Source organism: Erigeron canadensis, chromosome 7 (assembly GCF_010389155.1).
Source record: "Erigeron canadensis isolate Cc75 chromosome 7, C_canadensis_v1, whole genome shotgun sequence".
Lineage (NCBI taxonomy): Eukaryota > Viridiplantae > Streptophyta > Magnoliopsida > Asterales > Asteraceae > Erigeron > Erigeron canadensis.
In genome coordinates, this window is record NC_057767.1 from 14,541,846 (window position 1) to 14,613,934 (window position 72,089).

Here is a 72,089-nt window from a genome sequence, read left to right on the forward strand (position 1 = left end):
TTTTGAAAATTCAGGTTTTAAAATGACGGGTGTTATAGCCGTAATTTTTAAAATTTGGGTTTGTGTTTGAGTTTGGTAGTAGAAAAAGAAGGGATCATGGTGAAACGACGAATCTGTCCCTCACTTAACGGACCTAATAGACGGCTATTAGTCTCAGAGTGAAAAGTGAAAAAGTTGATCAACTTCAGGATTTTTCCAGTAATTAATGCATTTAAGGATAATAACTGAAAATCCTGCCAACTTAAAAGACTAAAAATGTGATTTTCTCTTAGTTTTGACTCTAAGTACGTAGTTCTCATTGATCTATCTTTTTTGTGGAAAATGAAAATTATGTTGTATATATATATTTTTAACTAGTCTTTAGTTCCGTTCGATGGGCGGATAATCTCAATATATATATATATATATATCAAAGGTAAATCAAAAGAATAAATAACAAAACAGGTGAAAAATAATTGTAACATCCCGATATTTTTAAGGTAAAGAGATTAATCCCTTTTTATAGTTTTGACATTAAAATAATTTTCTAGTATTTTATTTTTAGATATGAGATTAAATTAGTTGGAATTTTAGCGGATAACAATTATTATACCCACTAATTTTGAATTAGGTGTGTGGCATACCAAGGGAGTGCCAACCATCTTCCCTCCCTTAGTCACCATTGCATTTTTTTTAAGAATCCTTCTCCAACCTTCTTCTCATTCTAATTCAATCTAAATCTTAACTCTTCATGCAATCCAAGTAATTTATCCAATAATAATAATAATAATCTTACAATACCTCATAAAAATTCAAAGTGAGTGTTTGATTATATGTGTTGGAGGGCCGAAATTCAAGAAAGAAAAGGGGGAAGAAATTGTGTTTGGAAACCCTAATCTTTTATATTCCATTCTAGACGTATTGATTCATTTTTCCTAATTTCAATTTTTTTTTTCTTTTAGAATTAGGGTTCTCGAGGAATTCAAATTTAGGGTTTTTGCTAGAAATTGAGTTTTGTATAGTTTTCTCCCAAAATTCTTACTCTTTTTGGTTTATTATTGAGTTGCTTTATGTATTTAACTAAGAATATACAAGTTGGCATGAAATTAGTTATTTTGAGAAAATGGTGATAATCACTAGTTAAACTTTTGATGATAAAAGTGATGTTGATGATGATTAATTGATGCATTTAAGCAAATGTTGGATAAAAGCAACTCAATGATAAAATGTGATGATGTCGGGTTAGGAATGATAGTGAAAGAGTAAGAATGACTAAGTTGATCTAGTCAAGTTTGTGAATGTTAGCTTATATGCATTTTATGATGTGATTATAGGTTGAAAGCTTATATTTTATGCATTGCCATTTAATCGAGTTGTTGTTCAAGTCGCGAAAGAGGTGAGTATATTTGCATACCTTTATGTATACGTTGGGTCGATTTCCATATGATGATGGATTTCATGTATGGAAATCGATTTAGCGTTAAAGCCCTTGTGGCATAGCGGTTAATGAGGCCTAAGAACCTCTTGATATGTGATTAACGGGGCCTAAGAACCCCTTGTGTACGAGGCCTAAGAACCTCTTGTGAATGGGGCATAAGAACCCCAATATGTGATATTGATTGTGTTGTTTGCTTATATGGATCTATGTATAGCGTTAAAGTGCAAAGGTGAGCATGTAGCTATGACAGGACGGTGACATAGTCTACATGTAATACTCCTTTATGCGTTGCCTTCCTTTGTGTATATAAATGTATGCAAGTATAATCACTAAGCATTCGCTTACGTTTTAGTTGTTTCCCTTTTTATAGGCGGTTCCAGAAGAAAGAACTAGGAATTTGTTGATTTGAAGTTGAAGTTGCTTTTGGAAGGCTTGGAGGTATTTGCCATTCATGGAAGAATGATATTTTGTGTAGACACTTAGATATCCCATCTCATCATGGCTCATGATACTTTGTCATTTTGGTAAAACTTTATTTTGGTATGTTTATGCAAATTACATCATGTGAAGGTCTTTTGGTTTATAAACTTGTTTGTTTGACTTTGGATAATGACAATGTGGGTAATGCGACCCGTTTGGTCGTTTTAATGTAAATATCAATGTTTAAGGTTTCAGATGTATTCATTATGTTATAATATGTGATTTTACTATTTTTGGTGTTTTGGTTTCAGCATTTGAGCTCTGGAAATAGTTTGAATCAAATTTGAGTCAAAATGATTTTCTGCAGACCTGACCGTAAATTTACGGCCCAAGACCATAAATTTACGACCCGTGTATTTTTGAGTTACTTTATTTCAGAGAAGAAAAAAATCCAGGAGCAAATTACGGCTAGCTATAATATAAGCCATAATTTTACGGCTAGGCTTTTACGGTCAATTGTAATTAAGCCGTAAATTCACGGCCCTCGACCATAGATTTAGGACCACTTTTTACGGCCAGTAAATTTTTTTTTCAATCTTTTGGTCGAGTTGAGTCGGGTCGTTTCAATAACAAAAGATAAATAAAACAAATTTAAAAGAATAAACCCTTTTATAGTAGAAAAAGAAGTTATAATCAAACTATAATTAACAACAAAGTAAATTAAAACAGATGAAAAATAATAATAATGTAACAATCCATATCAAATAATAACAAACACTAACAAAATACCAAAAATAAAATTTAAGTGATATAAAAAAACTATATACATATATTTTTTTTAAGAATTTTACTGAACTTGATTTGTTTATTAAAAATAGAAAGAAGATAAATAATATAAATAAAAATATAAGTAAAAATTTAGGTTGTATATTTTAATAATTTATTGGAAAAGTTTTCTCTTTTAATTATAATATAGATAACTATAACTAAGTTAATAATATAAATATTTGATGTTTTAGTTGTAAAACTTTGCTATTAAAAAAAAAAAAACTATATTATTACTAGAAAAAAATTATTAATAGAATAAAGAAAACCAGGAAAGAGGAAACGGAGAGTGACAAGACATACATAAACATAATTTTTGTTCAAATTTCATGAGATATAGATACACTGAAGAGCATGAGAGATTTGATTTGAGGGAGAGAAACTGCCTTCTTTTTGTTCAAATTTCATCCAATCAAACTTCACCATTGAAAATTATTTATTATTATAATTTTTTTTACTTTCCTCCAAAGTCCAAACAAACAAACTTATTTCACCCTTTTATTTTCTTGTCTATTCATGCCCTAATCGAAATCAAACCCCTATTTATTTACCTATATTTATTACAGTATTATATTTTTATATTTATTTACTTTATATTATATTTATTTCAGTTAGATAAATACTTTTCTACCTTATATATTCAATTTCTTTTCACCTAATTTTGTTCCATCTTTTATTTCTTCTTCTATTTATTGTATTTTTCTGTGATGATGATATAACATATATGCTAATTATAATTACTTTTTGAAAAATTACTATATGTATGTAATGTGATCACTAAATGTAGTAAAACCTTTACCTAAAACCAAAACCAACAACCTTAAATTAATCCTAGGAGCAGCTTTTTGCCTTGTTATTGGTGACAAGATGAATATGTCTGAGGAACCTTCCTCGCCCCCGATCCAATGTGAAAAAGATAATCAAAACGACAACAATGGTGTATTTAGGAGAGAGAGGCCGTCTCGTGCGTGTACTGTACGCTCTGCTGCTCGGTTGTGCGCAGCTGCGGCTGCAGAAGCTGTGGCGGTTGCAGACAGACGGAAAAAGAAGTCAAAAAAACGGGTTGTGAGACGGCAAGATGAGGAAGACGGGGGAGAGGAAGAGGAGGAGCAACCGCCGTCTCCACCGAACCCGTATAGTGATATTGTGACACAGTTGGTGGAAGAGCCGCCGATTTCGCAGTTGGAACGCTGGAATGTTAGGTCAATGTCGGAGTTAGCTTCAATTCTTAATTTCTTTAATGTGAGTTTATTATTATTATTATTATTATTTTTTGTTATTTTTGTATAGTGAAGTTATTATGATGCTAGTGTTGAAAATGTTTGTGTTTTTGTAGGTATTTCGGCCGGTTTTGAATATTAAAGTTGAGTTTTCGGTGGATGAGTTGGAAACAGCCTTGATTACGCCGACTGATACTTTGGCTGACATACATATTCCATTATTAAAGGTTCGTTGTAGTATTTGTATGATATGCCTATATATTTATATGTATGGTTACTATGTATGCATGAGAAAAAAAGGTTAAAAGTTTCAGTTAGATTTTTCAAAGCACACGTTATGTGAATGGTTTTGACTTGTTACGACCAGAGTTGTGTTTTTGTTAGGAATCTAGAAAGGGGCCAAAATATGTCTGGAAGTTTGCAGCTTTAGAGAATAAGACTAATGGCTAAAGAAATTGTGTATAAAAACGGAAAGATGGAATGTGGGGAGCCATGGAAGGTTGTAGCTTTAGGGAATGTATGTAAAACTGATGATTAGTTAAGTTATAGGATGTCGAATAGTGATTGTTTTTAAATTTGGTAAGTCTGTGTATTAAAAGACTGATATCGGTAAAAATGGTGAAAATTTAATTTCGTAGGTTAAATAAACCTATTGGTTAAAGCTTTACAAGAATTTGTTTTTCCACTTTGTGTAAACCCATTTGAACTGATTAGCTTTTTTCGGACCTGGGTTTTCGTTTGGAATCCGGAAATAACCTCGAAAGGGTTTAAAATATGCTTGAAAAATTTGTGGCTAAAAATGGATGTTTTTCATAAACACCCAAGTAAACGAGTGGGGATATCTGGAAGATATCCGTCATGAATGTATGTCAACCAGTTCCCTGGATAAATGGTTTTATATCAAATTAATGGTGATAGTGCACGTGGAAGTTTAGATGATGGATTAACATATATTTGAGTCTGGTACGTCAAGTGTTTTCTTTTTTGCAAGCAAGCCCTACCTGGTGAGTTTGTGCGTGAGAAAGGACATGTAGTAACGATAACAGAAACATATAAGAAAAATTGGGCTTTGAAGTACTTTTGACTTGGTCAAGTTATCAAATTTAATTATCTTGTTTAATCAATTTCCAAAAAGTAAATTCAGCTACAGTGTTGAAAGGGACTAACATATACTTAAAACTTTGTAGCTTCAGAACAACAATTAATAAACAAGTACTTGTAACAACAATAAATGAAATGTGTAGATCTATGTAACGAGTACTTCAGAAATGTATGTCAAGCTGATCATTAGTTAGGTAATCGGAGGTCAATTGGTGATAGTATCGAAATTTGGAAGCCCAAATAATGTGCAAACATATTCAAGTCGGGGCATTCATTATCCGAATTGCACGACCTAGATCTGGGCGAGTTTGTGCGTGCAATTTTAAGAAGCTAAATGAGAAACAAAAGCCTATGTCTGGAATGGAAAAAGTATCTTGAGCCAATTCGCGTATAACATTTTACAGATTCTCATAAATAAAGTTACATTCTTTTTCAGTTGATACTTCTATTTAAGTTACTCCGCCATTTTGGTACTTGAATAATGATGACTCCCCTAATCTTGTGCAGTTATCTTACTCCATGTCATGACTGATTAATGTTTTAGTATCTCATAACATTTTCGATATGAATGTATCTATCTTTAACTATCTTGGGGATTGATATCCATTCAATAAAATCTCATTTTGCTATGCAGATTTTCTTCTGTTATGAATGTAGCCTTACCCAAATAAAGCTGTATATCGAATTATCGAAAAACAAAGATTGCACTCTGTTATCTAACATATATCTGTCAAGTAATGTATGAAGCAAAACTACTCTACTGTTATATGCTAATAATTAGTACATTTAAAGACCATCAAACCTTAGGTGCAGTTTAAAATGTGAAGAAAGATTCAAGTTTGTGCCCTATTGACATCTGATAGTTGGATTCTGGTCTACATTGTTGTTGGTGATATGGTTAGAGTTGTTAAATAATGCTTGTATGGTGTAGTCTAAAGTGATAGCTTTTTTTAAAAGTAGGAAATTGTACATTGAACAACTGATGATTTGGGTTTCATATCTAATAGCCATCCTATTTCTGGATTCAATTAAGGTTTTCTACCCAATTGACTTTGCATATGATATATATCATTCTTAGTTTATGTTTGCGTAGAAACGCCAGTATTAGCCATGTTTAAATCACCATAATCTTATCCATCTTAGTAGAAACTAGCCTTTTTTTGGGAAAATTAAACTAGTTCTTGTCAACTAGTAAAATTGAATGTCAAAGTGAAATCTTGATTCTTGATGTCTCTGCAATATGAAAACACACTTAACAGACAATCACATTAGTTCTATTGTGCGCTCATTTGTTATTTCATGGTCATTTATCTATTTTGTTATTGAATTTCCAATTATAAGTATATATATTCTTAATTGTTATCTCCTTTTAGTTATCTTGTCTGTTATATTCTGTAGCTTTCAAAGTCTTGATGAAATTGAACATTAGTGCATTCCCTGTTTTGATACTTTTTATTTAGGCAATACCTCCAGTTACACGGATGGCATTAGGAAGAAACACATGGGTTACTGCTCTATGCAGAAAGCTAAAAGATTGGTGGCACTGGGTACACTTTATTATTAGCTTCGTTTGCAGTATATTTGCATTAAGGTTGTAACCTTATTTTGTTGTATGTCAATAAATGAGTTTACTCTTGAAAACCTAATGCAGGTTGCAGAGGGGGAATTGCCTATCGTTGCATCACATGGGTAAGTTATGAAGTTATGCTGCATTTATGATTTTATGATCAGTTATATATGGTATTTATTTTCATCATTAGTTACCATCTTTTATTCTTTCAGGGCAGAGATCGAAAGTTATAACTCACTTAATCCTTGCATTCGTGTGATTATATTGAAAGCGTTATGTGATATTCGTGTTGAGGTACCTTTTTTTCCTAATTGTAACCAAATCTTGTTCTTTTTTTATATGGTCTGTTAATTATGACTATGGTTCATCTTTTGCAGCAAGAAGATATCAAAAGCCATATAGATGACTCTATTAAACATGGTATACCTCTTTCATCATTTCGTAAAGAGCGTACAGGTGGCGATTCTCATGGAGTTTTTTATTGGTACTACTACAATTTTTGTTCTTGACTTGTTTCATGTTGATCTTAATCATCCTAAGGTCTCTGATTTGGTTTAATATTAGTAGAGCCTTATTCTCAACTTTAACCTGCCGAGCAGGTTAAATGGGTTTTAGATCACATAAAATGTGATAATGGCTTTAACTTCTAAATGTTTTTTTTAGTGGCATTCTATCTTACTCCTAATCCTAAACTATACGAATTGCTAGGATGCAAGCTAGAACATCCCCCCCCCCCCCCCCCCCCCCAATAATCCACTCCCACAAATCTGAGAGCAAGACTCGAACGCAGGTGGATTACCAATGGGCCACCAACCCCATTGGCTAACTTCTGAATGTTTTATTTGATCAAGTTAGATATGACTATATTTGTTTAATAATATAGTTTCTATAGACACATATAATACACTAACAATTTGTATTGTTCAAATGAAATGGAGGGGTGGACCCAACAACCCGCTGTTAATACCTAATCTATTTCAACCTATTACCTGATCCACCCATTTTGCCACCTCTAATTGTCTTTGTAATTATATGTGATGGTCTTCATTTTTGCATTCTATTTCTGTTAAACTAATTGTTTTCTTTCTTATTTGAGAAGGTATGAGGATGATCAAATCATTGGGCAGAGATTATACCGTGAAATCAGATCAGTGGAGGTAAAGAAAGGGAAGGGGAAAAATGTACAGTCCGTTCCATCTTACCAGTGGGAAACAGTTGCTACTAGCTTGGATGAATTTATAGATGTTTCAGTAAGTTCTCCAACTTAGGTTATATTTTTCTAGTCTGTTGAGAAAAGATTATGTTGCTAAGCATTGTTAGGTTATATCTTACAAGTCAGAATAACTTTCTTCTCCGTGTTTTGGTATATCAAATGTTGGTGATATATCTCAATCAGAAATCGCTAGATGGGTGAGTCGGGGACTTGTAGTTGTATTAGTGTAATAAGGGTGATTACAGGAAGGGACAGTTGACTTAACAACCCTTTTTGTCCCTTTTCTCAAGCTTCATAAAATAATATTACTGCATTCAGTATATTCCAAAATCCTTATCCTGACAATGGTTCTTAGTAATCCTAAATTCCTAAGCATTTGAATACAGCAAATTAGGAGGTTATATCAATAAAAGAACATTTTGGCGACTTCAGCCTGTTTGGCATGTTCTCTTTGTTGTTGCATTTTTTCTTTAACATGTTTGATATTGGTGATAACCAAACCCACTGATTTTGTAAGTGAACAAGTCAAATTACCGGTTCTAATCTGTAGTTGTGATCGTAGATACTTCTCTAGAATCACATCTTTATATCTTGCATTCTTGATTGTAAGGTTTTTAGCTTTCTTTTGTCAGGAAAAGCTATGTTCTAGCAAAAATCGAACCGAGGCTTCATTTGGGAAGAAAATTATAAATGACATGCTACCAGAGATTGAAAAAGTTCATAAGGTAATGAAGAGTCTCTCTTCTAGCCCCATTTTTTGAACTGATAGCATTTATTCTTCCACTCATAAATATGTAATGTTATTTGATTAAAAATGCAGCTACGAGTGCGATATTGTGTGGGTTAGAAAATGGGTAAAAGCAGATTAATTTATCGTGTGTTAAATCGGGTTTGTCTAACCCAGACATTTTTTAGTAATCTAGTTTAACTATGGTGTTATTTATGGTTACCAAACTCCACAACTATAATAATTTTATATAATCTAGATTTGTTTTTTTTTTTTTTATTGTAATAAGGCGATTTAAAAAATTTAATGCATTTGATTTCACCTTAGATAGTTTCAACCTGTTGGGCTTACTAGTCATAATGGTTAAAATTTCTAGTTTAACCCATTTGGCCTATCAGATGATAAACATAAGTCATGTTAACGTATTTGTATGTAAATGCTCCAAAACTTGACATGGCACCTGAATTTTTTTTTTTTTGGTTGGTGCAGAGGAAAGAGAAGCTCCTTAAGAAACAGCATCGACAAGCTCTTCTTCTTGATAGCATGGCGATTGATGCACTTGGTCCAGGACGATCCATGCGTGGAAGAAAGCCTGTGTCCTACACTTTCGGTAAGGTTGATTATGTGATTGGGACAATATATGCATAGATGATGAAACTTCAACAATCAGTGGATCATTCTTCTTCTCCAAACTCGAACGAGTTTGAAACACTCCTCGACTCTGACGGAGTCACACCCCGACTCGCAAGCCAAGATAAGAGTCGTGAGGAACTAAGAGTCACTAACAGACTCACCACTTTTTTTGTGTGACTCGACCCGTAAGAGTAACAACTGTGGTTAATAAGATCCATTGAAACTTGAATGGTTTGAAGTTGTTACCTCTATCTTTGACTATCCTTTTAGTCTTTAAAACACTCCTCTATTGTCAGTTTGTACAACTTTTCCATTCTCTAATTATGTCGAGGCCTTATATGATTTTGCAGATGACTATGACCGATCAATCAATGAGGCTATCAGGTAATTTTTTACCTTTATCATTTCCATTCCAATTTCTCAACACTGCGTGTTTGTATGAATTATCAAGTAAATTTGTTTTGGCACATTCTCGATTCTCTGTTTGCAGGACACAATCAACCTCAGAATCTGGGTTGAGAAGAGAGGGATTAAGACATCACGACGTTTCTACAAATGGTACATTGGCTGGCCCATCACAGAGTTTTCATCAGACCTCACTAAGCCCGTCATCACCAGATTCACTCAATTTTGATGAAATTGGTGAGGACCATGCATCTGAACAGTTGGATCGAAGGTACTTTCTATTTCTTTTACAAGTTTTCTTGGGTTTCTGAGGCAACCCCTAGTCATTATCTGAACAATGGTTAATATGTGTCATATTTTACTTACAATTGGTCAAATCTTGTATATTGACCAAAAATCTAAAGGCTAAAAAGGTTAAATGAGATGAAACTTGACCAAGTTGTATTGCTTTAATTTTTTTATTTTAATAAAGCCATACTGGTTTATTGATAGTATCATTAGCTATACAAAAGTTTTACTAAAGAACAGAAGTTATTACCTGTTGTGACAGATTACAATTCCTGCTGCAAGTATGATCTTCTAACTCTAGGAACTTGTATACTTATATTTTATTTCCAACAGGCTGGTCGTTTTGGTTGACCAGGAACACATTTGGTCCCAAAATTTTAGTTTCTGATTAATAATTAGCCGACAGGCTATGCTTATGAAGCTAAATTTGATTAAATTAATAATCTTATTTATGAATTAATAACTAGGAAATTAGGAATGTCTTATGCATTACAAATAATTTCTCCAGGCGATTTCCCTTTTGACTCATTTGGCATGTTTCCTTATTAGTTAACCTTTTTTTTTTAATAATCGTATCATGTGTTTACCCAAATTGATCCATCCAGAAGGGTCAAAATTGCCACATGTAGGCTTACAGTTTTCGACTGAATAATATGTTTTATGTATAGCAACAGGAAGAGACAGAGGCCTCAAAGGTATTCAACACGCGAGTTCGTTGAGGCATCAGACATGGATACTGATGATGATATTGTTGGTGAAGCTGTATACGATGATGATTATATAAAGCGACGAAAAGGGAAGAAAATGTCTAGTGCCTCTGAAGAGGAAGAAGAGTATCATTTGGAAGAGGAAAATGCTGAAGATGAAGAATTCATGAGTTCAAGTGAAGATAGTGATGCCCCACCAAGTTTTAAGAGGTCAGCCCGAACAAGGGGAAAGAAGCTGAGATCAGTTGGTGACTTGCAGACAGGTTTAAGACGCAGTAAACGGGCTAATCGCAGCCGTATTGATTACCAACAAATTGAGTTATCAGAGTCTGAACCCGAGATACATAAGCGTGCTAAGCCAAATGTTTCGTATAAATACTTGGAAGCAAGTGATTCCCCCAGTTTTTCAACAGGAAGTGAGGATACCACTTCCAATGATGATGATAATGATGCTACTGATAGTAACAATGATAATGATGACCATGATGATATTAATGAAGATGATAATAAGACGGAGGTTGATCGGTCAACCGTTATTAAAGAACAATCAAAGAAGGAAAATGAAGAACCCAGTAAACCTGAAAATTTAGACAATCGGGTCCAAGATGATATTGAAGGCCGTGCGCAAAAAAGAGGGTTTCTTGATCTGAATGAGCTTGCACCAGGTTCAGGCTTTGAAGACGGACCCGTATTGAAGGATGATGATACTGATAATGTGTAAAAGCTTCCGAGCCAGGGGTCTAGTGAAGCGGGTTGTATGATATATAAATATAATAGTTAAACTTAGAAGGCTATGCTTCGTTGGTGAAATTTTATGCAACATATCCCCAACGTATGCTGAGAAGATACGTCAATTTATTTATCCTTTTTTAGCCTTAGCTTTTGTAGAAACTTACCGCCAAGAGAGATTTGATGATAATACTTCAGTGATTAACTTATCTTGGTTCAAAATGACATTTTACCTAATATATTTAGTGGATTAGATGATGTCTCTTTAGGCATTAGATGACTTTTGACCCATCTGGTTTGTTTTACCGTGTGCTAGATCTTTTAATTTGATGCACTCAAGACGATTCAAGCTGACTAATTTCTAAACTAAAAGTGGTTGCTCAGAATGTCGTGCCATTATAAGCTAGCTATATCTTGTTGAGTCTGATGTAATAGGTGCATCTTTGTTGGGTAAAAAGCTTTTTTTTGCACAAGAGATTTACATAAACTCTGTATGACAATTCTTCTTTGACTCTTGGTGGTTGTAACATGGGTGGATAAAGAGCAACAGAAGAGAAGAAAAACCCTCAAACGAGCTCCTATTGATCAGCCATTTATACTCAAAATTGTCAGAAGCTATCAATTGAATAGTTGATGTTGTCTCACCTCATAATACAGCATTCGATACGTCCATGAAGTTGTAATTTGTTCCACATGCACAACATTTGTCTTGGTGATTGATAGTGTGACGTATAGTAGTCTTGGATGCAGCCAAATTGACAAAACTTCAAACTGTGCACGTACTCAACAGGTTTTGTTTTGTTGAACTCTACTACCCACATTCCCATACTCACATCTTCCATCTTGAACAACTGTTGTGAGTCAAGTTTGTTATTAGCATGTATATTATTATGTTCCAAACTTCTCTTCATGGATAGGTGGAACAAAATGAATTGAATGAATGGATTCAGACCTTCAATGTAATGCTTCTCAAACCCAGAAGCAATGAACTTGGCAATATCCGATGACAGGATGTACCCCGGACCATTTGCATAACTTGGATAATCTTCCTCTGGCCACTCCTGCATATTTTCAAGAAAAAGTTCTTTTTTCCCATAGAAGGTATTTCAGTTATTTTACAAACAGTCATAACAATCAGTCGAATATGATTACCTCATATGACACAGCCGATTTGCCAAATCGCAAGGGTTTATGGTAGTAGTTGATATTTCCCAAATACAGACTCTTTCCATCATTAATTTTATTTGCTTCACTAAGAACCGCATCAACTCTAACGAATGTATCATCGTCACACTTCATAATATACTTAGCAGACACTGTACGAACCTGTACCATATTGTACACAACTGAAAATGAGAACCCGGCTTTTCAAAAACACAATCTCTACATTGTCCCTAGAACCTTGTATTGCATGTCAACACTTACCCCGAATTCACATACTGCAACAGTTTTCAGAACAACAAGGTCGTAATTATCCATGTATGGTACAATGACAATATCACCAAAGAAATCCGCTTCTTTTCTTAATTCGGCATTGCTTCCTTTCTTGCATGCTGTTAAGATATCAATTTAGTGACTTGAGCTGAAATCCAATGCATGAGTCTGAAGACAAAGGTGGCAATATTGTTTTCGGTAACGGTCCAGGCGTGATTGGGCTAAAAGGGGTCATCCCTGGTTCCGGTAGAAACAGTTCCAGTGGGTTGGATTGACCCATAAACAGTCTTTTGTCATTTTTATTAATTAAAGAGTAAAAGTTCACACAATAATAAACTAAATCTATGAACACAATAATTTAGGAAGGTTGTATGATATGAAGTAGACATCGGTAGACATCAACCCGTTCCACCATGTGACATGTTCACTTAAGGTTTTTATTTAATCCTTTTGACCAGTTTGAGATGCAACACAGCCAAAGACACACTATATACATTTTCCAACTTTTTATAGAAAAAGAATGTGTTAGTTAGGAAAGGAAAAAACAATGTTACTACAAAAATAATATAAATCTACGAATAAAACTGTCTACAAGGTTGTATTGACTGAAAAAGCTTTAGAAGACGTCCAAATTGATTGATCCGTTCGACCACTTTGACCCATAACCATGTAATGTGCATATCTCTATTCTCTAATCTGACATGTAAAGATAGAACACAACCCTCCCATTCACAAGTGATGGTCAAATTGCCACTTTGGAATTCAATTTTGACTAACCAGTGCTACAAAGAAACGAGCAACAACACGTGATGACTGGACAAGATCATACTGCATCCAGGACTTTCGGATAGCCATTCGCTCAGCAAAATGGTTTCCAGCTGAAAGGACACCAATAAACAGATCGATAGGTGCATCTGGAAGGGGTGGTGTCTTCCATTTGGTCAACATTTCTAGTGTCTTTTGGGGATCAAAACTAGGGTGTGTTGTGGGTAATGAACCAGCAAATATAGCATTGACATCAACATCTCCTTTCAAAGACAGACCTGTGGCATCTTCTAAGGCAAATCCCTATAAACATATCAACAAAAAACATTCGATGAGAATCTTAGTTCGTCTACATCTTAATAGAGATCGCAAGATGAGAGGAGGGGGTAACTGGTCAAAATGACATTAGGAAAAGCTGCTCAATTTTACAAAAACAGTCTTGTACATTTCAAATCTTTGAAAAAAACTGTCTCAAGGTTGAATGCCTTGAAGATATACTTCGCACAACTTTCAACAAGTTGGTGGATTAACTAGACCCGATTGAGATTTAAAGTAACCCAAACAATGCTTTCATAAGTAAATGGCTCCGAATATCCTAAAGTTTACATCTTCACACAGAATAAAAATGCTTTTAGATCTAATAGTTGTCAAGGATGTAAAAACTCACAGTTCGATATGGGAATGAAGTTATGTGTCTACCATCAACAGTGACATGATAACCCTCTAAGCCCGCACTTAGAGTAAGCACAAATAGATTCCCTTCTACAAATGGAAACGGCCCATCATATCTCACCTTTGTTCTCCCAATCATCTTGTTTAGCCACCAGCTCGATTTCAATTCCTCGGAGGTATTATCATCATCACGCATCCATTTCTCACATTTCCCCAAACCATCAACTATAAAACAGCACAACATTAGTCTCTGTTATTTATTCTTTCCTTTCTGAAATGCAACTAATTTACACATTCTATCCATACTTCGGACTTAATACCACAACCTCTTGGTTAGTTAATAATCCCGATACCACAAGGCTCAAGCCCTGCCGCCACAAGATACTAATCCTAACGGTAAAAGATTACTAATGACAAGACAAAGATCTAAATTGAATTCATTCGCAACAAACTAAGTGCAATTTCAAAATAATTATGTTACTAAATTCATTCAAAAGCTAGAAAAAATTAGAAAAACTAAAATTCAAATGACTATGATTTGGACATTGACTGACTTACCAGTTTCTTCATCAACTCTAGACTTCCATCCTTCACATCTATGAGCAAGTCCCCATTGCATCCTATAATATGTATTCATTTCGATAACTGGTTTCCCACTCCAATCCCCTTTCAACCTAGGATTAAAATGCAAAATCCTTGGTGGGTCCTCCCCATCGACCGTTTTCAAACCCTGTAAATCCATCACAAACTGTGAAATCATCAAATTCTGACCCGGTTTCAACAACGAAATCTTTGGATTATTCTCAAAATGACCCTTTCCAGGTGTTCCAACTATAGTTACATGTGATCCTAATGTCATTCCACATGGTAACACAAAAACACTCCCCTGTATAACAAACAAAGACCCCGATAACATAACCGAATTCGGACAAGTCTCTTTCGTATTGTTTTTCGATTGTAATCGAAATTTACCCATTTCAAGTTCTTCCCAATACTTCTTCCCTACTAAAAATGCTTCCATTGCATTCTTTTGTATACCCACAAATCCATCTTTTCGTAAGTTAACATCATAATTCAAATTAGACAAGGCCTTAAACTGTATAACTTTCCTTGGTTTTTTTGGTATGATGCCAAGAGGATATGTTAAGAAATTATTTCTTGAAAGGTGATCATTATCATCATTTTTTTGACTAACTGATTTGAACAAAAAAGGAATTACAAAACTAAATATAATCATATACACAAATCCCACAATTGTTAGGATTTGAACTTTTTTTAGCGACATAAACCACTCTAATTTACTATCACTATTTCTTTTCATCTTCATTTTTGTTAGAAATATATAAATGAAACCAAGTAGAATTTTGAAAGACTAATAGCATATAGCAATATTTATCAACATGCAGAAACAGAGAGAGAAAATGAAGAGCTTGTGACACCGAACCGACCTTTGGCCGGAAATCAAACAGTATATTTTTATTTTTAGCACTTTACAAAAATTTCAAAGATGGTGACACTTGCGCCCGAGCCACATTGTCAATCTTTATTTATCAAGTTGTCAACACATTATTAACAATAGCATTTCTTCTTTATTTCTTCGTCACATATTTTATTAATTGCCGTATATCCGCGCAATATGACGACAATGTTGGTGACAACACCAATATAACACCAATATAATGTTGGCGGCGACAGATAGTAGTGGTGGCGATGACGGCATGACAGGTGGTGATGATGTGGGCGACAATGTTTTGAAAACCGGACGAGTTTTGGACTGCATAATATAGGGTAAAGTTATTTTGAGAACCCTTTTTTTTGCGAGAACCTTTGAGAACTTTTCAAATCAAGCCGAATTGATGATTGTTTTTTACATGGAAATTGTTTTTTGATTGTTTTCTGAATAACTTATGTGTAATTTTTAAAGTTTATAATTGTGTGGAGCATGAATTATCATCCGTTATACAATTATGTGGAGATTTGGATTCTTGATCACATGTGAACGAATATTGCTATGATTATATGTGATCAACTTGCATACATATGATCATAGCAATATTCGTACACATGTAATCAAGAATCCAAATCTCCATATAATTGTATAACGGATGATAATCCATGCCTCCACACAATTATAAACTTCAAAATTACACATAAAGTATTCATAAAACAATAAAAAAACAATTTTCATGTAAAGAATAAACATCGGTTGGGCTTAATTTGAAAAGTTCTCAAAGGTTCTCGCAAAAAAAAGGTTCTCAAAATAACTTTTCACGCATAATATATATATATATATATATATATGAAAAGTGAATATGGGTTGTTCCCCATCTAAGCTTAGATGGGGAACTCCTCACACACAAATATTTTAATAGTATTTGTATTTTAAATAAATGATGGGCCTCCCATGATATTAATGGATTAAAAAAACAAACTGTGAGGGGTTCCCCATCTAAGCTTAGTGGAGGACAACCCCAAATTTACTTCCCCCATATATATATATATATATATATATGGGAAAAGTGAATATAAGGTTGTCCACCACCTAAACTTAAGTTTGAAACCCCTTAAATACTAAATTTTTAGTACTTTTTGATTTAATGAATATATGCTTCAACCCCATAAATTTTATGGATTAAAAAGTTAATATGTGAGTATTTCACACCTAAGCTTGGATACCTAACATCCTTATATTACCATCCCCTATAATCATATATATATATATATATATTACCATCCTTATATATTTTGAGTACAAGGGGAAAAAAAGTACAAAAAGTACAACCTTCTTTAATTCCATCATCTCTGGCTACCTTCTTCTCCAGTGACCACCACACCTCTTCCTTCTTCCTTTTTCTCCGGCGAACAACCACCGCCACCGCCTCCGGCGACATCTCCGCCGAATTTACGGCGAGAATCAGGTTCGTTTTCGGGTGGATACAATACGGGTTAGTGGCCCTCATCCAATCTAAATTGGTTGTCAATGGACGCATATGGGAATCGTATGGATTTGATGGGCGGCGATCCAAGAGATGGTGATGGTTTGCTATGGTACGGACGAAGCCCTTGTAGCCGGCGCCGTGGTTGGGGTGATCGGAGATGATGGTGGCTGGTGGTGGTTGTCTCACTGGAGAAGGAGGTGGTAGTTGGCGGCGGTAGTCTCTCCGGAGAAGAAGCAGGCTACTAGCTGGAGAAGAAGGAAGGAGGAAGAAGGCTTGATCTGATCCATCCAAAGCTTTGATCCAACGGCCGTGGAGTGTACTTTTGTACTTTTTTCCCATGTGTAATCAAATTAACTTTCCTCTCTCTCTCTCTCTATATATATATATATATATATATAAAGGGGGTGGTTATATAAGACTGTTAGATATCAAAGCCTAAATATGGAACACTCATATATTAATATTTCTAATCCATAAAATTCGTCGAGGCCAAGCATTTATTCATTAAACATAAAATATTTAAAAGTTAGTATGTGAGAGTCCCACACCTAGGTGCCAAACAACCTTATATTCACTTTTCCAATACATTAATACTAATATTAAATATATCTAGTACTTTATGAAGTTTAGGTAAAAAATGTATATACACTAAGCTTTCGGGCGGTTTAGTTGAAGGTTTCTCCTCCTACAAGGTATTGAGGGTGAGGGGGTTCTCTAGCGTGGACCCGGTTAAGACAATGAAAGCTATATCCTCTGTTGCGAGCAAATGATCCACACTTTTAAAAAATAAAACCATTTACTAATCATCTAGACTATATTATTACTTCTTAAATCATTTACTAATCATCTACCAATCATCTATCTATCATGTAATAAAAATATTCATTTTCTAAATAAATCTCACCCTCCATCTCTGGCTTTCCCCATAAATTTAATCACAACCACCACCATATCTCCAATAACCTTCATCCTTGCACTAGAGGATAAGAACCACCTTTCAAAAACATGGCGACAGTTAAGATTCCCGCCAAATCCACCCCGATAGTGATAGGGCTTTCCATCCATGTTTCCAATAAATTACCAGACTCCTGTGATAATATGAGATATTAAATCGGATTCCTTGAAAAAAATGGTTTGACTTTTTTTTACCGGTCCAAAATGGTTTCATTACCGATCTGGTTCTGGGCCAGTCGATCGATTCATCCAGTTCACACCGGTTCACAATCCGCTATCCAACCGAGGTTTATCAAGCTGAAAATCTTGAAATTACCAGTCCCAGCGCGGCCTGACCGGGTGGACCGACTGGTTTGAAAACATTAGTTGGCAACAGCAGTGACAGATGGTGGTGGTGGCGGCAACGATGTTGGTGTTGGCCCTCACCCTTAATGTATCATTTGATTAAAACTTTGCATATTATCATGTAATTTCGCATCTATACATTATTGTGTTGAAAACCTTTCATTCCACAAAGGTTCTGGGACTAAATGAGCCAAATGGTCATTTTCAACTTGATGGGTGTATGTTTTTTATTTATTTCCTAGTCTTTAAAATTTATGTTGTACAAGTAACTATCTAAACTAACACACACTTTAACGAGCAGCGAACCCGGTCAGTTGAGTATAGCCTAGTGGTAAATTACAGGATTGTTCGTAGGGACGCGTTGCGTTACCTAATCTAGTAGTACGTGTAATTTTAGTTTGTTTGGGGGTTTGTCACTAACTCCTAATAAACTAATTTTTAGCAATTAAATAAGAAAATATAACCAAATGCTTTGCAGCAAAAGGCTACTCTGAAAATAGTTGTGAAAGGACGAATATCAATAATTAAATTAAAATACTTGTTTGGCATCCCTAATCTCATGGTACGGCCAAATACTATCCTACTGGTTTGTTAGCCCGTTGGAAACTTAATCACGGTTCAGATTCTCGTTAGATTCACTTTACCTAAGTAGTAGTGTTGTCGCTAGACTCACACTACCCTTTAAAACAAATTCTCGCTTGATTCATTGTTTTAAGTATTATGACCTAAAGATTGTGTTACTAATTCATCTTTTAATTACTCGGCTCTTAAGCCATGACCAGATATAATTCCCTCCGGTGACCACAGTGCTCGTTTCCAAGTCAAAGGATCGCGTCTGGTATTGTTAAGCTTCATGTTCAATTCACCCTAGTTACTATGGTTCTGGATCCCTTGGTTACAAGTGAATCACTTTTTACTTCTAGTTATAGACCGACTAGTTGTTTTCTGTCCTAGCATATTAGTCCTAGTACATGATCATAGACAATCATCAGAATTAAACTAATATGTTCAGATATAAAACCAATAGCAACATGAATTACTAATAAACATGGATCTACGATTAACAATAAAGCACACTCCAACAGAATCTAAACAAACACAGTAAAACAATAAGCGTCTACATGATCACATTGATCCAAACAAGTATTCAGCCTACTAGCCAAGCATTATTAAAGGAATAACAAAGTCTGAGAATATAAAAGACATAGTTCAAAGACAAAGAGTAAATAAAGATGAAAGATCTAGACCAAGAGTGAAGATCGGAAGGTGTTTAGATGCTCCAAAACCTCCTTGGAATCTGCAATTTCGATCTAGGGTTATTCCTGGGCGGCTAGGGCTGCTGAATCGGCTCTCTCTTAGGGTTTTGAGGGTTAGTTCGACTTAAATAGGTGTTTAAGTCGGTTACTGATCTGGGCCGACTAGCGGCGCCGGTGGGCCTGCCAGCGGCGCTGGCTAATGGGCTAGCAGCGCTGGTGATACTTCGAGCGGCTGCTGGTGAAGCTTCGAGTGGCGGTTGTGGTCTGGAGAGCGTTCGCTGGTGAGCACCAACGGCGCTGGGTATGTGTCCAGCGGCGCTGGTGGCTGCTGTCTTGCACTTGAGTCTTCGTTTGGCTCCCGAACCACTTCCTTGTGTCTTGTAACTTCATAGGCTTCCTTCTTGAGTCAGTTCATGTCATTTACCCTCTCTCGCATCTTCCGGGAACCTGCACAAACATATCATTCATTAAGTATCGATAGTTCCGGAATATTAATTCATTTAAGCATAGAAATGAAGCCTTTTCTTTAGGGGTTTTTATCACAAAATGGATGCTCATCACAACTTCACACATTAACCGGTCGTTGTCCTTGACGGTCATGTTATGTAAATAAGTCAAGAACAATTTACACATGAGGAAATAAGTCATAATGGTTGGTATATAAGGTCAACCATAGAGATCGGAATGGACAAGAGTTCTGCCATGTAAAGAAAAAGTCTCAACGGTCATCTCTACCAAGTCTTCAACGTATGAAGCAAGTCCAGGAAGATCCCGGATATTTTGCACAAGTGGTTCAACGTCTAGCTCTATAATTACAAGAACTGCATCAATGAAAAGGGGATCACATTCATCATTATCATGACTTACTCAACAACACTTCTAAACATCATTTACATTCATTTTCAGTATTTAGTTAGTCAATCAAAATGCTTGTAATTCGTTGTATTGTAATTCTTGATCATTAATAAAATACTACAGGTAGGAGCGATTGCTTCCTCCCGGGGGTTTTTACCTGAGATTCCATAATAGGGTCAAGGGTTTTTCCCGGTTAAGAAATTTTGGTGTCGTTTACTTAATCGCAATTCTTTTTATTTGAGTTCTGTCAAGATCAAACTTTTGATCTTGAGTTTTCATTGCTTTAATTTTCACTGTTTCTGTTGAATCTTCTTTAAAACTTACTTCCTCCATTTGTCGTGCCGGTTCTTTAAGTATTTTTCAGCGTTTTTTGATAATACCAAAAGCTCGCTCCACATCCTTCCGTGCAACCCCCTGTGCCTTAGCAATCCTTTATTCACTGGTTGGATGAGGAATAGTTTTCACAAACATCACATATCTTGGGTAGATCCCATCAACGAGGAAGTAAGGGTACTTATATTCAGTCCCATTTATATTGAATGGAACGACTAGTGCAGTGTCGTCTTCATAACAATTGAATAAGGGAGATTAATTCAACACATTTATGTCGTTGTTTGAAATGATAACACCAAAGTATGCGTGCCAAGTCCATGTTTCCTGTGACGCCACTGCTTCAAACATTATTGACGGCTCCTTTTGATCACCTCTCGTGTAATGGCCATGCCAAGCCGTTGGACAATTCAACCAAGACCAGTGTGTACAATGAAGACTCCCTAATATACATGTTTAATGAATATATACCAAAAATATACTCTTAATTAATTTTAACGAATAGTTAATAACTATGTAATACATATACATATATATACACGAAATTTATAACTATGTATTATATATATATATTCCTAACATGCTGGGAAAACCATGATAAGACCCATGATGATCAAATAAAATTTGCACGTCATTACGCGTTGGCCTACACAAATATTCCCACCGGTACAACTTAATGATTCCATCACAAAAAAATTAAGGATGTCATATGACATCCATTCTGACATATTTTACTCATCTAAGCTGTCGGGATTAGTTTCGTATCCTAACTAGTAAATGGCAGATGTGCATTTTTGTAAACTCGAGAACCCAATCCTCCCATGACCATCAAACTTCCTTCTAAAATGTTCAAAGTTACTTTCCATATCTCGTACTATCTTCTAAAACAACTCTTAGCTCATCCGAAATCGTGTTTCAAAAAACTCCGCATCAAATTTTGGGTCTTCACCGAAATAATCTCGAACAAGGCGGTCATGTGTCTCTACACGAGTGTCTGTGTTTGTAATCTTTCTTGAAGAGAATGCAGTATCGCGGACCTTTTGATCAAGCGCATGTTGCGCAATTGTGAGAATGTTAGCTAACCTTTTCCGCATCATCGGAAGAACTAGAGTCTGATGGAAAATTTTGAGGTGTTGGACCAGATCCAAAAAATATCGGATTGTTGAAGAAAGGTTTCATGATTTATACACTATGTTTTTAAATTTAATAAGTATGTACATATGTTTTTGAGTTGTTGCTATTGTTGTTTGTGAAGAAAAAAAAAATACAAAATCATACATAAAAAAGGGCAAAAAATGAATAGCAGTGAAGAAAAAAGATAGGGGACGTTGATGAGCATTCATTTTGTGATAAAAAACCCTATTGAAAGGCCTCATTTCTATGTCTTAAATGAGTTAATACTTATTGGATTCTATGTTTATGCAGGTTCGCAGAAGATGCGAGTGAGGGTAAATGGCATCAAGTAACTCAAGATGAAGGTCTATGAAGTTACAAGACGCAAAAAGGTGATTCGGGAGCCGAACGAAGCGATACGAGAAGCAGCAGGAGCTGCCAACGCCGCTGACACCTTGCAAGCGCCGCTGGGCCCTACCCAGCGCCGCTGGAGCCCAACGAGCGCCGCTGGGCGGCCCAGTCCAGAAAATGGCTTATCACCCTATTTTAGCCGAAGCAGCCCTCAAAACCCTACGGGAGAGCCGATTCAGCAGCCATACCCGCCCACATCAAACCCTAGGTCGACTTTGCAGATTCCAAGGAGGTTTTGGAGCATCTAACACCTTCCGATCTTCATCTTCAACCTAGATCAACTCTTTTATTTTACTTTCAGTTGATAAACAACGTCTTTCATCTTTTCAGACTTTGTTATTTCTTTAATAATGGTAGGCTAGTAGGTTGAATACTTGTTTGGATCGATGTGATCATGTAGACGTTTATCTATTTTACTTTATTTGTTAGATCTATTGGAGTGTGTTTTACTGTTTATCGTAGATTCATGTTTTACTAGTTCTTCATATTCTTATCGGTTCTATATCTGCATGTATTGATTTAATTCTGATGATCGGTCTATAATCATACACTACGATTAATACATAAGGATGGAAAACACTAGTCGGTCTATAACTAGATGTAAAAGGTGGTTCACTTGTAACCGAGAGATCTAGAACCATAGTAATTAGGATGAATATAACATGATGCTTAACAATGTCATACGCAATCCAATGACTTGGAAACGAGCACTGTGGTCACCAGAGAGATTTATTATCTGGTCATGGCTTAAGAGCCGGGTAACTTAAAGATGAACTAGCAACACAAACTTTAAGTCATTAATGCTTAAACAATGAATCTAACGAGAATTTGTGTATAGAATAGTGTGAGTCTAGGGACAACACTAGTTACTTAGGCAAATTGAATCTAACGAGAATCTGAGTCGTGATTAACTTTTAAACCGTCTAGCAAGTAAGTAGAATGATATTCAGTCGTGTCATGAGATCTGAGATGCCAAACAAGTATTTTAATTTAGTTATTGTTATTCGCTTTTTAAACTATTTTTAGACTAAACCTCTCGCTGAATAAGTGGTTGCGGCTTCTATTTACTTTTCAGTATTTTAATTAGTTTCTTAGGAAATCGTGATAACCCCACAACCGCTAGAATTATACGTATTACTAGATTAGGTAAAGCAGCACGTCCCTACGAATGATCCTGTACTTATCACTTAACTATACTAAATCTGATCGGGTCCCGTGTCCGTTAAGGCGTGTGTGTGTTTTGAGATATTTACTTGTACAACTTTTATAAATTTAAATACTAAAACAAACGCAACCATCAAGTGTTTTGGCGTCGTTGCCGAAGACACGACATATTCTTAGTTTAGTAGTGTAGTTCGATCCTATCTTGTGTTTCGACACAAAGTAGTTACTTTTCAGTACTTAGGTTTAAGTCAAATTAGGGTTTAGTAGTTAAATTAGGTCAAATTAGGTTTAGGTCAACCTAGTAGTATTTTCATTTTAAGTAGTTTAATTTAATTTTTCATTTCATTTTTATATTGGTGCGTTTGACGGTTTTTTTGGAGTTTTGCAGTTTTACTCAAGTAATTAAGCTGGAAACTTACTCGAAAAACAAAAACGGTTGGGCGTTATCACCCGATAGGTTTAAGATACAACAGTTAGAAGCAACCTCATCAAACCCACCAAAATCACCAACCAGACCTAGTTCACCAGGATCCGAAATGGACGACTTTGACCGACTGGTGATGGAAAGAACGAGATCCATATCACCGACACCGGGATTGGCTATAGTTCTACCCAACTTAGGAGATTCATTTTTAGTCAAAGGCCACCACCTTAAGTTAATTCAAGACAACCAATATGACGGCCGAACCAAATCTTACCCACATAAGCATGTAAGAAAGTTCACGAGTTTGTGCAAAATGTTCAAATACTGGGGAGACGTCACCGATGACGATGTGAAGCTTAGCTTATTTCCGTCATCTCTCACGGGAGAGGCATGTGCTTGGTTCGATGAACTCGATGAAGGTACCATCACTACATGGAATCAACTTCACGAACAGTTCGTCTCGCGATTCTTTCCCCAACTTTAGCTAGAAAAATGCTTCGAGACATCAAGGCTTTCAAGCAAGACGAGGGTGAATCACTAGTTGACGCATGGAAAAGGCTTAGGGAAATGATCAGAAACTGTCACGGGAATGGACTACACAAGGAAGAGATCATGGAGATTTTCTTTTATGGTTTTACCAAGAGTTCCCAAAAGGATTTAGACCTAGCTGGCGGTGGTAACTTTTTGTACAAGTCTACCAATGACGCCTACAAATGATGGAAGATATGGTGCAAGCTAGCTTAGTTCGAGATATGGATGATAAGGATCGAGATAGGAGGACGAGAAAGACCGTGGCTATCATCGAGAGCAGCTCCGACAATGAGGTAATTCATGAACCTAAAGCTTTATCTAACCGTATTAGGTCCAGTTTCGACTGAAACTGGCCAGTCTGCAGTCGCATCTGGAGACCAGAAGATTTGTCCAGAAATATATTGAAGTCCAGTTGCGATGTACAGTTAATGCAACTGAAGACTTCCTCCAGTTGAGATCTAATCAAACCTGAAGACGTTCCAATTGAAGTCGAAGACAACAAATGGAAGATAGAGAATGACAATGGCAGCGAAGCCCAGTTGACATTCTATTCAGATAGAAACTGGAGAGCATCAATTTAAAGCCTTTACAATGCTTTACACTGATTACGAGGAAGACCTTTTTGCTTTATGCAGCTTTAAGTAGACAATATCATTTGTATATGATTAAAGTGCAAAAGTGCATAAAGCAGGTTGAATAAAGTAACATCTTGACTTACCTTACTAAGCATTTCAAAGGAATTCAACTAGATTCCTTAAATGCTGTCAACCATATCTATACGACAAAGTTGGAATCGCAATGCCAACTTTGCTTATAAATAGAGGTTTTTGCACAACAAGAATACAACTTTGCATATTCAGACTTTTTCAATATTCTTGGTGAACTTGTGCAATATTCTCTTAATTGTAGAAGAGAACACTTCACAACTTTAAGTTTTTCGATTGTGAAAGAGAATTTCAAGTATAGATCAATTGTATTTCATAGGTTGTTAGGATATTTATATTTATGTATTATCTTGGTTCTGCAACAACCTTGTATTTTATTTAACATCAATAAATAAAATACATTTGAAAATTACAACTTGGTCTCACCATATTTACTTTAGTGTATTTACTTATTGCATTGTCATTTACTTATTGTCACCTACTAAGTAATCTAACCAAGTACTTGGTATACATTCACTATAAGTGGTCGTCTCTAGTTCAGTGTTTATACTGCAAAGAAATCTCACCATTGACATAGAGGTGTCTTCAGTTAGTACCATCTCTTGAGTTGGGACTTACAAGTGGTATTAGAGCAGAAGGCTAATATAATTGCCTAGATCTGCTAGGATGTCTACTACTGAAGGTGATAATGGTTCTGGTCATGATGAAAACACTAATGTTAACAATACTGTACCTAATCAAAATGCTAATCCAATTGTTAATACCGACCCTCTTCCTCCACCTCCTCCAAATGCCACTAATCATGTCCATGTCCACTACTCAAATACTCTTGTTCCCAAATTTGACGGGAATGGTGAAACATTTTGGACATGGAAGGCCATAATGCTACTGCATTTTGGTGGGATAGAGACGTATATGTTAAAAATCCTTAAGGATGGACCATATATACCCATGTCTCTTGGGGTAAGTCCTCTTCTTGATCTAACTGGAAGAAGAGGCTCTAGAGAAAAGCCAGAAGACCACTGGTCAGATGAGGATTGTAGACTGGTAGACATGGATACCAGACTGAAAAACATGATCCTTGCTGCTGTCCCTGAAGACTTAATTCCAACACTTGTGTTGTTTCCCAGTGCCAAGGCAATGTGGGATGAATTAGTCATTCAGTTTGAAGAAGGTGATGACATCATTGTCACCAGGAAAGTTGCCTTAAACAAGAAGTATGAATCCTTCTTTGCTCTACCAAATGAGAGTTTGACTGGTACTTATACCAAATTTACTAGCCTCATCAATCAGTTAAGAGGTTTGGGTATTGAAAAAGACAATGACATCCTTCTTGAGAAATTCTTGTGATATTCTTCCATCGAAATGGAAAAATATGATTCTTGTCATAAGACAAGGTAAAACCTTACACAATCACACTTTTGCATCCCTCTATGGAGCTTTTAGATTCACTGAGGATAACAATGCTGCAAGACTTGTGGCTGAGCAGGATGCCATGAACCATGCCTAGGGTTCCAAGGTGCCCAGTTTCATTGGATAACCTTGTGCTGCTTTAATATCTGCTGAGAATGTCCATTTACATTCTATGAAGGAGATGTTAAGCAATTTGCTGAACTCTGGTTTAACCACTGAGATCAGTATTGGTTGTGATGAAACTGACGATGATGATCTGGTAGCCATGATTGCTAAAACCTTTAATAGGTTCAAGCATAAATCTAATAGATTTAATGGTTTCAACAATGCTTCCAGCTCCAACTCTCTGGACAAGGCTAATCTTACATGCTATAAGTGTGGTAAGAAAGGTCATTTTATGAAGGAATGCAGATCTAGTCAGATGAACAATCAAGCTGTCCCCTGTCCCAATTTATAATGTGCCTGATGATAAATATAAAGCTAAATACAAGAAGCTTAAGGCACAAATTGCCCTCTTGTCTATTGAGAAAGAAAAGGAAAAGAACAAATGCATGATGGCAAACATTAAAGGGAAGTGGGAACTATCTGATGATTCATCAGATGATGCGGAAGAGATTACGGATATGATATCGCTTATTTTATATATATTTATTTTATGCGATATCATTTATTTTATGTTTGTATTAGTGTCACTTTTATAAACTTTTATACTTAATATGTGATTTATTTTATTATAGGTCTATAATATGGAATATGACGCGAATATGCTAAACAAGACCGTTTTAGTTGGAAGAAAATGAACTAAAGCTTGTAAGAAGAATATGATGTATCCTCGCAGCATAAATATCAAGTAAAAGACTTCAGATAACCAATTTGTCAAGCTCGGCTCGTGGGACAAATCTCAAATGTCTACACTTTATGTTCTTTTGGTCGTATGACATCAAGAGCAAAAATGGGCTTTTGAAACTTGGGCTTTTATTATTAAAGTCATATATGGGCTCAGCCCATGTTTTGGTGAAGTCAGTTTCACATCAAACTCCATATATAAATATCAATCTATCTATCATTAATTGGAATGAAAGAATCGATCTATCAATAGAATTAAAGGAGTTCGTAGGAGGGATTTGGCTACAGGAGGTACGTAAAGATTGAGAAGAGGTCGGCAACTAAGGAGGTTAGTTCGGGAGGAGAGGTGCTTGTGGGAAATCGGTTTGGAAGCAGCCGCAAACAAGGATCCTAATTGGGTTACTTTCTTAGTTATTCGACTTTCAAACATCACAGGGCTATTCGACTTTCTTTACTCTATTTATTAAAAGTACAAATATTGAGTTCAAGTTATTCATAAATATTCATCTTTTCGTAGATTTATGAATTCTTTATTTTCTATTTGTGTTTTGTTTATGATTGTTTTATCATCTACTAGATGAAGTGATACAAGTAATTATGGTTTCATATTTTTATGAATTCAAGTTGATAGTTAAACGTTTTGTCGAGATCTTAATGTTTTGAGTTTTTGTGATCTTATCTATTGATTTGTTGATAATGTATGAATGATTTAGAGGTATCCAAGTTTAGGAGGTACATTGTTCTAGTTAATTGGGTACAATTAACAGGTGTTGACTTGTAGTAACAAGATAATAAACGGTAATAGATAATAGAATTTAAAGTGTTAACGGTTTGGTAAAATCGGTAGACAAGATTGTTTACAATAACAAAACAAATTCGTCAATTTAGTAGGTCTTGATAGGGAAGGTGGTCTCCGGAACTTAGGGATTGAACAATTGGTTAATGGGTTCAAATGAGATAATAAGCTAGGTGGCCAACTAGTGAGTTTTTTGTCTAACCTCGTTATTAAATCAATATATTGAATTGGTTTTAACTTAAGTGCAACCTAAATATGTTGTGTCATGGAGTCGAAGTAGATGATCTTTTAATTAATCTTGATATACAAATTCTCTTCTCAATAATTTCTACGGAATTTCTAACTCTTTTTAATTTTAAACTAACTTTTCAAAATCCAAGGTGACGGGAGTCCTTAAAATCCAAAAATCTTTTTAAAACTACATTAAACTCGTTCACTCATAATCAGTCCCTGTGTTTGATCCTGGACTTACCTTTAAACTATATTGCATACGAACGGGTCCACTGCCCGAGAGTGTGTAGTAGTCAGTTCTAGGGTATTTCTTGTTTATAAATTTAAGACTAGAATTTACACATCAAGTTTTTGGCGCCGCTGCTAGGGACTGATTTTAAGAGTTTAGTCTGAAATTTTGTAGTTTGATCCTTTCTTGTATTCATTTACGAGAAAGTTACTTGCTTTATTAGTTTAGCATAGCTTAGTGTTATTTTTATTTAGTTTAATTAGATTTTTCTTTTTAATTTAGTTTAATTCTTGTTTTACACACTTGCTTTTCACGGGGTTTCTAGTATTTTTCTTTTATAGGTAAAATGGATTTGGACGAATTCTTGCATGAATTTTGGGAGCCGAGTGATGTTTATTCACATTCTGATCTTGGTGACTTGACCACGGACGAGTTTTTGAAGGAATTTATGGAGCCCGGGGATATTTTGAATAAGATAATAATGCAAGTGTAACAATCGTGCATTTTGACCTTTTTGACTACGTGTACAATTTGACTAACAATTTAGTTAGCTATTAAATTTCAATGTGTTGATATGGGTCAATTTTGTGATTTAACTTGAAATTATGTGCTAATTGAGGTCATTAGTTAGTGCAAATAGACTTTCGTTAGATGACATTTAAGAATTGCTAGTGGAAAGGAATGTGGATCCTACCCATGGGTTCAACCCAACCCATGACCCATTCAAGTCAACCCAACCCTATCCTTCTCTCTTTCAGTCATTCTTCATCCATTCATTCAATTCTCTCATTCACTCTCTCTATCTACCAAATGCAAGAACATTTAGTTCTACCCCTCTCTAAACTCTAGTTCATTAAATGTTGTTTTAAGTGGAATAATAACAAAATCATCCCCCTAATTATCATTCTAGCAACATATCAAAAATTGGAACTTCAAAGTGCAAGAAATCTCTCCATCTAGTTCAAATTCGGATTTCATCGCATTGTGGGAGTTTTGGTAAGTCAAATTCAACTCAAATTCATCATTTTATGTTGTTAAGGGTATTTCATAATTAAATCTAAGTGTGCATGGTCAATTTGAGTGCCAAAAACCGATTTGGGTCAATTAGGGTTTCATTAAGGGTTTTGATTTGGTCAAAATGATTTTGGACAAGATTTGATATCATGACTGAAGTTTATGATGTAGGTTATGTCCATTTATGCTTAAGTTCAAGTCTTGAAGCTCATCCTAGTTGATTTTGAGGTTAAAAAGAGGTTTTGGTTGAAAAATGGGGTTTATGGCCGTCAGTGAGAGCACGGCCTCTAAGAGGCTTAGCACGGCCTCTGTGTTTTTAGAACTAATAAAACTTTACAATATATATATATATATATATAACTACATGAATTATTTTATAATATTCCATGGATTTCCTTATAACTAATATGTACGTAGCTATGTTAATATATATAAATATATATAGTGTTAAATATGATATCTCCATGCTAATTAACTTATACACCATATTCATATAATTCCATGTCAAGTAAGAGTTTAATTGAAATCACAATGCTGCAATTCATATACTAGTTTATATAACCGACCCATGATTTTAGCCAACCAATTAAATTTGATTTCATACTTCTAGATCACATATTATGCTCACGATCACAATCTGCTCACACGAACACCCGCCCCTCCTTCGCATATAAACAGGTTATATATCCACCATTGACACTTAGAAAATCTTCGTCTTGTACTAAAACTACCAGTAAAAGTGACTTTTTCTTAACAAAATATAGAACTCGAGGCCATAATGAATGATCTTGATGCTTGAGACGGTTTTTCGAATAATCGATTTAGAATAACTTTGAACCTTAAAACACAACATCGGACATTTGCAAATCCTCATGATCTTGACAAACGACTAACTTTTAAAACGCTTTTTTTTTTTTTACATATATCGAAATCGTGGATCAAGTTTAACCCAACCCGGACTCTTGTCGAAACTATATGAGTAGTCAAAAGATGCGATGGATAGGTGACACTCAAACCATTATTACGCGAACAACCACCGAAACCCGAAAGATACAAACATACAATCGCGAAACTTAAGTTCGTTCAATCTTCTAAGAAGACACTAAATCGCTAATAAAACTTGTTTAGTATTGCTACATATCCCGATCGATTTGTTTCGAAAACAGATTTTTAAGCTTACATGTATAGCCATCTCGACATATGATACATCAATGAACATTGTGCTGCTAACGATATTCGAAACCTAAACCTTTTAACTACCATTTAACATACAACTTTAAAGAGGCATATTTAGTTAGAAAAGCTAGAAACGATTGTTACCTTAAAACAGTGTCGAATCTGAACGGATATGTATTTGTCGACGATAAGTCGTATGATCCCAAGCTTTGTTAATCTTTTTGCGTTTTTCTGCCGCTAATTCCCTAGGGTTTTTTTTCGTTTTATAATGATACGCTCCTCATGCAATACGTTACATATTGGTATATATATCTTAAATTATGGTAGCAATAAATCAAGTCCATGATTTAATATGTACCTCAAAATTCCTAAAGCCAATTAATTCAAACTCTTAATTCTAAAAGTAATTAACATTTGGTTACTTCAGCTTATACATAGTCAATAACATGACCATTTAATAATCCTTATTTCCTTACCTACTTAATAATTTTAAAACAATAATTTTAGGATGTTACACCCTATAACCCCTCTTCCACAACTTTTATTTATTTTATTTTCATACTTAAAAACAAATAAAACCATTACTTTTAAACAAAAATTATTATATAAATTTAAAACATTATATAAATTAAAACAAATATATATATATATATATTTAAGGTTTAAAAATTAAAAGTATTCTAAACTATCATTCTTATTTTGTAAACTATTAAATATTTAGGGGCTAAAATGAATATATACTAAAAGTATCATTCTCCTTTTGAAAATTATGTGGTCTTCTTCCCTTGCATATATATATATACCTATATGTATGTATATATGGATAATCAATCGATCAGCCCCTCTAAAAAAAAAATTTGTTGAAAAGAAATAAGAAAAGAAAAACAAACCTGCTGGCCCACTCCTCATCCTCTCTCTATTCGTCTTGCTTCATCCGTGGATGGAAACGGCTTGAAGGATGAGGGGGTTGACGAGCTCACTCCCTCTGGAGTATTGGTCGAAGAGCTGTCAAAGAGCGGTCGACATGCCGGTTAGGGAGAGGCCTAACACTTCATCATATTTCTTGAACTACTTGTACAAGCCAACTAACAAGCATAAGGATTCATAGCTACTATTTAACTCTACCTACAAGAGTTAAAACAAAAGTCAACTGTTGTAGTCTTAACTTTAACTACCTACAAGAATGGACAACACCAACTCTTGTAGTCTAACTACCTACAAGAATGGACAACTCCAACTCTTCTAGTCTACTACCTACAAGAATGGACAAACGCCAATTCTTTTAGTCTAACTACAAACATAAAGATACTTTCTACTCACCTTATTAACGACGACTTGCAATTAATCCTTAAGATAACTCGAACTCAAAACCTATTACAATTACAAAATACATGATTACTTATATAGCTTACTTAACTTTTCAACTAACCCATAACATACATATATTGTTGTGTTTGGCTAAATATATAATACAATTTTCTTATAAAGTTAATATAACTTTACCATACTATCACTTAACAATATATCTTTGCTATCTCAAATCTTAATTTCAATTCCAATTCTAGTTAGCCAAATAACAACAATAACAATTATAATAATATGGGTATTTCCATAGAAATTCTTAAAAGAATGATGATAATAATAATAATATCATCACCATATAACTTTTCATCTAATAAATCCATAGTAAAATCTAGCAATATAACTTTATTAGATAACAAAAACAATAACAATATTTTCTCTATTTAAAATCAACCATTACTACTCTTAAATTTGAAATCCCCAAATTTTCCTTTGGGCCCTAGTCAAAATCACTTCATAATGAACTTGATATGGAGATTATTATTATAATCACTTAAAGTTTAATTATAATAAGAAAAGAGATCAAGTATGGATGGGAAATTAGATTGGATCACTCCTGCCTTTTTTCTTTTCTTCCTTGTCGGTCAGAACCCACGACACCACACATATCCTTAATCACAAGTATATCTAGTATATTTAATTATGTTTTAATTTAATTAAGGGTATCTTATAATACTAGTTACATTTTATCCCCTATACTTTATCTAGTTTATAATTAAAGTACTAATATCTTAATAAGGAAATGTCTTATTTATCATTACTAACATTAAAATATATAATCATAGTTAAAATATTACCGTTTAAAAATTGGGGTGTTACAACTCTTCCCCACTTATACGGGATCACGAACTCGTGATCCACGCCATATGCCATGATGGAAAATACTTCAGCACGACTTCTTCGGGTTCCCAGGTGAACTCTGAACCCTTTTTATGCCTCCATTGGATTTATATAACTTTAATGTTCTTTTACGAAAGTCCTTAACCTACTCATCAACTATTCCAACCGGTTCTTCAGCATAGTTAAGTTTATTATCTATTTCAATCTCATCTAACGGTACTTACTTAGTCTCATCAGCCAAACATTTTTGAAGGTGTGAGAGGTGGAATGTGTTGTGAGTTCCCGCGAGTTCTTCGGGCAATTCAAGACGATATGCAACCTTTCCCACATTTGCCAAAATTTTAAAAGGGCCGATAAAACAAGGACCAAGTTTTCCACGTTTTCGAAAATGAATGACCCCTTTCCAAGGAGAAACCTTAAGCAATATGTGATCACCTACATTAAATTCAATAGGTCTTCTCCGATTGTCAGCATACGATTTCTGTCTGTCTTGAGCTGCCTTTAGTCTTTCTCTAATCATATCAATCTTTTGAGTGGTCTTAAGTACAATATCAGTTCCACCCGATTCTCTTTGTCCCACTTCTACCCAGCATATAAGAATACGACAATTCCTACCGTATAACATTTCATAAGGTGGCATTTCAATGCTGGCATGATAACTATTATTCTATGAAAATTCAGCTAACGGTAAATATAGATCCCATGTTCCACTAAAGTCAATTATACACGCGCGTAACATATCTTCTAGCATCTGAATGGTCCTTTCACTTTGACCATCTGTCTGGGGATAATACGCGTTACTTAAATTTAAATGAGTAACCATATCCTCTTGGAATTTATGCCAGAATTGAGAAGTGAATCTAGTATCTCAATCAGAGACAATAGAAATAGGAACACCTTGCCTTGCCACCACTTCTTTCAAATAAAGATCAGCTAACACTTCTGAAGAAAAAGATTCTCGAATTGGAAGGAACAAAGCACTTTTTGTAAGACGATCTACAATCACCCAGATGGTGTCATAGTGATTACGAGGTGTCTTTGGCAGCTTTGTAATAAAACCCATAGTGAGATGTTCCCACTTCCACTTGGGAATTTCCAAAGGCTGTAAACTCCCATATGGTTTCTGATGCTCTGCCTTAACCTGCAGACATGTTAAACACTTTTGAACTTATTTAACAATATCTCTCTTCATTCCAGACCACCAGTAATCCTTCTTGAGATCATAATACATCTTCGTTGCTCCTGGATGAATGGAATATTTAGACTTGTGTGCCTCCTCGAATAAAATCTGTTTAATGTTACTTGAGAATGGAATCGAAATTCTATCATAACGAGTAATAAACCCTCTTGAGTCTTTAGAGAAATTCTTAACTTGACATTTTTGTTCTTTTCTTTCATCATTTTGTAAGGCTTGCTCTTGGGCTTCTCTAATCTGATCGAAAAACTCATTAGTAATAATCATTCTTTAGGATGCAACATGAATATTACCATGACGACTTTTCCGACGAAGAGCATCTGCTACAACGTTTGCTGATGTGTCATATTTTATACCATTTCCCACGTGATTTTAGAACTAATTATTCGTCATTGATAGTTTTATATCCAACTTTCGATGCTTCAAGGTATGTTGAGTGTTTTCAGGTTGGAAATTGATTAGCCGAATGAATTGATTGATTTTGATGAGCTATGGAAGAAACGGGAGAAGGATTCGGGTGAAATCAAGCGAAAGATGAAGAAAACGAAATCTGGAAGTTGTAACTGCCGTTACTGTAGTATCGGCCGTTATATAGGTGATTTGTGGTTTCTCCTGTTACTGGCAGTTACAAGTGTAACGGCCGTTAGAAATTAACTGGAGTGTAACGGCCGTTACTGGGGTAACGCCCGTTAGTGGTCAAGTATAAGTGTAACGGCCAGTTAGTCCAGTAACGGCCGTTACACGCGTATTTGGTATATGGGTTCAGTTAGGGTTCTGCACTTTGTACGAATTCTGAACACAATTTTATTAGTTTTCTCATACTTTGGAATACTAGAGAGCAAACAATTGATTAGGGTTTCACATATTTTCAGCTTTGGATTGTAATCATCATTGCTACCGGATTATCTTCATTCATTTGGTATAATATGATTTCTCATCTATTTGTTTGTTCTTGTGTTTTTAATATGAGTAGCTAAATCTTTAGCACCCGCTTGGGTAGTAAGCATGTCATAGGGTCGAATTAATGTTGCTTGTGAATGTTGAACAAGGTTTATATGTTTAATCGAAGACCCACATTTATTTGGATTTAAATATTGTTTTCAACTTTTATATTAATTGATTGATAATTGTAATTAAAAGTTCGGGAGAAATCTATGTCATTATCAATTGATTTATGAAATGGTTAATCGGTCTATAATTAACCTAAAATCGTTGGAGTTCGGGAGAAATCAACGATAAAGATTAAAAACAATTAAATTCATTTTGAATGTGTAAACGCCTATGATAGAGGGATTTGAATTAAAAACAATTAAATTCATTTTGAATGTGTAAATCTGTGTTAAGATTCAATCAATCAAATACTCTTTGCGATTAATCCTACGGGATTACTGACTTTCTTCACTAACTTTGCAACGTGACAATTCGGTCACAAAACCCCCCTTTTAAATCCGAATCATTTTATTGTAACAATTGCTTATTAAGTCCTTGTGTTCAACCTCGGTTTACCAAGTCAACTATATTGCATACGAACGGGTTCACTGCCCGCAAGTGTGTAGTAGTCAGTAGCTAGGTATTTCGCGTTCATAAATTTAAGACTAGAAAATACACATCAAGTTTTTGGCGCCGCTGCCGGGGATTTGAATTAAGTAATTGTTAGTTTTGTGATTCGATCCTTCCTTGCATTCATTTGTGAGGAAGTTAATTGTCTTTAATAGATAGACTTTATTTTTGTTTTGGTTTAATTTTGTTAGTTTCTGGTGCGGTTAACGGTTTTTTCTTGTGGTGCTTGTGCAGGTGCTTTGTAATTGATGAACACAAGAGCCTCTGGTAGACCTTTGCTTAGTCCTCAATCTAATCCAGGGAAAGCCAGACGACGCTTACTCAGATCAAACAACACGGAGCCCTCAAACACCGGAAACATAGATTCAAACACCGAAAACCATGACCACCCGGACGTAGATTTGGATCAATATTACTCAAAGAAAGGTTCAACGTCCGAGGTGTGCTTAAGTCCTAAATTCTCCGAAGGTAGTGGGTTGTTCAAAACTGGTGATAGTTCAGGGGAAGAAGATAATCGGGATAAAACTGATCAACAGGATTTAACCGAGATTCCTAGAGAAAATCCTCAGGCAACTCAACCAGTCAGAGCCAGGAGAATGGGTGATAGAGAGCCGGAAAACCCCAATAACCGTATTTACGGTGACCGTAGGAGAAATGTCCCTACTAATAGGGGCACTCCTATTCGCCTTCCAACCACCGGAGTAAACTTTTCTATTAAAGGAAGTCATTTGAAAAGTGTGGAGGAAGAAAAGTTCGATGGGGTGACTAATAATGATCCATATGGGCATTTAGAGAGGTTCGAGAAGATTTGTAGGTTTTATCACTATGGCGCGAACCAAGATGACAATGTGAAGCTTGAGCTTTTTCCACTCACCTTATGTGGAGGAGCTAGGGCATGGTTAAAGGAGCAACCAGATGATCTGTATACGACTTCGGATGAGCTTCGTGTTGGGTTTATTGATGAGTTCTATTCTATAAGGACTCAGAGACAGTTGGAGAATAAGATCCGATCATTCACTCAAGATCTAGGGGAAGATGTAGTAGATGCCTGGAAACGATATAAGGAGATGATCAGGAATTGCCCAGGAAACTGTCTGAACACAGAAGCAGTGGTTGAGATCTTCTATGATGGGTTGCTAAAGAGAACTCGAAGGGAATTAGCCGGGGCATTTGGAGGTAGTCTGAAAAATGTCACCCCAGCTGAAGGGTACAAAATTTAGATGATATGGCTAAGGAGTTCTCTGATCGTGATGAACTTGTAAGCAAGAGAACTGGTGTTAAGACTGTGGCGAAGGTGGAGAGTGGTGAAGAATCGAGCCTGTTTGCTGAAGTCAAAGCCCTCACAAAGCAGATGAACGAGAGGTTTGACAACCAAGATGTGAGATTCAAAAGCATTGAAAAGGATGTTAAGGTGATTGCTGATGGTTGTGATTATTGTGGGGACATGCATTATTCAGAAGATTGTCCGGATAAGCCAGCTCAGGAAGTTAACTATGTCCAGAATCAGCAAGGGAACTTCAATCAGGGCACCGGTTATCAAAATCGGTCATCAGGTACTTCTTTTCCTTCATCCAATTTTAATGCTAATAATTCTGGTTTTAGTGGAAGCAGGTTTAGCAGGTTCAACAGTCAGCAGAATGCGAATGCTGAATTAAGAGATATCATGAAGGATTTGGTAGGTGCTCAGAAAGCTACCAATAAGAAGATGGCCTCTCAATGGCATGCTATGAGTACTAGGTTGGATGGATTGGCGAATAAGCTTGAGCAACGTTCGAAGAGTACTCAAGCAACGTTTCAGGATATCGAGGCTAAGCTTGAAAGGCTAGGAACATCAAATAGGCAGCCCGGTACATTACCGAGCAATACCCAGCAGAATCCTAAGCCTCAGCAAAATAGCCAAGGATCAGGAGCCAAGTATAGCCACCCGAACGCTAGAAACGAGCAAGTCAACGCGATCACAACAAGAGCAGGTAACACTTATAATTCTGCAAACCCATTGCCTAATGATGTTACTCCTATTGTGCAGGTTGAAGCCGATGAAACCGTTGATGATGAGATTGGGATGGAACCAGAACTAGCCGTGAAGACACCGGCCGTTCCATCCAAGACTGCTGAGAAGACTCCTGTTGAGAAACCACCGGTTAAACCGTATCAGCCAAAGATACCTTTTCCTCAACGATTGAGGAAAGCGAAGATCAAGGAAAATTTTAAAAAGTTTGTTGATTTGATTCAAAATGTTAACATAACTGTTCCTTTAGTTGATCTTCTTGCAGGTATGCCAAATTATACAAACTTTCTCAAAGATCTTATTTCGGATAGGAAGAAGTTAGAAGAGGCAAAGACAACTGTACTGAGTGCCGAGGTGTCAGCTATCATCAAGAATGAGATTCCCCTTAAGCTAGAAGATCCAGGGAGTTTTCTTATCTCTTGTGCTTTTGGTGCTGTCTTGTATAAGGCACTAGCCGATTTAGGGGCTAGCATAAATTTAATGCCTTATTCTGTGTACAAAAGATTGTCTTTAGGTGATTTGACCCCTACCCACATGAGCATTAGGCTAGCGGATCGTTCATTCCAATATCCCATGGGGATAGCGGAAAATTTGCAAATTAGGGTAGGTCACATGATATTCCCGGTAGATTTTGTTGTTCTTGAAATGGAGGCGGATATTAATGTCCCTCTAATTCTTGGCCAACCGTTCCTCATGACCGCGGATGCTATCATCCGTGTTAAAGCTAAGGGGATTTCCTTAGGGGTTGGCGATGACCGGGTTGTTTTTAATATTGATAGGGCTCTTAAGCATCCTTACTCATGTGATGAATCTTGTTTCAGGATCGATGTAGTCGAGGAAGAAGATGTTTTGGAAAAGGAGCTCATGGATTTTCTAGATATGGAGGGAGATGAAGCATTTCTAGCTTGTAGTGAAGAAGAACAAGAAATGGTTGGTGAAATGGTGCAGGAGATCATGGCGTCGAGTGTTGATGAAACGCCACCGGAAGATGAAACTTTTGAAGAGATCACCGTTAATGATAGAAGACGAGTGCTAACTTCGGTGGAGAATCCTCCTACCGATTTGGAACTCAAGCCACTTCCGGACCGTCTAAAGTATGCTTATCTTGAAGGTACGTCTTTCTTGCCCGTTGTCATTTCCTCCTCACTTTTGGAGGATGAAAAGTCTAGACTTATGACCGTCCTAAAGGCCCATAAAAAGGCCTTTGCATGGAAAATTTCCGATATCCCGGGTATAAGTCCAGAATTTTGTAAGCACACCATAAATTTTATTGATGATTTTAAACTGGTTGTGCAAAGGCAGCGTAGATTGAACCCGAACATGAAAGATGTGGTAAAAAAGGAGATAGTAAAATTACTTGATGCGGGAATCATATTCCCCATTTCGGATAGTTCATGGGTAAGTCCGGTGCATTGTGTGCCGAAAAAGGGTGGGATGACCGTACTTTTGAATGAAAAGAACGAATTGATTCTACTAGAACTGTCACGGGGTGGAGGGTATGTATTGATTATCGGAAATTGAATTATGCAACCCGCAAAGATCACTTTCCCTTACCCTTTATTGATCAAATGCTCGAACGGTTAGCCGGAAACGAGTATTTTTGCTTTTTGGACGGGTTCTCCGGGTACTTCCAAATACCCATTGACCCCAAAGACCAAGAAAAGACCATGTTTACTTGTCCCTATGGCACTTATGCTTATAGGAGGATGCCATTTGGTCTTTGCAATGCTCTCGGAACTTTTCAAAGATGTATGATTGCCATTTTTCAAGACATGATCAAAACCTCTATGGAAGTTTTCATGGATGATTTTTCTGTTTTTGGTAGTTCGTTTGAGAGTTGTCTAGAGAGTCTTGATAAAATGCTTGAAAGATGTGAAAAGGCACATTTGGTTTTAAATTGGGAGAAATGCCATTTTATGGTAAAGGAGGGGATTGTGTTGGGACATAAAGTTTCTAAAGCAGGTCTAGAGGTTGATAAAGCAAAATTGATGTTATCGCTAAGTTACCTCCACCTACTAATGTCAAGTCAATTAGAAGCTTTTTGGGTCATGCCGGTTTTTATCGTAGGTTCATAAAAGATTTTTCAAAAATAACCCGGCAAATGACCAAGTTGTTGGAAAAATATGTCCCGTTTGTGTTTGATGACGATTGTCTTAACGCATTTAACTTGTTAAAGAAAGAGTTGATTAATGCACCAATTATGATTTCACCCAATTGGTCATTACCTTTTGAGTTAATGTGTGATGCTAGTGATTATGCCTTAGGGGCCGTTTTAGGCCAAAGGGAGGATAAACATTTCCATCCCATTTCTTATGCTAGCAAGACTTTGAATCCGGCCCAACAAAATTACACCGTGACCGAGAAAGAATTGTTGGCCGTTGTGTATGCTTTTGATAAATTTCGTCCCTACTTGGTTTTCAATAAGACTATTGTTTACACCGACCATTCCGCATTGAGGTACATGTTTTCCAAACAAGATGCCAAACCCCGTCTCATTCGTTGGGTTTTGCTTTTGCAAGAATTCGACATAGAGATCAAGGATAAAAAGGGGGCGGAAAATGTGGCGACCGACCATTTGAGTAGGCTCGAAAACCCTCGCCTTGAGGAGTTGCAAGAGCATGAGATTAATGATCATTTTCCTGATGAAGATATAAGGAGAAAAAGAACCATGGTTTGCAGACATTGCTAATTGTCTTTGTGCTAACGTTCTTCCTGAAGAAATGACATCTCAACAAAAGAAGAAATTCTTTTCTGAGATTAAGCATTATTTTTGGGAAGAACCGTATTTGTTTAGAATGTGTGCAGATGGAATGATCAGGAGATGTGTTTCCGGTGCTGAAACCCGTGTGATTTTGGATGCATGCCACCATGGTCCTACCGGTGGTCATTACGGACCATCTGTGATGGGTAAGAAGGTATATGATGCAGGGTTCTATTGGCCCACCATTTTCAGGGAAGCAAAAACATTAGTGGAAGTGTGCGATGCATGTCAACGTCAAGGTAATATCACTAAGAGAGACGAAATGCCTCAACAAATGATACAGGTATGTGAGGTTTTTGATGTATGGGGGATTGACTTTATGGGTCCTTTTCCTCCGTCACATAAGTTTCTTTATATTTTGGTAGCCGTTGATTATGTGTCCAAGTGGGCCGAGGCTAAAGCTTTTCCGACTAATGATGCTAGAGTTGTAATTGAATTCTTGAAAAAGTTGTTTAGTCGTTTTGGTGTACCAAAGGCCTTAATTAGTGATCGCGGGTCCCATTTCGCGAATCACCAGCTTGCTAAGGTGTTAAAGAGGTATGGGGTCACCCATAGGTTCTCCACCTCTTATCACCCTCAAACAAGCGGCCAAGTGGAAAACACAAATAGGGCTTTGAAAAGGATCCTTGAAAAGACCGTGCAGGATAACCCAAAGATTTGGGCCAAGAGGCTTGATGATGCCTTGTGGGCGTTTCGAACCGCCTACAAGACTCCAATTGGTACTACTCCTTATAAGCTTCTTTATGGAAAAACTTGTCATCTCCCGATTGAGATTGAACACAAAGCCTATTGGGCTTTGCAAAATTGTAATATGGATCTAATCTTGGCTGGTGAGAAAAGGTTTTTGCAGTTGCACGAGTTGGATGAAATGAGGTTGCAAGCTTATGACAACTCCATGTTATACAAGGAGCGTACAAAAGCTTGGCATGATAAGAAGATCAAGAGGAAGGAATTTAAAGCCGGTGACAAGGTTCTTTTGTTTCAATCAAAGTACAAAATCAAAGCACCGAAGCTCAAGTCGAGATGGATTGGACCGTATGTGGTGAAAAGAAGTTATTCGTCCGGATATGTGGAGTTGTATGGCAATGATGAGAGCTTAATTGTCAATGGACAACGCTTGAAGCATTATCATGAAGAAGATGAAGAAAATGCGGAGGTGTTCGAAATTGGCTTTTATGCCATCAACAAGTGAAAGTAAAAGGTGATCGAGTCAAGCTAAGGACTCGTTAATAAATTAAGCGCTTATCGGGAGGCAACCCGAGTTTGTTTCATCTTATTTTTCATTTTTATCTTGTCATTTTCTTTTTCTAAAATCGAAAAATCCATAAAAAGTTTAAAATTTATAAAAAGCCAAAAAGATTTTTTTTTATTTCCGTTAGTTTCAGTTATTTTGCATGTTCTTAATGTCTTTGTATCAAGAATTGCAGGTCCGAAGGTCGTCTCGCGCGTTGAGGTAAGTGCTGTAAAGAGGTAAGTAAACGTGTCGTTAGAAAGTTGCTGCTTCAGGTCCTATCGTCCGTTAAGTGTTAGATGGTCGTTAAAGTTTAACTTTTAAAGAAGAGTGTAACTCCCGTTACCCACCTAACGCCCGTTAGGTGGGGATTTTGTTTTCCTGCTGTAACCGCCGGTTAGGGTTGTAACGGCCATTAAGGTCGTTTGTTTTTGTAACGGCCGTTATCTGTCTAACCCCCGTTAAGCTCCAAGTTGGTTTGTAACTCCCGTTACCCTCCTAACGCCCATTAGGAGGGGAGTTTTGTGTCTTTCCTGTAACGGCCAGTTATGGCCCAAACGGTCGTTAGTCTCGCTTTGTTTTGTAACGCCCGTTACTCCTGTAACGGCCGTTACACGCGAATGGATAGGATAGATAGGGTTGTCCATTGTCAGGAAAATCTAATAGAAATCTCTTATCTCACACACACACGAGCAACAGGCATAGAAAAAAAAGGGGTATTCTTGCTTTGAGTCTTTGTCTTCTTTTTCTCTTATTAATCTCCAAAATCTTTGTTCGATCATCAAATTCTTCAGGTATGATTCTTCAATCTTTTCTTTTAATTTTCGTTTTTATTATTGAAGATGATTATTGTTCTTGGAGATATTATGTGTGAAGGGTTCAAATCAGTTGGGTATGGCTATTGTTATTCATGTTAGATTTCGAAACCATAGCTATAAACTTCATAATGCTAGTTGTTTCTTCCCCATTATTTAGTTGAAGTGTGGGGGAAGATTAAAGTTTGTTGAACTAAGAATCATAGATAATGTTTGTTACTAGTCGCTTAAATTGATCTTGTCGCAATTATTGTTTAATTTTTCTTTAATTAGGGGATGAATTCTAACGTGATGATTTCTGTGATTATTTAACAAATATGAGTTTTGAGAATTGGAAAGGATAATGATGGTGGGTTTGTTTGTATGAAAAATCACTTAAATTGATTTTGTCAAAATTAAGGTTTTTGTTCTGTTATTTAGAGAAAGATTTTAATTAGATGATTTCTGTGATTTAATTTTTGGTTTAAGTTTTTGTAAACTTGGAAGTCATTACATTGTTTTGTAGCCTTATATATGTGTATGCTTGATTTTGTAGATGGCTACCAAGAGACAGCGTGACATGCAAAGGGCTGCTGTTGCAGCTGAAGCTTCAGCCTCAAGGGCTAGACAACCAGAAGCTCGAGCCCCCGTCATCCGTACTCCCGAGGAGGTACCCGCAAAGTACCAACCTAAGATTACTTTAGATGCGGTGAGGCGTAAGCCTATTATTGCTAATCGTAGGTTAGATTTCGATAACCTGGGGGAGTTAGGGGTAAATGTTGAGGAATTGAACGGATTGTTGACACCCCCTTGGAGGGCCTTGTTCTCCATCAACACTAACATCTGGAGACATTTGTGCAATGAATTCTTTAGTTCGTTTAGGTTGAATACGGACGAAGGAAGTTGTAAGAAAACGGTTATGACTTTCCATCTAGGAGGTCAAATTCATTGTATGTCCTACCAAGAGTTTGGGGTCCATTTGGGTTTTTATAGTGAGGATGATGTTCAGAGGGTGGCTTTCACAAAGGGGATTGTTCAATGGCCTGCATCCATGACTGCAACTAGGTTTTGGGAGGAGGAGAATTTGAGTGACCAAGAATTCCATTATAATGTCAAACAATCTGCTATTCAGAATCCGCTTTATAAGTTGCTTTTGAGAATGATAGCCGAGACCATTTCCAATAGGCATAGTAGTTCAAATAATGCTACTAGCACTGATCTATTTTTCTTGTATTGCATGGTTCGGAAGGTCTTTTGCAATTTAGCTAGGGCTGTGGCTTTATATTTGTATGAAAAGGGGCATGTAAAGCCAAGGGTCATGTAGCCTGTGGTTTCCTTGTTTGTCATTTGGCAAGGCGGATGGGTTTGGTCCAGACGGATCAATTTGGTCTTTTACCGGGTTTTCAAGCTTAGTGTCGCAGTGGGGTACTTGATAGGGCGACAATGATTAGAATGGGTATGGTTAGCCAGAATGAGGACTCGGAGGATGAAGGAGACGATATGGATGCTGAGGATGAGATGGATGAGGAGCCGGATACTGGTGTTGGTGCTTCTGCGCCAACTAGAGGTGCTACCTCTAGCTCACATGCTTTTGATTTTTCAGGTTTAGGACAGCGTGTGGACGAGATCTTTCATGGGATCACTGGGATTAACGACCGATTGGACCGCCAGGATGATTGATCGCGTTTTGTCGGTAGTCAGGTTAACCGAATGGCATATCAGCAGGAGTACTTCCAGCCTTACATGCAGAGTTGGATTGCTTCAGGGTCTCCTCCACAGGTTCCTTCTGTGCCATTACAGGTACCTCCCGAACAGTTCCCTCCTCAGCAGCCGTTTATGCCACCGTCGATTTACCCCATCAGCCAGAATGCTTTTGATCACTACCATCCCCAGTAAGGTCAGGCGGCTCCATCTGATGCAGGTACCAGTAGTTCTCAACCGCCTCCCTACAGTGGTGATAGGTACTCTGGAAATGCCTTTGATTTCTATGGCATATTTGGGGGGCGACGTGATGGTGACGGTGACGGTGATGGCGCCCCTTCAGCTTTTCCTCCTCCTGAGTTTTGAGCATTGATGATTTTGGTTATTATCATTGAAACATTTTTACATTTTCAGTTTATCTTTGGATGTGTCTTTAATTGTTTGTATCCACCTTTGAGAGGTGATGAGACTATTTTCCTTCCCTTACATGTTGGTTTGATTGCATGGAATTCTACGTTGCATGGATTTCTTTTTATATATACGTTAACGTTTTATTGTGTGTTAGTGGTGATAGCACGTTGATTGTCATATGCATATGCTGGCAGTAAGTTCAGCGCTCATGTTTCTTGTTGGCATCATTCACGCATGGAACACCTTTCACACCCGGCAAGTTTTTCTTATTCCTTATTTTTGCTTCTTAGATTACTTTCCCTATTTCCCTTAGATTGGCTTAGTTTATTGGACATTGAGGACATTGTCCAACTTAAGTGTGGGAGGGATGGTAAATAGGAAAAGTCGGGTATTTTAGAGGAATTTTGAAACTTTTGCTTGCTTGTCCTTGTAGTTAATTGTTTTGACTGATTAACGTGGCATCCCTTCTGGATTAATAACATTACTAGCATGCTTATAGCACCAAAACAACAAAATTGTGAGATATTATTGATTCATTGCTAGATATGATAGGTGTTACGGTTTTGGAACCTTTAGCCTTGTAAATTTGTCCCTCTCTTAGGCTTTTGGATTTATCTGGAAGTAAGGGTCTCTTTTAGAGCTCTGAACTATGATGTGCAAGTTTGAGGTTGATTTTCCATTTCTGAGTTATTTCATTTGCTATGAGTATGCCGGTGATTGCGTTGATTCTAAAACTTGTCCTTGTTGATCGTCCCGTTATTTTGCTATATGATGAAGAGGCAAATTTAGATTAATACCTTTATTCTTTGTTCATTCACCTTTTGTTTCGTAAAAATCTGTTATGTGCATGTTTTGTGATGTGCTTAGTAGCTAACTACACTGGTTAGTGAACCACCCGTTGGAAACCCGTATGTTGCACTCGATTTTAGTGCAAGAAACATTAGAAAACATTTTGTCACTAGCTTGTTCTTTGTTAAATCTACCTAAATATAAACCTTCCTTCGCCATACCGATAGTCGAAATCCTGGTGGGTCATTGGTTGCCTTTGCTAGATTGGATGGTTTGGGTTTTGTCTTATTATGTCAGGTCGGGATATTCTCATTATTTGGGGGTAGTTTGATTTCGTCATGGTTCTTAGATAAAGTCTAAATTGTTCATCTTAGCATATTTTGATATGATTTGTCACTATTTCTTAAATTATGTAAGAGAATACCAATTAGTCAGAGTAAAAGTAGCTCTCAAAAAAAAAAAATTTAAAATGAAAAATGAAAAATTTGAGCTTGGGCTGTCAGTTGGTATTTCTCCTTTATGTCAAATCATTTTATGTAAGTTGGTTCGTCGTTATAACCAAGAAAGTGCGCTGAAGTTAATATATAAATGGTTAGAGTGTTTGGAGTTGGCAAGTTTGCTTGAAGTCAACATTGGTTAGGTTTGGTTGATAAGTTGTTTGATGGAGAACTTTTGGGATGTGGACCGTTGGCAACTAATGACACGGATTTGTTTGGACTAGACTATTTGTGAAAATTTTGTTGAATGTTGTGTTAGTTCTTTGTTAACACCATTTGTTTACCCAAATTTCCATACCTTGTTTAATTACCCGGGTAAGCCTCATAAATGATACAACCCTTAAAGTCCTTTTCTGATAGACGTTATAGGGCGCGTGCGCCTTGGCGACTTAGGAACGATCCTTGTACAAGCCTATGGTTAAAAGATTATGCATCACGACTTGGCATTGAGTGATTATTCAAATATTCAACCCCAAGAGTAAGTTAGTTGGAGTAGGATAGGCGATTTGTCACTTGTTCGTTTCATTTGTGCTTAGTCGTGTTATTAAGGCTTGTGTATCGGTCAAATATTGTCAAACATTCCGGTTTTCATTTAAGATTAAAACTGCATAACCATTTATTCTCATTCTTGATTGTGGTTGAGCTTCTTTTTGATTACTGAAATGTGGTTCCATGATATGCCAAGGAATTTTATGATTTTCAGTTTGGATTTGCTTGAGGACAAGCAAAGCTTAAGTGTGGGGGGATTTGATGTGTCATATTTTATACCATTTCCCACGTGATTTTAGAACCAATTATTCGTCATTTTGATAGTTTTATATCCAACTTTCGATGCTTTGAAGGTATGTTGAGTGTTTTCAGGTTGGAAATTGATTAGACGAATGAGTTGGTTGATTTTGATGAGTTATGGAAGAAACGGGAGAAGGATTCGGGTGAAATCAAGCGAAAGATGAAGAAAACGTACGAAATCTGGAAGTTGTAACTGCCGTTACTGTAGTAACGGCCGTTATATAGGTGATTTGTGGTTTCTCCTATTACTGGCAGTTACAAGTGTAACGGCTGTTAAAAATTAACTGGAGTGTAACGGCCGTTACTGGGGTAACGCCCGTTAGTGGTCAAGTATAAGTGTAACGGCCAGTTAGTCCAGTAACGGCCGTTACACGCGTATTTGGTATATGGGTTCAGTTAGGGTTCTGCACTTTGTACGAATTCTGAACACAATTTTATTAGTTTTCTCATACTTTGGAATACTAGAGAGCAAACAAGTGATTAGGGTTTCACATATTTTCAGCTTTGGATTGTAATCATCATTGCTACCGGATTATCTTCATTCATTTGGTATAATATGATTTCTCATCTATTTGTTTGTTCTTGTGTTTTTAATATGAGTAGCTAAATCTTTAGCACCCGCTTGGGTAGTAAGCATGTCATAGGGTCGAATTAATGTTGCTTGTGAATGTTGAACAAGGTTTATATGTTTAATCGAAGACCCACATTTATTTGGATTTAAATATTGTTTTCAACTTTTATATTAATTGATTGATAATTGTAATTAGAAGTTCAGGAGAAATCTATGTCATTATCAATTGATTTATGAAATGGTTAATCGGTCTACAATTAACCTAAAATTGTTGGAGTTCGGGAGAAATCAACGATAAAGATTAAAAACAATTAAATTCATTTTGAATGTGTAAACGCCTATGATAGAGGGATCTGATTAGGCGAATAAGCAGTTCGGGAAAAAGCTTTCAAAAGATTAAATCATAAAATCAACTCAGGAATTTAATGCTTAACTGTTTAGAGTAGAAATTAAGTGCGGGAGCAATAATTATGTTTTGAGCAGTTAAAGTTTCAAGTATAATGGGAGTTCATCTTGTCTACTTTTTGAGTCGTTTAACAAATGCAAGTAATATTTAGACCCGATGATTGGCATGTGAGCTGATCCAAGTAGGTGTTCATTTTTAAATTTGTGTTAAGATTCAATCAATCAAATACTCTTTGCGATTAATCCTACGGGATTACTGACTTTCTTCACTAACTTTGCAACGTGACAATTCGGTCACAAAACCCCCCTTTTAAATCCGAATCATTTTATTGTAACAATTGCTTATTAAGTCCTTGTGTTCGACCTCGGTTTACCAAGTCAACTATATTGCATACGAACGGGTTCACTGCCCGCAAGTGTGTAGTAGTCAGTAGCTAGGTATTTCGTGTTCATAAATTTAAGACTAGAAAATACACATCATTTGCTTTGCCAGGATGATAGAGAATTCACAGTCATAATCTTTTAGAAGATCCAACCATCTTCTCAAACGGTTATTTAGATCTCGTTGATCAAAGAAATACTTGAGACTTCTATGATCAGTATAAATAGTACACTTAACACCATAAAGATAATGACCCCATATTTTCAAGGCAAACATAACCGTTGCCAATTCAAGATCATGAGTTGGATATCCTTTCTCGTGTTCCTTAAACTGGTTGAAACTTGCAGTCTTTCATGAAATGGCCTAGTAGCCCACATTTATAACAGTTTTCCGAATTAGCCCGACATTGGCCTGAATGTATCTTCCCACAAATATCACAACGAGGAGAATTTCCATTTCTATGTTGGTTCCCCATTGGCGTGCCGCTTCCCTTAAACTTCTTGCTGGAAGAACTAGTATGCTCAAACTTTCTTTTCTGATGTAAATCTTCACTCCGTGCTTTCTCTACTTCAAAGCCTCGTACAACATTATATAATTCAGTAAAAGACTTCATCTGCACAAGACTAATGCGTTCCCTTAGATCTTTACGGAGTAGCCTATGAAAATTTTCTTTAAGCAAATCATCGCTATTGAGATACTCTGGGAAGAATTGAGCTTTATCCAAAAACTGAGTTTTGAAAGAATTTAGGTCTAATGACCCCTGAGGTGTAGTTAAGAACTCGGCATGAAGTTTAGCAATTTCTGCTTTAGGACGGGAAGACTTGTAAAATTCTTGTTTAAAATCATCCCAAGACAAAGTAGAGATGAAAGCCTCGCCTTTAACTCTGATTTGTTCATCCCACCACCGCTTAGCACCTCATCTTAACATACTCTCACCATAGATCGTCTTTAACTCGGAAGGGCATTTAGTAATTCTGAAAGCACCCTCGATCTTAGATATCCAGTTAGTACTAACAATTGCCGAAGTATAAGCTCGGCATTTTTAAGAAATTCAATTTCAAAATCTTAAATCTTTTTGTTTTGTTCTCAAATCTTGAAGTATGGCTGCAAGAGAGGCTTTGGCTCTTGGTTCAGATGGAAGACCTCTAGTTTTGTTTAGAGGATCTTATCCTCTATGGAAGAAAAGATTCCTGAATTGGATTGATCGCCAAAAGAATGCCAAGAACATCAGAAAGTCATTGAAAGAAGGTCCTGAAATTCCAAAGAACCATGTGAACAATGAACCACTTCCAGAAGAAAGCTGGAATGCTGAGCAGAAAAATCGTGTTGAAGCTGATCAAATGTCTATTGCTTATCTCTATCAAGCACTCCTTGATGATATATATTGCAATGTAGACTCATATGAGACTGGGAAGGAAATTTGGGATGAGGTTGAGAAACAAATGGAAGGTTCTGATGTGTCTAACACAATCAGGCTGTCAACTGTTCTGAACATGTATGAAACCTTCAAACAACAAAAAGGAGAACCTCTTAATGATGTCTACATCAGATTTTGCAATATCATCAATGAACTGAGGAAAAATGATGTAAAAAGAACAAACATGGAGCTGAATATCAAGTTCATCAAGAATCTTGAAGAAGAGTGGCAAGTGTATGGAACTCAACTGAACCAACAAGCAGACTTTGGAAACTTGACAATTCATACTTTGTTTGAGAAACTCACATTGAACAATGATTAAGTTCTAAAGGCACAAAAGATGAAAGAAGAAAGTGTTCATTCTGATCCACTGGCACTTATTGCTGAGAAGAAGTCTTCAAAAGGTTCAAGGAAATGCAGAATTGAAATTGAAACTGATTCAGAGGTGAGTGATGTAAGCGATCTAGAACTAGATGAAAAGGATCTTGAGATGTACAAAGAGTTGGCTTACTTCACTAAAGCTTTTAAGAAGAAATTCTTCAAAAAGAAACCCTCTAACAATCAGCTTCGATCTTCCTCAGTTTCATCATATGTCAAACATTCAAGTGCTCCTAAATTTGAGACTTTCAAAGAACCTGTTGCAGAAAAGAAGTTTGACAGTGAAAAAAGGTTTGAAAGGAAAGTCTTGGAGAAGAAGAATGGGGAGAGAAAATGCTACAATTGTGGAATTCCTGGTCATATTGCCACAGAGTGTACCAAACCCAGAATGAAGAATTCTGAGTACTACAAGTACAAACTCATGTTGGCAAAGCAAGAGGAGAGTGGAATTGCCCTTTTGGCTGAAGGTGACAAGTGGCTTTACCTCACTAATGATGAGACTGATGACTTGGCAGCAAATGTGTGCTTCATGACAAAGATCAAGAAGTCAAAAGAGCTAAATGATGAAGCTGCAGATTCTGCTGAAGAAGATGATGAGGTAATCTCCATTCCCAAGAAACTGTTAGGTTTTTATATGGATAAAAGTGAAGCAGCCTTTCTAGAAGGGATAAAGAAAAAAAAAGAGATTTCAAAAATAAACAATGATTTGAAAGAAAAAGATCAAATTTTGCTAAATTTTCAAGAAAAGTTTGATATACTTCAAAAAGAATTTGACAATTTGAAATCTGAAAAAGCTGCAGTTACTTTTACTCCAAATTCAAAGCTTCATCTTAAGAAACAAGAACTTGAAACCAGAGTTCTTGAATTAACCAAGCTCATGACACAATTGGAAGTTGAAAAGACCAATGAGATGCTTCGAGCAAATGCTTTGGAAGAAGACATAGTCATTAAATGTCAAAATAAATGAGTCTACCCCTGAGTTGAAAGGACTTGAAGATCAAATTTCTAACCTAAAATATGATTTTTGTATAAAAGAGTCACTTTACCAACAACTTGAAAAGACAAATGAAGAACTCAAAACTGAAATTGATTTTTATCAAGAAAAGTTGTACAAGATAAATCGAACTTATCAACAAATCTATTTGAATAGGCCAAGAAATTCAAAAACTCAATTCAACTCCGGGTTAGGGTATGTCAATCCAGAACATTTGCTCAAATCACAAGAAGAAGTTCCTTCACTGTACAAAGAATCCCACATGAAAAGTGGGATGACCAACCAATTTGTGAGACCAAGTCATGGTGATATTGAGGAAGATGATTTTCTAAAGAAGGGTGCAAATGTTTACTTCAATGTGAATTAATTGATGAGTCATTTGATTTTTTAACTCGACCGGTGTGTCAAAGTCATAAGGATAATCATGAGGTGGAGGTTCCTGAAATACTTGAGTGTTTTAAGAAAAAACCTTTGGATGACTCAAATTCTTTTCCAAAACCTGAAATTGTCAGACCTGGAAAAAGAAATCAATGAATTGAAGAAATCTCTTGATGAAAAACATGCACTCATAGAAAATGTAAAGACTCAAAATCATTGTAACAACAAGAGAAACCCTTCAACAACAAATAATTCAATCTATGACCAACCAGGATGTTCAGTTTGTGAAATCATGAATGAACCTGAGCAAAACAATTCTGAAACCATGAAAACTTCAAATCAGTCTACTTGTTCTTTCTGTGAAATTTTGAATGCATCTATTCAAACTGATCTTGAAGTTGTAAATGTTTCTATGCAAACTGACTATGCTCAAAATGAATGTGATGCTGTTTCTGTTGATCCAAATGATATCTATTTTGATACATCAATTCCTAAGTTTTAAGAGGACACTCAAACTTATTTTAATAAATTTAATGATGTAGTCAAATAGTTTGAAAATGAAAAGGATTGACGAATAAAGGTGGTTGACGAACTCAACAAAGTCAAAGTGGAACTAACCTTGACAAGCTTGAAACTTCAATCATTTTTGGACAAAGAAAAAGCATCACAATCATTTAAACAAAGTTCAAATACAACAGAGTTGACCGAAACAAGTGTGAAATTGGAATCAGAATCTCAGCAATTCAATAATTTTATGGATGGAAATCATAAATTTAATCCTGCTTTTGAAAAACTCTTTGAGAAAAAGGAAAACAAACCTACTTTTGCTGAGATAAGGGATCCAAAACCATACTCGTCATCACCTACCCATCAAGGTAAGAAGACCAGACCATCAAAAGTCTCAAAAGTTTCTAAAGTTGTCAAGACCCCTGATAACTCAAGACCAACAAAAGTCACAAAAGTTTTTCGAGTTGTCAAGAACACTAATGAATCGAAACCAACAAATGTAAAAAATGAAAACAAGTCATCAAGAGATGAAAAGAATCACAAGTATTCGAAGACTGTAAAGAATGAATTATTAGGTAATAAACAACCAAAAGTTAGTAAAACTTCTAGTACTCCTAGGAAGCCTCAAACAACCTTTAAGTCCACTTTGAAGGTAGTCAGAGACAAAACCACTGGGATTACTAAATACAAAGATCAGTATGGTTGGTTGTCACCTAATAATATTCAGAAAATTCATGTGAGTAGTGAAACCATCAAGAAGAATCCTGGCAAGAACTCTAAGAAAAATTTGATTTCTAATTCAAAGAATGTTCATGTTTCAGGTGACTTGTGCGTAACTAGTAGCAGTAAATAGATTCCAAAAGATAGATATTTACATGCTTTTAGAAAAATCAAGCTTGATGGCATTTCTACTCAAATAAAACAAGTGTGGATAGTTCGTAGATCAAATTCAGTAGATAGGGATAATACATCTAGAACTACTCCCGCTTGTATCAAAACATGTGCTTAATCTTTGTGTGTTTCTGTAATTTGTTTGTCCATTTTGAACAATTATGTGTGTTTACTTGTTAAATTGAAATAAATACATGTTTGTGTGACATTGTTTGTATATATATGTGTATTTGCATATTTTATCCCTCTCTCACCCGAAAGGACACAGTATATGTGGGGACCTTACCTTCATAACTTGTTTTTGCAGGAATATCTGGTACGTGTATGGTATGTTGACTCGAGATGTTCTCGTCACATGACTGGAAACAAGTCTATACTTTCTAATTTTGTTGAGAAGTTCATTGGAACTATCAGATTTGGAAATGATCATGTTGCCCCTATTCTTGGTTATGGAGACATTGTCAAGAATGGAATTACCATAAAGAGAGTTTCCTATGTCGAAGGATTAGGTCACAATCTTTTTAGTGTTGGACAATTCTGTTATAATGATCTTCAAGTGCTTTTCAATAGATATGAATGCAAAGTTCAAACCGCAGATGGGGTAGATATTCTCACTGGAACAAGGGACAATAATTTGTTCACCATTGATCTAAATAATGTTCCAACTCTTGACTCTGACATTTTCCTTCTTTCGAAAGCCTCTGCACAAAACTCATGGTTATGACATCGTCGTTTGTCTCATCTTAACTTTCAAATTATCAACGCTTTAGTAGACAAACAACTTGTTGACGGTCTTCCTGACTACAAGTACGAATCCGAACATGTCTGTCCGCTTGTGCTATAGGCAAGATGAAGAAGGCATCTCACAAACCAAAGAAACATCTGAGTACCGAAGGTGCTCTGCATCTTTTACATATGGATTTATGTGGACCAATTAAAGTCAAGCATTCATGGCAAGAGATACATTCTTGTGATTGTTGATGATTTTTCTCGCTACACTTGGGTTTTTTTTTCTTCATTCCAAAAGTGATGCTCCGAAAGAAATCATTGATTTCATCAAACAAACCCAAGTCAATCTTCAATCATCTGTTCAAATTGTTCGTTCCGACAATGGCACAGAATTCAAGAATGCAACAATTGATTCTTTCTTTAAATCACAAGGCCTTAGCCATCAGTTTTCTGCCACACGAACACCTCAACAAAATGGAGTAGTTGAACGTCGAAATCGCACTCTTGTTGAAGCAGCCAGAACAATGCTTGCCTATTCAAAGCTACCTCCAAATCTTTGGGCTAAAGCTGTAGCTACTGCTTGTTTTACACAGAATAGGTCCATTATCAACAAGAGGTTTGATAAAACTCCATATGAGGTGATCAACAAGAGGAAACCTAATGTGAACTTCTTCCACATTTTTTGATGTGTTTGTTATGTTCTCAATGATCGAGACAATTTGGGTAAATTTGAACAAAAAGGTGATGAGGCATATTTTATTGGGTATTCCAGAGAATCGATTGCGTATTGTGTCTACAATCGTCGGACGAAGAAGATAGTTGAGAGTATGAATGTTCGATTTGATGAACTATCTGGAATGGTTCTTGAACAAAACAGTTAAAGACCCGAACTTAACCGACCACAAGCTTCCGCAACAATAACCGCTTCCAATGTCAAATCTCATTTTAGTACTCCAATAACAGAGGATTTGGATATTTTGTTTGAAGAATTCTACCATGATCGCCCAAGAATGTCTGAACCCGGTCTAGAAAGGAATGCAGTTTCCAGTACAATGAATACTTCTTCGGCACCAAATGGAGACGATGAGTCATCACCATCACTCAATTCAGATATATCTTCATCATTATCTGAATCCCATCTTTATACCTCCACTTCTGAGTCTCAAGGACCACATACTCATATTTCCCAAGTGACAAGTCCTGCAACTAACCCAGAAGTTTATGCCACTGAAGATTTTGTTGAACCACTGGCAACTTCATTTGAGCAAATAACTGCACAACATACTCCGACGTTTGTCGATACTAAAGAATTAAATGATCCACATGAACCTCTTCCTCTTTCAACCAAATGGACTAGATCTCGACCGATTACTCAGATCATTGGAAATCCAGACTCCGGAATACAGACAAGATCTGCATCTGTGAATGAATGCATGTTCGTGAATTTCCTGAGTATCGTTGAGCCAAAAACAGTGAATGAAGCACTTGGAAGTCCAGATTGGGTAAAGGCTATGCAGGAAGAACTCAATCAATTTGAGAGGCTTCAAGTGTGGAGATTGGTTTCGAATCCTTACAAGAACAAAGAACCAATCAAAACAAAGTGGATCTTCAAGAACAAAAAGGATGAAAACGGAGTTGTTGTACCCAATAAAGAACGTTTGGTTGCAAAGGGATATTGCCAACAAGATGGAACAGATTATGATGAGACGTTGCACATGTTGCACGAATTGAAGCAATACGCATGTTTCTTGCCTATGTTGCTTACAAGAACTTTACTGTATATCAGATGGATGTCAAAACAGCATTTTTGAACGGAGTTCTCAAAGAAGAAGTCTATGTTGAACAACCAGAAGGGTTTGTGAACTCTGAGCATCCAGATTATGTCTACAGGTTAGATAAGGCCTTGTATGGTTTGAAACAAGCTCCTCGTGCATGGTATGACGCTCTCACAGCTTTTCTTCTGAAATCTGGATTTAATAAAGGTTCAATTGATACTACCTTGTTCATTAAAAGACAAGGTAGTGATGTTATTTTAATCCAGATATATGTTGATGACATAATTTTTGGGTCGACCAACCCTAAGTACTGCAAGAATTTTTCTACACTAATGATCAACAAGTTTGAAATGAGTATGATGGGGGAATTAAACTTTTTCCCTGGCCTCCAAGTAAAACAGTTGTCAAATGATACATTTATTTGTCAAAATAAGTATATTATTGACATGCTGAAAAAGTTTGATATGATAAATTGTCAACCAATTGGAACACCCATGGAAACTCGAACAAAAATTCATGCTAATTTAAATGGTAAATCTTTTGATCAAAAGAAATATCACAGTATGATAGGGTCACTCATGTATTTGACTGCCAGTCGCCCGGATATTATGTTTTCCACATGTATGTGTGCAAGGTACCAGGCCAATCCCAAAGAAAGTCATTTTCAGGCCGTCAAACGGATTTTCCGTTACCTTAAAGGCATAGTGAACCTTGGTTTGTGTTATCCAAAGGATACCGGCTTTCAATTAGTTGCATACTCGGATGCTGACCATGCAGGTTGTAAGTTGGATAGAAAGAGCACTTCGGGAAGTGTACAGGTTTTAGGGGATAGGTTGGTAAGTTGGTCTTCAAAGAAGCAGAATTGTGTATCTACATCTACTGCAGAAGCTGAATATGTTGCTGCAGCTAGCTGTTGTTCACAAGTTCTATGGATGCAGACACAATTAACTGATTATGGATTTCAGTTTGATAGAGTTCCCATCTACTGTGACTCTAAGAGTGCCATTGCTATATCCTGTAATCCAGTACAGCATACTAAAACCAAGCATATAGATGTTCGTTACCATTTATTAAAGAGCATGTTGAGAAAGGTAACATCGAACTCTATTTTGTTCCCACTGACTACCAGTTGGCTGACCTTTTCACTAAACCACTGGATGAACAAAGGTTCAATTTTCTTAAAACCAAACTTGGCATGCTTGATTTACAAACTTAAATGCTTTTATGCTATGTATTCTATGTTCATTCTCTGTTTCAAACATTGATGTGTTTTACTTGTTATTACATGCAATATTTGAGGGGGAGAAAAAGGGTAGAATGCATGATTTTAGGGGGAGTTTGTAAATTAATCTTTCTCTTGCATGCTTAATTCGAGGGGGAGTATACAAATGCATGTAAATATGTGTGTTTTATTTTGTTTAAATTTTATTTTCATTTGTGTGTTTTTGTAAAATCTGAAAATCAAATACAAAATTGGAAAAGGTAAAAAGTCAAAAAGATTTTGTTTTATTGTTTTTACTTTTCTTCTATTTTTTTTACCCTGTTTTTTAAAAGCCCAATAGTTTTTTTTTTGTTGTTGTTAAAAAATACCCAAGAAGATCTTGAGCTTTATGTGTCTTGCCAAGCCCAAATATGACAAAAGCCCATCAGACACGTTCTGGGTTGACACGCGGGTTGACCCAGATCCAAGACCCGATTTTTTTAATTAAAAAGAAGAAGAAATGGGCGGGGCTCATTTACTTCTTTTCAATTTCAAAACAAACTTCTTGTTTTCTCTCATCATCATCCGATCATTTTCTTCTCACTTTGTATTACAAGTTGTTGAGTTGTTTGGGTTATATCTGGAAAGGGTTGTGTTCTCTGAGTGATTCTAAGTTCATTTTATCTTCTTTCTTCTTCAGATCATCACGTTTTAAAGGTAGAAATTCTTGATTGTCATTTGAATACAAACTGTTTGATTAAATGCCTACATAAATTGATCATGGTCGTTATGTGTTCTATGATATTTTGCTTTATTGTTTGATGTATTTAGATGCATGTTTAGGCTATATAAGTGTTGTTTCTCACTTTAAACTGCTCTGTTTTTCTTCAAGTCAAATTTTCTGGGTTGATTTTGAAGGTTTGGGTAATTTCTGAAAATAAGGTTGAACTTGTTCTAGATGCCGAGGTGTTTGCTCGGCAATTCATACAAGTTTCAACGGTCATCTACAAACCTTCATGTTTTCTGGGCTTGAAAGTACCCATCTTTTCTAAAAGGATGCCGAGATATTTTCTCGGCAAACAAGTGATTTCATAAACTTCCTTCAAGTGTTTTCAACAATATGTAGAGCTCTTTGCTCGGCATACTTTAAAAGAATTAACCTTGTTGTTAGAACAAGTTTTGACCAAACTGGCCAGTCTCCAGTTGCATCTGGAGACCAGAAGATTTGTCCGAAAATATATTGAAGTCTAGTTGCAACGTACAGTTAATGCAACTGAAGATTTCCTCCAATTGAGATCTGATCAGAACTGAAGACATTCCAATTGACGTCGAAAACAACAAATGGAAGATAGAGAATGACAATGGCAGCGAAGCCCAGTTGGCATTCTACACATATTGAAACTCGAGAATATCAGTTTAAAGCCTTTACAATGCTTTACACTGTTTACAAGGAATACCTTTTTGCTTTATGCAGCTTTATACAGACAATATCATTTGTCTATGATTAAAGTACAAAAGTGCATAAAGCAGGTTAGATAAAGTAATGTCTTGACTTACCTTATCAAGCATTTTAAAGGAACTCACCTAGTTTCCTTAAATGCTGTCAACCATATCTATACGACAAAGTTGGAATCCCAATACCAACTTTGTCTATAAATAGAGGTCTTTGCACAACAAGAAAATTACTTTTCATATTCAGACCTTTGCAATATTCTCTCAATCGTAAAAGGGAACACTTCACAACTTTAAGTGTTTCGATTGTTAAAGAGAATTTCCAAGTATAGATCGTTTGTATTTCATAGGTTGTTAGGATATTTACATTTATGTATTATCTTGGTTCTGCAACAACCTTGTATTTTATTTAGCATCAATAAATAAAATACATTTGAAAATTACAACTTGGTCTCACCATTTTTACTTTGTTATATTTACTTATTGCATTGTCTTATTGTCACTTGCTAAGTAATCTATCTAAGGACTTGGTATACTATCACTGTAACTGGTCGTCTCCAGTTCAGTGTTTATATTGCAAAGAACTCTCACCATTGACATAGAGGTGTCTTCAGTTAGTACCATCTCTTGAGTTAGGACTTATACTTGTCCCTCATACTTACACAAGGATTGAATCACATAATTGCCATTTGCCGAGGTTTTACACCTAGTTTCCTCATACTTACACAAGAACTTACACCTAGTTTCCTTAAATGTTGTCAACCATATCTATACGACAAAATTGGAATCCCAATGCCAACTTTGTCTATAAATAGAGGTCTTTGCACAACAAGAAAATTACTTTGCATATTCAGACCTTTGCAATATTCTTGGTATACTTTGTGCAATATTCTCTCAATCGTAAAAGGGAACACTTCACAACTTTAAGTGTTTCGATTGTTAAAGAGAATTTCCAAGTATAGATCATTTGCATTTTATAGGTTGTTAGGATATTTACATTTATGTATTATCTTGGTTCCGCAACAACCTTGTATTTTATTTAGCATCAATAAATAAAATACATTTGAAAATTACAACTTGGTCTCACCATTTTTACTTTGTTATATTTACTTATTGCATTGTCTTTCCTTATTGTCACTTGCTAAGTAATCTATCTAAGGACTTGGTATACAATCACTGTAACTGGTCGTCTCTAGTTCAGTGTTTATATTGCAAAGAACTCTCACCATTGACATAGAGGTGTCTTCAGTTAGTACCATCTCTTGAGTTGGGACTTATAAGTGGTATCAGAGCAGAAGGCTAACATAATTGCCTAGATCTGCTAAGATGTCTACTACTGAAGGTGAGAATGGTCCTGGTCATGATGAAAACATTAATGTTAACAATATTGTACCTAATCAAAATGTTAATCAAACTGCTAATAACAATCCTCCTCCACCTCCTTCTAATGCCGCCAACCACATCCATGTCCATTACTCAAACACTTCGGTTCCCAAATTTGATGGGAATGGTCAAACATTTGGGACATGGAAGGCCAGAATGTTGCTGCATTTTGGCGGGATAGAGAGGTATATGCTAAAAATCCTTAAGGATGGACCCTATATACCCATGTCTCTTGGGGTAAGTCCTCTTCTTGATCCAACTGGAAGAAGAGGGTCTAGAGAAAAACCAGAAGACCACTGGTCAGATGAGGATCGTAGACTGGTAGACTTGGATACCAGACTGAAAAACATGATCCTTGCTGCAGTCCTTGAAGACTTAATTCCAACACTTGTGTTGTTTCCCAATGCCAAGGCTATGTGGGATGAATTGGTCATTCAGTTTGAACGAGGTAATGACACCATTGTCACTAGGAAAGTTGCCTTAGACAAGAAGTATGAATCCTTCTTTGCTCTACCTAATGAAAGTCTAACCGGTACTTATACCAAATTCACTAGCCTTATTAATCAGTTAAGAGGGTTGGGTATTGAAAAAGACAAGGACATCTTTCTTGAGAAATTCTGTGATATTCTTCCTTCCAAATGGGAAAATATGATTCTTGTCCTAAGACAAGGTAAGACCCTGCACAGTCACACTCTTGCATCTCTCTATGGAGATTTTAGATTCACTGAGGATAACAATGCTGCAAGACTGGTGGCTGAACAGGATGCCATAAACCATGCCCAAAGTTCCAAGATAACCAGTTTCACTGGACAACCTTGTGCTGCTTTAATTTCTGCGGAGAATGTCTAGCTACATTTTATGAAGGAGATGTTAAGCAATTTACTGAACTCTAGTTTGACCACTGAGACTAGTGTTGGTTGTGATGAAACTGACGATGATGATCTGGTAGCCATGATTGCCAAAACCTTTAATAGGTTTAAGCATAAATCTAATCGATTTAATGGTTCCAACAATGCCTCCAGCTCCAACTCTCTGGACAAAGCCAATCTTACGTGCTATAAGTGTGGTAAGAAAGGTCACTTTATGAAGGAATGCAGATCTAGTCAAATGAACAATCAATCTGGTCCCCTCATCCCAACTTATAATGTGCCTGATGATAAATATAAAGCTAAATATAAGAAGCTTAAGGCACAGATTGCCCTCTTGTCCCTTGAAAAAGAAAAGGAAAAGAATAAATGCATGATGGCAAACACTAAAGGGAAGTAGGAACTCTCTGATGATTCATCAGATGATGAGGAAGAGATTAGGGATATGTGTTTTATGGCACTAGAAGATCAACAACAACATCTGGTGAAAGATGATGTCATTGCAGGAAGATGGGTGGATATCATTCTAAAAAGGTATGTGATTAAGATAAGCAGGATGACCCTGAATTGAAACTGGACATTGCTGAATCACTCATGGTGATTTATTGTTTGTTGAAACTGTAAGAACTGATAGTGAAAGGTATCTGGAAACAATTTTAACTGAATTAAACAATGTGAAACCCTAGTTGAATGACCTGCAGAGTGTCTAGTTGGCTCTAAAAGAGTCAGTTTTGAAAATCGAAGCTTTAAAACTTGAAAATCAAAGTTTTAAATCTGATCTTGAGAAAGAAAAAAAGATTATCAAGTCCTGGGTTAAAGCATCTGAGAAAAACTATGATGCTTTTTCAAGAATAATTGATGCCCAAAAGAATGCATGGAAATCAGGAGATCTTCAAATGGCAGCTACCATACCAGATCTGCATGCATTGCCTTCATCTCTTCAAGTTGAAACCCCTTATGATCAACCTAAGAATTTCAAAACTGAATCTGTTGGAATAACCCCTGTTGAGGTTAAAACTGGAGCCAATCAGGCTAAAGCTCCAGTTAAAAAGGTTGGTTGTGAAAAGCCTTTACCTCAAAAGTCAAAGGAGCCCAAGAATCCTAAGACCAAGAATCAACCTGAACCTAAGTCCAAGGGTCAGGTGTCTGGTGAAAATGACATTTTGTTGAAACTGGACAGTCAACTCCAACTTTTGTCTAGGCAGGTTCAGAGTTGTACTGCCAGAATACAAATTCTGGAAGGAGCCTTTTCTCCTTTAGTTGAAAAGCTAAGTGTCAAAACCCTTTCCAAGTCTAAACAAAAACAAAAGGTTCCATCTGGAACCAAAACTGAAAATAAAAAGGGAAGCAAATACCAAGTACCAATTGTTTTTACTCATGGATACGAAGTAACTGAACAAGCTCCAGATTCAGCCTCCAGTTCCACCCTTCAACAATCAACTGTGACTTCTCAGATGAAGTCCAGTGAACCCATCATGAAAAGTTGGGTTCACAAAAACAACTAATGATTTTATGGGTATGCAGGGCGATTGAAAAAGCATATCTGGTATCTGGACAGCGCAACTGGACGGACTATGACAGGATGTAAGCCCCTGTTGGAAGAGTTCACTATTCAAGATGGACCGACAGTGCCTTTTGGTAATGATGGTAGTGGAAAAACTGAAGGATATGGTGTACTTAACAATGGAAAAGTCATATTCACTAAAGTTGCATTTATAAATGGTTTGAAATATAACCTGATCAGTGTAAGTCAACTGTGTAATGATGGCTTCAGAGTTCTGTTCGATGTTGCACAAGGCACCATTTTTAACAAGGATTGGAAAGTGGTAATGATCGCTCCAAGAAAGGGAAATATGTACATTATGGACATGGAACCTGCTCCAAAAGAGCGTTGTTTCTATGCAAAAGATGATGAGGACACCAACTGGTTATGGCATAAAAGGTTATCCCACCTTAATTTCAAAAACATCAATAAGTTATCAGGAAAGCAACTGGTGGATGGGATACCTTTAATTTCCTTTAAAAAGGAAAAGCCATGTCCAGGGTGTGAGATGAGCAAGAAGAAAAGAGCCAGTTTCAAGACCAGGCAAAACTTCAGTATCACTGAACCTCTTCACATGTTACATATGGATCTCTTTGGTCCAGTGAATGTTCAAACTAAAGCTGGTAAGAGATACATTTTAGTTTTGGTTAATGAATACACCAGATACTGTTGGGTGGTATTCATCAGATCGAAAAGTGATGCACTTGGTGAAATCATCTCTCTCATCAAAAGAATTGAGATCAAGTATGCCAACAAAGTGTGTCAGTTGCAAAGTGATAATGGAACAAAATTTATAAATAAAGAATTGGAATTATTTTGCTAAGACACTGGCATTTCTCAAAACTTCTTTTCAGCTCATTCTCAAGAGCAAAATGGTGTGGTTGAAAGAAAGAATCGCACATTGATTGAAGCTGCAAGAAGTATGTTATCTGAATCTTGTCTTCCAACCAGATTTTAGGCTGAAGCTGTAGAAACTGCTTGCTATACCCAGAATCGGTCAATTTATGTCAAGGGACATAGGAAGACTGCCTATGAAGTCCTCAGGACTCGTAAACCTAATATTGGTTATTTCCATGTATTTGGTTGTCCAGTTTATATTCTTAACGATTCCAGTCAGTTGGGAAAGTTTGATGCAAAGGCCGATGAACGTGTTTTTGTGGGTTATTCAGATATCAGAAAGGCCTATAGAGTTTATAATTGTAGACTCCAAAAGGTACATGAGACAATTCATGTCACATTCGATGAATCAAATGAAGCAATCAATAAAAGACCAAGCCTTGATTTATCTCCAGTTATTCCAGTTGATTTTGGTATATCTGATCAAGTTCATCAATCAGTTTCTACACCAGAAGATGTTTCCAGTCACCAAGACTTGGAACCAGTCACCAAGACTTGGAACCAGTTACACAGAAGAAAAGCTCCAGTGATACTTCATTCTATCCCTCCATCAGTTTTAATTTACCACAAAAACTGGTGATTGGATCTAATGGTCGTGCCACTCCAGTATCAGTACCAGTTCTGACTCAAAATTCTCCAGTTGTTCAAGATATGCCTTGAACTGAAGAATTTCATGATGCAAATCGTGATCTCATTGACTCTGATGAGGATATTAAAGAAGTCTGGACTGATCCTCCTCTAGTTTCAACAACTGTGGAGGTTCCTCAAGTTACTTGCACTGATATTGTTGTTCACCAACCTAGTCAATACACCAAATGGACACAAGCGCATCCAATTGAGCAGATAATTGGAGATCCAATTAGTGGGGTTCAGACTAAAAGAGCCACAAGTGAACAATGCCTGAACGTCACCTTCTTATCACTAATTGAACCAAAGAAGATTGACGAGGCTATGGAAGACCCAAGCTGGGTAGAAGCTATGCAAGAAGAGCTTATCCAGTTTGAGAGGAACAATGTGTGGGAACTTGTTCCTTGTCCACCAGGGTTAAAGAAGGAACCTATTGGAACTAGATGGGTTTACCGAAACAAGATGGATGAAGATGGCAATGTTGTTAGAAACAAAGCCAGATTGGTTGCCAAGGGTTACTGTCAAGCAGAAGGTGTTGATTTTGATGAGACTTTTGCTCCAGTTGCTAGACTTGAAGCCATACGAATTTTCTTGGCTTATGCAGTCCATCTGCAGTTCAAAGTCTACCAGATGGATGTCAAAAGTGCATTTCGAAAAAGAACACTGGAAGAAGAAGTGTATGTTAAACAGACTCCAGGCTTCATTGATGAAAAGCATCCTCACTTGGTATATAGACTGAACAAAGCATTGTATGGTCTTAGACAAGACCCCAGAGCCTGGTATGATACTTTAAGCAGACATCTTCTTAAACATGGCTTTCTAAGAGGTGCAATAGATAATACCTTGTTTATCTTGAAAGAAAAATGTAATATCTTACTGATGATACAATGTGTAAAAAATTTTCAACAATCATGTCTACTGAATATGAAATGAGTTTAATGGGAGAATTAACGTTTTTCTTAGGTCTACAAATTAAACAAACCATGGATGGTATCTTTAATAACCAAGAAAAATATGTCAAAGATTTGTTAAGAAAATACAAATTTGATTCAATCCCATCAAAAACCACACCCATTGCAGCTCCTTTAAATTTGGATTCTGACCCAAATGGAAAACCAGTGAATCAAAAAGGCTATCGTGGAATGGTTGGTTCACTGATGTATGTAACTGCAAGTCGACCAGATATAATGTTTGCAACATGTTTATGTGCTAGATTTCAGGCTAACCCAAAAGAATCACATTTGCATGCTGTTAAGCGCATTTTCAGGTACCTGAAAGGGTGCCCTAGCCTTGGTCTTTGGTATCCCAAAGACTCAGGGTTAGATCTAATGGGTTATTCAGATTCAGATCATGGAAGGTGTAAGATTGATAGAAAGTCAACAACTGGTGGTTGTCACTTCCTAGGAGGAAAACTGGTGAGTTGGACCAGTAAGAAGCAGACTTCGGTCTCAATGTCAACTGCTGAGGCAGAGTACATTTATGTGGCCAGTTGTTGTGCCCAGATTCTTTGGTTCAAGAATCAGTTACTTGATTATGGTATGAAATACACAAGAACCCCAATCTTTTGTGACAACACCAGTGCAATTGCTATATCTCACAACCCAGTGATGCACTCCAGAATAAAACACATTGACATCAGGTATCATTTCATTCGTGACCATGTTATGAAAAGAGATATTGAAATTCATTTCATTCCCACTGACAAACAGTTAGCTGATGTTTTTACAAAACCTCTTGATGAGAAAACTTTTAAACATCTCATCAGCGAACTTGGCATGTTAAATCCTTATTAAACTGGTGAGGCCCTCCAGTTGAGGATGGTTTAGGTGATCCTTGATTGGTTGGAGATTGAACGCCTTGATGTACTCAAAAACCAGTCCTTGATCAAATGGATCTCATGTTTAGGGGGAAAAGACTCAAAACATTTCTCTAATAAAAATTGCTTTTGCAACTGGAGAGTTCTCTCCGGTTGAAACTGGCACTGGACTGTTCCTCCAGTGTAAATGTTTGGTCTTGTCTTCAAACTGGAGGTTAACCAGATTTTCATAACGGTAAGAATACTTGGTCAATTGTGTGACACGTGATAATACTCGAGTGTTTTAACCCACTTACAACTGTCACATGACGTGTCATTACCATGTTGTAAAAAGATGCAATTTTATTGGGATTGTGAAAAGTTAGTGGGCGAGTGGGTATATAAGCCGTCGTAGCATTTAATGCTGACATTAAGATTTGAATGTTTTGGCTCAAAATTCAAACTCATTTTTAACAAAATATCTAAAAGTTTTGATTTTTGATAATAAAATATTCTTGTTTATTCTTTGGGATTGTGAATCCAGCTTATAAATACCTTGTATTTACTTTCACTTATTCACTTTCGTTTCATATTCCTTCATTCAATTCCAATCATCAACAATTACTCTTTTCTCTCTGCTTATTATCTAAACCCTAATTATCAAAATTTCAATTTCTTTCTTTATCTATAATCAAATGGCTCCCAAATCTTCTCGCAACAGAGATATTAATCTGCTCACTGTTGCATACAATCTATCTTCTCAAGTCAATCGTGCACATGGTGCCCTTGAGGCAAATGTGATTAAATTAAACCCTAATAACCCCATGGCTAGTTTGAAAGGGGTTCAAGCTGCCGATTCTCTCATTGGAAGAATCCAACTTTTCCTTCTGGATTCTCCCATTGGTGTGACTTTTTCTCTTAATCCACACAAGTTGTACCATGACTACTTGTGTGAATTGTAAGGTACCCTATTGTTGCATGGATCGTAATAAGACGTGATTTGTTATGTCAAGAGTGCGGAATCCTCTTGAGATAACTAGATTGCTATTGCCTTTTGTCGATTAATGAGCAATTAACCAACCCAAGGAGATGCACAAGGCTTGTGGTTCGTGTAGTATATCACACGAAGGAACAAGTAACCTTAATTCGTAGTTTTACCAAATAATACTTACGATTAACCAAGATTAACCTAATTCTGTAGATTAGGTCTTGTATTTATACTAGTTATGTATTGGATCGTGTGGGCTTAGGCCTTAATCGAAGGATTAGGCCCGAAACAATAATCAATTCGATCTGCCTCGTCCTGACGTCAGCACGAGGCCAGTCCTACATGCTGATGACGTCAGCACGAGGTTCGACCCTTTGATTCTTTGTTTCACTTCGTTTGGCTCGTACATAACATCCAATCATTGTTTAAGTATTCTATGACACTTATAAACCTTGATTCTATGTTCTTCTACCTGCAAAACAATATATAACACACAAACACAATACAAAACATAAACAGATATAATATTGAAGTTCAGACGTAATCATTAAATATCAACACAAGTTCTTATTTAAATGATTAAAAACATATTTCCTAAACATAAGCGATAATCAAATCTATGTTGCGATTGTCACAACGAATCTGCATCTACAGACTCCCCCTTGACGATTGCAACTAGATCTCTTTAAAGTCTTTGAACTTCAAAGCTATCCATTGAATAAAAGTCTTATGCTATTCGCATGAATTCTCTCTTGCAAACAATGTGCGAGAATGTTGCGATAGCGCCTTTCTTCAACTCTCCAAAATTCCACTGCTGAGCAAGGTGTATCCAAAAGTCTTCTCTGATTACCTCTTGACAAGTTGATAGCGTGCATTGGATCATACATGCGTAGCAACATTTGTTCCTGTGAATCATCAACAAACATCTGTGCTTCGCCTGACTTGATATCTATTTGCCAAAATGTCATCTCTGTCAGCATATCTTGATCCCATCTGATAGCAGGAACCTTCTTAACACATTTAATCCTTCTCTGTTTAAAACGAATGTGCCATCTTGATTCTTAATCTTCTTCAAAGGTGTCGGTTTAATCAACCTTTCTTCTGTCTTCAGACCTCTATCACTGAAATTCCTAATTCCTTCATCTCTGAATCTATTCCAGTAGAAATCTGCAACTCCATTGCTCTGAAGATTAATGAACCATCGTCTTCCCAAATCTATCATGTCAGGATCACTAAGAGAGTGGAAATGTCTTTGACTCATAGACATATACTGGCATCCCTCCTTTCTCTTGATAACAAATAAATCGATTCTTTGATCATAAAACCAACTTTGTATCACTGAGAAATACTTAGGTGCATCCTTGTCTGAGACAAACTCCCAAAACATCGATGGCTTATACGTATCACGTATTACCAAACCAATATGTCCTCTATAACCTGGAATCAGTCTATTAATAATAGACTCATGATCTTCCAAGATCAACCTCTCGCGTAGCATCTATATTCCAGAATAGAGCAAATACATTATCATGTCCTTCATCTATTATATTTGCAAATACAACAAACCTCAAACTTGCTGCATTCTTAGGTTCATCTGGATTGTCTCTGATTGGATTAAGATTGAGATGTTCTACTTCAGCTATTGGTTCAACTTGAATGACTTCATCTTCATTAAAGACACGATCAAAGTAATAAGGTATATCAAGCAACCTTTTTCTATCAGCTTCTGAAATAATGAACTCTCTTTCTTCCATATCTTCATCATTGATACTTTCTAGATCTTCTTCAGCATCAAGATCGTCCAATGCACCTATCCTTTGAAGCTTATCTGCAATTTAAACAATTTACACATACAAAGATAAAGAACATAAATCATAAGTCAAGACATAATAGTATAAATAGATAAAAGAAATTAAAATAAATAATACTATATCATAAATATAATGCAACAATTACACTAATATTTATCTTATAATCTTTATCTATTTTAACTTTCAATAATAATATTATATCATAAATATAATGTAACAAATACATTCATATTTATCTTATAATAATTACAAAAACAAAATCATTAGCACTAAGGTTCATAATCCGAATCTGACACTGACTCTGAAGATGTATGAGTTAACCCTTACTATTCTTTCATTTGATCCCTAAGTGTTCCTGGATCATAATAATTATCATAATCCATAATCTCTGCTTTAGCTCTCATATGAGCTTGTGGATCATAACCCAATCTCTTTTCTAGTCTATGCACAATTAATGGGTGCAAATCTGACTCTGTAGAGGCATTGGTAGTAGAATCAGTCTTAGTTGACTCACTATCCTGAGTAGATTTTCCTTTGCTAAGATTTTCTTTATCAATATGATTATGAGGATCATTCACTAGCTTTTCTCGAATCTCCCTCTCTATTCTATTAGAATTAGAATCGGTGTTACCTGAATTGGAACCTTCCTTAGCATCATTGTTAGGATCATCAGGATCTGCATTTGGAGCAGCCATCACAGCTTTTCCTTTAGCTTGAGTCCTAGAAGTACTAGCACTAGCTGTACCAGCAATCTCTGACTCTCTTTGTCTTGGCGACTCCCCCTGAATATTTGCAGTCTCTGTATCCATAGCATCACCAGCATCTTCTTGATCTTGACCCTGATTCTCTGGATCACCAACATCTGGTTGTCGTTGTTGATTTGGATCTTGAGCTCGATCTTGATCATCATGATCATCATCTCTAGTCTTCTTTGCTAGCTCATCACTTTTACAAACATCTTTATCTCCCCCTTGAGCCAAGAATTGGTCAAGTCTAGATCCAAGAGACTGAACAAGAGCTGTCATCAAGTCCATCTCTTCTTGATGCTTGTCAGCTTGGTGCTGTAGCTTATTCTCCAAAGTTTGAACCCTCATCTCCAACATCTTCTTCTCAGAAAATAAACGACTCAACTGCACTTGAACAGGTACAGGTGGACGTGAAGTAGAAGAAACATCAGATGTAGAAGCATGGGGTGGCATCGTAGCTTCAAATGAAGGCATATGAGCACTGAAAGTTCATGTGGGAGGCATCTGAGGTCGTTGCAAAGGAGCCAACAGATTTCCCATTATGGTAGAAACAGGAACAGTAGCCTGAATAGGAGCAGACGAAGGCCTAGGAACAACAAGTGTCGGTTCTGGCTCTTGACGAACTGTAGACTCTGGAGCAGTAGGAATCGTAACAGTTGTAGCCTCAGTGATAACTTTTGCGCGAGAACCAACTCCTCTTATAATAAACTTTGGTCTCAACCTCCTCTCCCCAATAACAACACCAGCAGAAGTAGTAGACACCGAAATAGGAATATCAGAAACTGAAGCTCTTAAAGCAGCAACCAATGGAGTATCACAAATATTAGGTGCATGAGACCTCTCCATGGCTTCATTATGAGCAGCAAACTCTCTATCAACTTCAGGCTGGGATCGCTAAGAAGTTGGAAGTCTCTCCACAGCATCAACTCCTTTTCCTTGTCTTCTTCTTCGCTTTGGCAATCTTTCTTCCTCTTCTTCATCTTCTGAATCCTCAACCACATTAACCGGCAATTCAGAAGGACCAGCAACATCACCAACTGGAGCAGAGGTAGAAGTAGAAACTCCAAAAGATGGTGGCACAAGATTTGCGGGATCATCAACATCCTGCATAAGAGCGTCCATATCTGGATCATTCTCCAGATCCCCAGCATACAGAGGAACATCATTGAGTCCCTCAAACTGATCAGCTCGCTCTTCTTGAGGATCTTTTTGAGCCTGGTCATCAGCAGCAGCAGCAGCAACAGGTTCTTCATCTTCCCAACCTTGTCGAGGAGCAACATAGTCAGGATTTATGAGATGTCCGAATAATGGTGGATTAGTAACATTATCAGGAACACCATGACCTTCAAAGCGTTTCATACTCTCAACAAACACCTTATGAGTCAGACGACCCAAATCGAAAGTAGGACCATCAAACGGTAATTCTGCTATTCTGTGCCGAATGATTATCATCACAAATCTTGGAAAAAGAAAGAATTTCTTATCGTTTCCAAATGCTCTCAACTGCTTTACAAAATTATCATATATGTACTGAGAAAAGCTATAGGGCTTGTTCAGCACAAGAGCAATCATCTGAGAAGCAGTAAAAATGTTCAACTGATCATGACCTGCACTCCTATGACTAAGGGACCTCAATAAGTTATAGGCAAGCAATCTCCATTTGCCTAGAAGACAATTCTTGCGATAAGGATGAGTAATATCACCAACATATCCCATACGCCTGAGAGCACCGTCACAAAAGCTTTCTTCAAACTCAACAGGACCTTGCTCCATATCATCAGTACCTAAGTCCAAAATAGTCCTTAAGTCTCCAGCAGTAAACTGAATGTTACGTCCAGCAACAGTAGTGCGAATCATAGTATGATCACCAACTTGCACCAATCTGGCTGAGTTCCATAATTCAGTAATAAGACTTATGACCAATGGAGGATTCTCGGTCAAAGAAAAACGAATACGAGAGCGTGCTAGATACTGGAGAACACCGTGAAACTCTGGTGTGCATCCTGACTACGTAATGCTGAGATCAATTGCAGCATTATGTTCCTTGACGAACACACGAGCACCTTGTCCTGCCATACCTGCACAAAACAAACAAAAACGACAAGAAAAGCATAAGTTAGAACAAACAAAAATTAGGGTTTTGGTCTTCTGCGTCGTGATGACGTCATCATGAGGAAGATCTCCTTCGTCGTGACGTCAGCACGAGCCACTTATGAAACCCAGAACACGAAGAGCAAAAACATCTCCATATAATGTTAAAATTGATCAAAATCACGTTTAAAACATCATCATGGACTTGTTTATGGATCGTGTATGCCCAGAAAATAAAAAATCGAAACAAATTCGATTTATATGAACACGAAGTAAAGTGTTCTTCGTGTTCTTCATTTGCTTCGTGTGAATAGTAAACGAGCCATAGATACTTCGATTAAGCTTGATTTTAAACATGTTAATTTGAACTTTTATTAGATTTAAAGTGTACAAACATCAATTAATCCAATCTTAAGTTCAATTTTTAGTCCATATCATCAAATATTGAAGATCTAAATCTTGGTTCGTCCGAGTTACTGTTCACGCGAGGTAAATTCGAAAATCAGGCATTATAACGGCTTAAATCTTATGATTTTTGAAGTTAAATTATCAATCCACTAACCTAGATTATGAAATTACCAACAAATCTGGATAATAATCGAGAAAAAAGGATGAAATCGATCGAAATAAGTGTGGATGAATAGTAGCACGAAGAAGACGAGATTCGTGTGATTTACTTAGGGTTAATTTTCGATTAATGGTACTTAATGAATAGTAATAACCCATATTTATATTCGAATCCTCATGGGCCGGGCCGAAGGACTAACTTCGCGTGATGACGTCAGCGCGAGGCATGCTGACGTCAGCAGGAAGGACTTCGAATTTTTCAGATTTCAATAGATCTAAGACTCCAAAACGACAGGGACCTTCACAGAATACTACTTCTAGTAGTGTAAGTCCGAGTCGTTTTCGTACACCTCAAAGGAGTAATTCACCTAGGAAGATGACTCAACAAAATCGATCTTCTCCTGTTAGAATTAATAGTTCGTCTAAATTCTATGATCAATTAAGGAGTCAACCTAGATTTGGTACTCACTCACCAAGGAATTCACCTCCTAAGACTCGTTTCACTTCACCTAAGAAACAGTCTGTGACACCATCTTCATCCAAGGCTCCATTACAGAGCGATGGATATTGGACCGAATTGATCATCAGAGATGAATTCGGCAAACCTAAACCTCAAAAGGTTTGGGTTCCCTTCAGAAACTAACCATCTTATTGTCTGATGTGCAGGGAGAACCAAGGAAGCCTATCAGTCTTTGGTATGTTGACAGTGGATGCTCTCGGCACATGACAGGGGACAAGAATGTTTTGTCCAATTATGAAGATGTAAATGGTTCATATGTTAGTTTCGCAGGTCCCAAGGGCGGCAACATCTCGGGCCAAGGTGATGTTGTCAATGGGAAGATTACGCTGGAGAAAGTCAATTATGTGGAACAGTTAGCACATAATTTATTAAGTGTTTCTCAGATTTGCGACAAGGGAAACAATGTCCATTTTACTGAG

At 36.5% G+C, this 72,089-nt stretch overlaps 2 protein-coding genes and 1 pseudogene across 3 annotated transcripts; 2 read left to right on the forward strand and 1 right to left on the reverse strand.

The window, feature by feature from the left end:
* The first annotated feature begins 3,355 nt into the window (after positions 1-3,355).
* LOC122607359 (DDT domain-containing protein DDR4-like) lies at positions 3,356-11,494 on the forward strand. Of its 2 annotated transcripts, none has more exons than XM_043780316.1 (12): positions 3,356-3,904; positions 3,999-4,109; positions 6,444-6,530; positions 6,635-6,672; positions 6,766-6,847; positions 6,931-7,037; positions 7,653-7,803; positions 8,399-8,491; positions 8,983-9,103; positions 9,477-9,510; positions 9,617-9,802; positions 10,488-11,494. In XM_043780316.1, the coding sequence occupies exons 1-12, from the start codon at positions 3,530-3,532 to the stop codon at positions 11,245-11,247; spliced, it is 2,145 nt and encodes a 714-aa protein (XP_043636251.1). In that variant the 5' UTR covers positions 3,356-3,529; the 3' UTR covers positions 11,248-11,494. The 2 variants fall into 2 exon arrangements, with proteins under 2 accessions (XP_043636251.1, XP_043636252.1); XM_043780317.1 differs by having other exon boundaries at positions 10,494-11,494.
* Positions 11,495-11,709: 215 nt separating this feature from the next.
* Positions 11,710-15,447, reverse strand: LOC122608495 (annotated as a pseudogene).
* Positions 15,448-49,871: 34,424 nt separating this feature from the next.
* LOC122608998 lies at positions 49,872-54,094 on the forward strand. The gene is made up of 5 exons (XM_043782060.1): positions 49,872-50,507; positions 51,862-52,616; positions 53,250-53,396; positions 53,524-53,574; positions 53,707-54,094. The coding sequence occupies exons 1-5, from the start codon at positions 49,872-49,874 to the stop codon at positions 54,092-54,094; spliced, it is 1,977 nt and encodes a 658-aa protein (XP_043637995.1).
* Positions 54,095-72,089: the final 17,995 nt, after the last annotated feature.

Excerpts from the sequence above, each read along its gene's own strand:
- LOC122608998 (XM_043782060.1), top strand. The coding sequence starts at position 49,872 with ATGAAAGAAGAAAGTGTTCATTCTGATCCACTGGCACTTATTGCTGAG. Across the intron at positions 50,508-51,861 it reads CTGCTGAAGAAGATGATGAG|GTGGTTGACGAACTCAACAA; the intron begins GTAATCTCCATT and ends TGACGAATAAAG. Across the intron at positions 52,617-53,249 it reads GTTCATGTTTCAGGTGACTT|ATATGAATGCAAAGTTCAAA; the intron begins GTGCGTAACTAG and ends GCTTTTCAATAG.
- LOC122607359 (XM_043780316.1), top strand. The coding sequence starts at position 3,530 with ATGAATATGTCTGAGGAACCTTCCTCGCCCCCGATCCAATGTGAAAAA. Across the intron at positions 6,531-6,634 it reads TAAAAGATTGGTGGCACTGG|GTTGCAGAGGGGGAATTGCC; the intron begins GTACACTTTATT and ends AACCTAATGCAG. Across the intron at positions 9,104-9,476 it reads GCCTGTGTCCTACACTTTCG|ATGACTATGACCGATCAATC; the intron begins GTAAGGTTGATT and ends ATGATTTTGCAG.